At 43.7% G+C, this 54,345-nt stretch overlaps 2 protein-coding genes and 1 long non-coding RNA gene across 3 annotated transcripts; 1 reads left to right on the top strand and 2 right to left on the bottom strand.

Moving 5' to 3' along the window:
• Positions 1-3,439: 3,439 nt before the first annotated feature.
• Positions 3,440-9,532, bottom strand: LOC129631729 (zinc finger protein 883-like). The gene is made up of 3 exons (XM_055552955.1): positions 9,039-9,532; positions 7,937-8,000; positions 3,440-6,733 (listed from the first exon to the last, which is right to left on the bottom strand). Exon 3 carries the CDS (start codon positions 6,375-6,377, stop codon positions 4,650-4,652), a length of 1,728 nt encoding a protein of 575 aa, XP_055408930.1. The 5' UTR covers positions 6,378-6,733; positions 7,937-8,000; positions 9,039-9,532; the 3' UTR covers positions 3,440-4,649.
• A 23,511-nt stretch (positions 9,533-33,043) lies between these two features.
• Positions 33,044-36,113, top strand: LOC129631819 (uncharacterized). Its single transcript, XR_008704188.1, has 3 exons — positions 33,044-33,186; positions 33,483-33,639; positions 33,825-36,113. It is a non-coding gene; the product is annotated as an uncharacterized LOC129631819 (long non-coding RNA).
• A 14,387-nt stretch (positions 36,114-50,500) lies between these two features.
• On the bottom strand, positions 50,501-53,397 carry LOC129631720 (zinc finger protein 345-like). Its single transcript, XM_055552928.1, is given in 2 exon segments — positions 50,501-51,105; positions 51,107-53,397. Coding segments are annotated over 2 exon segments (2,298 nt in total). The 5' UTR covers positions 53,309-53,397; the 3' UTR covers positions 50,501-51,009.
• Between the last annotated feature and the right edge of the window lie 948 nt (positions 53,398-54,345).

The raw sequence follows: 54,345 nt of genomic DNA, 5'->3' as shown, positions 1-54,345 counted from the left end.
AAAATCTTTAAACTTTAAAAAATACATTGTTATTGGTGCATGCACACTTCATAGGATATTTGAAGAGATTTAATGCTCTCAAATAATATTTAGAAAATGGGTATGTTTCCCCTGTTTTATTTTTATCTCAATTAATGCACTTTATAGATGTGATAAAATATCAGGTAAACAGTAGGGAGAGAACAAACTATAGCCACATAATCCTTTTCTTTTTTAAAAAAATATTTATTTATTTGACTGAATCAGGTTCTAGTTGTGGGAGCATGGGCTTAGTTGCCCTGTGGCATGTGGGAGCCTAGTTCCCTGACCAGGGATCAGACCTGCGTCCTCTGCATTGCAAGGCAGATTCTTAACCATTGGCCCACCAGGGAAATCCCTCAAACAATTCTTAAAATGTAGAAACACACATACAATAGGGCAGCAACACCAAAAAAAATTCTCATCTGCTAATTCAGTTACAATGTGCCTTTTAACTTAATATTAATCACTACTTCCTTTGTGTATCATCAAATACACATTTATGGCATCATTTCCAAAGGCTTTGGTCCCTTCCCAACAAACATTTTAATCCTCCAGGACTGCCTTTGGTTCATTTTCAAAGAAAGCTGTGATGTAAATACCTTCGTGCCCCTGGTCTCTGAAGATGGAGGCCCCCTCACCTGCGGGTAGATGGTCACAACGCTAATCATTTTGTGAATGAACGTGGGCCCAGGGGGTCTCCCCAGGTGGCTCAGTGGTAAAGGACCCACCTGCCGATGTAGGAGACCCAGGAGACGCGGGTTCCATCCCTGGGTCAGGAAAATCCCCTGGAGAAAGGAATGGCAACCCACTCCAGTATTCGTGCCTGGGAAATCCCAAGGGCAGAGGAGCCTGGAGGGCTACAGTCCACAGGGTTGCCAAAGAGTGGGACACGACTGAACTACTGAGAAGGAAAGCACGTGGCCCCAGGAAGGGGAGGGGGAGACAGGACCCAAGGACTCAGGGTAACTTTGGGAAGATCTCGGAGAGCAGAGCCTCACCACACCCCCGCCCCCGCACACACACACACCCCGCAAGGGCATCATGTGACTTTGTGCACCACTCGCCTCCCACCTCCCCTTCCCCAAGTGCAGCTCGAGGCCACGGAGGGCAGACCCCAGGAGGAGCCCCTCCTGGGGCATCAGGCGGAGGGAGCCGGTGTTTTCAGAGGTTCCAGCCCCGCGCCCTCACCGGCTCAGGGCTCCCAGGTGTGCTATGTGGGATGGCTCCAGCTCAGTGCCACGGAAGACAGGTGTTATAGGAGCAGCGTCAGCACCCACAGGGGGCTTGTTCAACGTGTCATTTCACGGGTTCCCCTCAAACTGGCTAAGTCATAGCTTCTTAGACTGGGGAGGGTTTGTATCCACTTTAAAGCTGCAGAGAAAATCTTTAGGCAAATCATCTGGGGTCCCAGGAGGATCCTCTTCGCAAACTCCAGCCTCTGGTCCTGGAGGAGCATCAGCGCTGCTTGTCTTCCTGCTCCAGGCGAGGCCCGGGCTGAACACCGGGCTTCGGGCGCGTCTGTGAGAGCTCAGAGCCAGCTTCAGGCCGGGACGGGTGGCGGGGTCTGCTGTTCTGGGGTCGGGAGGGAACGTCAGTGCCAATCACCTATCCCGTGTTGGCAGAATCCGGGGAGAGAACCCATGTGGACAGCAAAGGAAAACTTGACGTGCGTCTCCGTCCCCGGGAGGAGCTGATCGTCCTGAGTCTCTCCTGAGACGAAGGGCAGGAGAGGTGGGCCCTCTCAGCTTTTCAAGCTCCTTCTGCCTGTGGGCGTGTTGCGAGCAGGCGAAGACGCTGTGCTGACGCCTTGGAAGGTGTTATCTCATGATGCTGAGGTGATCCTTCCCCACGACCTTGAGGAGAAAACGACCCAGGGCAGGAGGAAAAGAGGAGGAAATGGCAGCTTCTCGGGTAAATGTCTGTCCTGGGTCAGAGGCTATGTCTGCTTTTCCTCCTGAAATGCCCTGGATTAACAGTTTACAAACCTTTCATTCTCTACTTCTGATGTTGCCTATTGACGTGGTTTTCAACTGCTAATTTCTTCCCCTTTTATTCTGATGATGGTCAAGATCAGAGCTTTAGAATGTTTCTCCCTCACGTCCCAGAGCCTTTTCTCAGGTGTCTGTCAGCATCAAGGCTGCCTGGAGAACTTGAAGCATTCTCACCAAAAAGTAATGACTTTCCTTGTGGCTAAGAATCCTCCTGCCAATGCAGGGGACATGGGTTCCATGCCCGGCCCGGGAAGATCCCACGGGCCACGGAGCAAGTAAGCCGGTGCCCACAAGTACTGAGCCTGCGCTCTGGAGCCCGGGAGCCGCAACTATGGAAGTGTGTGCCCTGGAGCCCGCGCGGCACAACGAGAGAAGCCCCCGCGGCACAACGAGAGAAGCCCGCGCAGTGAAAAGCCCGCACAGCAACCAAGACCCAGCACAGCCAGAAATACATGAGTAAGTAAAAATAGAAGGGCCTGGGATTTAGGAAGACTGCTGGTCACCAGGGCTGCTGGGGAAGACCTATGAGGAATTTACATTTGCTTATGAACTTTCAGGCTGTTATCTAGCACGTGTGCTTATGAGAATAACTGGTGTCAAAGCAAGGCACCCGTGGGCTTCTGGTCCATACACATGATGCCAAGGCAGAAATATCATGGAGCAATGTAGATAACTGTCAGCAATACTCCTAGGCAATCCATATTGTAACCATCATAATGTCCCAGTAGTTAAAAATGAGGAAATGACACACTGTACCATTTATGGAAAATATCTCAAGTTATTTGAGGGTTATGGCCAGTAGAAAAAGGGAATTACTATGAGATGTCATTCTCTGTGCATCCTAAGTCACTTCAGATGTGTCCTACCCTTTGTGACCACATGGACTGTAGCCTGCCAGACTTCTCTGTCCATGGGATTCTCCAGGGAAGAATATTGGAATGGGTTGGCCTGCCCTCCTCCAGGGGATCTTCTGGACCCAGGATCGAGCCAGCGTCTCTTACGTCTCTTGCACTGGCAGACAAATTCTTTACCACTAGCACTACCTGGGAAGCCCCATGAGATGTCATCCTACTGTGTTACAGATACTTTCTATTCACCATCAGTTAATGACGACTTAAAAAAACCCCAGGGGGATGATAATGCTTCTATTAATGTTAACATTGGTGGTGGAATATGTATGTGCATGCTCAGCTGTGTCTGACTCTTTGCAACCCCATGGACTGGAGCCCACCAGCCTCCTCTGTCAATGGGATTTCCCATGGCAAAAATACTGGAGTGGGTTGCCATTTCCTTCTCCAGGGGATCTTCCCGACCCAGGGATCAAACCTACATCTCCTGTGTCTCCTGCATTGGCAGGCAGGTTCTTTACCACTGAACCACCTGGAAGCTTGTTACTGATGAGAACACTTCTTCAAATATACATCAAGTTTAATATATGAAAAGCCATTCACTTTTATTGATTAACATATAGTAAGTTCACACATAATCTAAATAAAACTTTCCAAAGTTTACTCTAAAATCTTTGATCAAAATACAGATTACAAGCATTTGGAAACATTCTTGTTCTTGTGATACAGTGGTCAGAGAAATGTGATATTTATGGTTTACAAAACAGAGAGCTATTATTTAGTAAATAAGGATGTACATTAATTACATGACCTTTCAGGAAAAGGTTACATGTATTTCTCTTGGGTATCTGTGAAGACTTCCTGATTGTTACCATGTCAACTAAAATTCATGACTTGTAGTTATCGCTGTTATAAAAATACATCAGGATTTCAGTGAGCTGCCATCTTTATATCCATAAAAACCATTGGCACAACTATTTAAAATTTTGACTCTCTGTCTTACTTTAATACAAAGAATTATTCTCTGAACATTTACCTAATGGTGACACAGAGGGATGTTTTAAACAATGACAATCATCACCTTCATTTAGACTTCCACTGTACATTTCACATTACAAGATCCTTAATAGTACATGAAAAAGTAGATAAAAATTATTTCCACCTATTATAGAAGGGTTTTGTTTAACTTTGAGGCAGCAGAGATCAAGAATATTAGTTTTAAAAAAGCATATTAGTTCACATACACACAGAAACAAAGGTATAGCATGTAGTCATTTGAAAGTTGAGTTATATTAAAGTTCATTTTCACATACTGTCAATATGAATAAGGATACAATGATAATAATTATATTGTCCAACATTTCTTGCCTTGATCCTATGGTCCAAGTAACAAATAATTTTTCTAAGTGTTTTAACTTTGGATTATTTTCTATAATATCCTGATTTAAAGTAATAACAGAAAAGGGTTATTGACTGAATGCTATCTTTGATGAATTCTCTGATATTTATTTAGACCTGAGTTTTTAAATTCATTTTGTACATTTTTTACAGCATTAAGCGTTCTTCCCAGTATGAACTCTCTGGCATTTTCTGATGTGTATGCTTAGGACAAACCTCTTTCATCACTTACTACATTTGTAGGGTCTCTCTCCAGCACACGCTCTCTGATGCTGAGTGAGGTGAGAGCTCACTTCAAGGCTTTGTCATATTATTTATATTTGTAAGACTACTTGGCAGTGTGAATTATTTGATGGCAAGTAAGATTTGAGTGGCAGTTAAAAGCTTTGCCTCATTCTTTACATTTGTATGGTTTCTCCCCAGCATGAATTCGTCTATGTCGACTAAGGTTTGAACTCTGATTAAAGGCTTTGCCACATTCTGTACATTTATAAGGCCTCTTTCCAGTATGAATTCGTTGATGTTGAGTAAGTGTTGAGTTTTGATTAAAGGCTTTGCCACATTCTGTACATTGATAAGGCTTCTCTCCTGTATGAATTCGCTGATGTTGAGTAAGTGTTGAGTTTTGATTAAAGGCTTTGCCACATTCTGTACATTGATAAGGCTTCTCTCCTGTATGAATTCGCTGATGTTGAGTAAGTGTTGAGTTTTGATTAAAGGCTTTGCCACATTCTGTACATTTGTATAGTTTCTTCCTAGCATGAATTCTCTGATGACGTGTAAGGTTTGAGTGATGATTAAAGGCTTTGTTACATTCTGTACATTTATAAGGCTTCTCCCCAGTATGACTTCTCTGATGCTGAGTAAGTTTGGAGCAAGTGATAAAAGCTTTGCCACACTCTTTACACTTGTATGGTTTCTCCCCAGTATGGATTCGCTGATGTTGATTAAGGTTTGAACTCTGAGTAAAGGCTTTGCCACATTCTGTACATTTGTATAATTTCTTCCCAGTATGAATTCTCTGATGATGGATAAGGTTTGAGTGCTGATTAAAAGCTTTGTTACATTCTGTACATTTATAAGGCTTCTCCCCAGTATGAATTCTCTGATGCTGATTAAGATTTGAGCAACTGATAAAAGCTTTGCCACATTCTTTACACTTGTATGGTTTCTCCCCAGTATGGATTCGCTGATGTTGATTAAGTCTTGCACTTCGGTTAAAGACTTTCCCACAATTCTGACATTTATATGGTTTCTCCCTAGTATGGATTCGCCTATGTCGATTAAGGTTTGAGCTCTGATTAAAGGCTTTGCCACATTCTGTACATTTGTAAGTCTTCTCTGCAGTATGAACAGTGAGATGTTGAGTAAGGCCTGAGGACTTGCTGAAGGTTTTGCCACATTCTGCACATTGGTTAGGTTTCCCTCTGGTGTGGATTTTCCTGTGTCTATTTAGATTTGATAATTGAGGAAAGACTTTCCCACATTTATTCCACTTGCAATGTTTCTCCTTAGCATGAATACTCAGATGTTGAGTAAGTTCTGATGACTGGTCAGAAACTTGACCACATTCACTGAATTTGCAATTATTCTCTTCAATATGTATATTCCCATTTGTAATAAGATTTGAGCTTTGATAAAAGACATTTCTACATTCATCACTATGGTTCTCTGAACATAGAGTTCTCTGATGATTCATGAGACCTGAGTCTTGGTCAAAGTGATTCCCAGTTGCGAGGCATGGGTAGATTCTGGCTCCATCATAAATACTGTTGTAATTATTGAAGCTGGAGCTCTCGCTTAAGGCCTCACTCGTGGGATTACACATGGAAGGCTGTTCCGCATTATCTGTACTATGATACCCATTGAATGACGGCAGCTGGATAAAGACTGTCTCATTATTATTGACATTACAGATATTGGAATAGGGAGAAAATGTTTCTTGGTGGGAAAATAATGAGCCTTCACTAAAGGATCTCTCAAACTGATCGTAGTGAGATTTTCTTCCTTCATTTTCAAATCTCTGGCTCTCAGACATGTATGACTGACTGTTTAATTCAAACCTATATTCATACTGGGTTGAGTGATTATTTGTAGCATAGACTAGATGACTTGCCATGTTTTCAAAATTTCACACCAGAGAATATGTTCTGTTTTTTTAAATCATGTAGGTTCTTGCTTACAAAAACATATTTTTCTGCAGAACTTATTCACTTCAAATGGAATTTTTCCCAAGTTGATGCATATCCTCAATTTCTTTTGGCAATCATGTTTTCATCATGAATAATTGTCCTAATTTGGTTACATCTAAAACAACATCCTTTTGGCCCTTCACAGCCCCCCTTACTTTCCCAGTCTTTCATTAAGTACACATTTCCAAGCTGAGAGCTCCCAGAATTTCTGAGCACATTACACATGAATCGCCTATGCACGGCTTCTTTGGGAACAAACCCTGGGTGTCATGAGACGATATCGCTGAAAGATAACAAATAACCAAGATCCCACTTAGTACCTTGAGTGAATATGCTCTACAGTTGTACACAATATTGACAAACCCTTAGCTATATTAATAAGAGGTGAGATGCAAGGAAGATCAGAAGTAAAAATAATGGCACTGTACATGTTACATAGAAGAAAAGGTAATTCTATCAGGTTATGATGAATGATACTATACCCAAAAGTTGAATACCTCCAAGGAAGATTCAATTTTTAGAAACACAGAACACCTTAGATGTTAGCATGAGTGAATTAAAAAATTATAACACATCTACAACTATTAATAAGAGTAAAAAAGTAATTTTAAAAAATCCCTGGAGTAGATGAGTTAACTGGAAAATTCCAACAACATTTCAAGAAAACTAAATATCAATTCTCCATAAGGGATCACCATTACACACTGCTATATTTAAAATGGAGAGCCAACAAGGTCCTTCTGTACTGCACAGGGAGCTCTGCTCAATGTTACGTGGCTGCCTGGATGGGAGGGGAGTTTCGGGGAGAACGGATACATGCGTCTGGACGGCTGAGGCCCTCTGCTACCCACCTGAAACTATCGCAACATTGTTAACCGGTTACACTCCAATACAAAATAAAAGAACAGTAAAAAATATTTCTGTGAGTTAATAGATATATTAAATGGTTTTAGCACTGATGAGTTGGGGTAAATGCACTGAAAATGTCTAAAATTTGTTCATCGAAGAAAAAATTGGGAGGTAGAAATTGGGAGTTACATTTTATGATTTCAGGGACTGAGTATGAACTTCAGAGAGCCATGTTTGAAGTTTCCATTGGAAATTAGAAAGCAGGAAGCATATATCTGTTCCCAGTATTTCTGGAATTTTGTCAACTAATCCCAGATCTCCACAACTCTTTTCTGACTTGAGGCAGAGACGGAAATTTGGAAAGGCCTTAAGGTAGAGTTTGTCAGAACTGTTAGCAGCTTTTCCTAGGTCCCCCAAAGCAGCGAGAGTATGCAGGTCCCCACAGACCAGGAGGAAGGTTTTGGCTCTCAGTGAAAGTGAGGGAAAGCCCACTGGAGCTGAAGAAGAACACATGGAGATGTAAGAGCAGAAGAATGGGGCAGGTCATGAGAAACCCAGGCTTCTCATTCTAGTGAAGCAGGCCTCCCCAAACCATCTGAACACGTCTGGCTTCCTCTGTGGTCTTTGGACCTCTCACCTGTGTCATCTGCTTCATTTATTCACACCTAGCACCGGGATTCTTCCTTTACTCCAAAGGGGACCTGCTCATTAGAAAAATGAACATAATTAGGACTTTGGGTTTAACATATACACTCTAGTATACACAAAAATAACCAACAAGGATCTGCTGCATAGCACAGGGAACTATTCTCAATATTCGTAATAACCCATAAGTGAAAAGTGTCTGACTTGACTGATGGAAACTTCTCCTTACAAAACTCAGTATCTCTCCTGAACACTGTTGCGTGTTCATATTTCAAAGCCAACTAGCAGCGAAGAGACACTAGGAGGAAATGGAGTTTCCACCTTAGCTGTGTTGGATTGTGCACCTCCCTCAACATCTTGCCAAGATTTTATTAAAGATAAAGAGAAAAAAATGGAACTTGATGGTGTGGGAATCTAGCAGAAAACACCCGAATCAGTGACCATCTGGTGTTATGGGATAAACTGGTGTCAGGTGAGAGAAACACTCAAGAAGACACGTGGTCACTGCTCAGGTACCTTTGGCAAAAATAAGGAAATGTCAATGTATCTTGAAAAAATTTCACTTTTCTGCATTTTTACTCGAAAAATACCTCCCCTGTTCTGCAACCCTAATAGCACATTTAAATAATAGACCTTTCTTACCAATGTAGAGAATAGTCAGATTTTTGTCAAAAGTCTCTAAGGAACTCTAGACCACTAGGGTCATCCTGTTTCAGTTCAGTGCAGTCCCTGGGTCCTGTCTGACTCATTGCGACCCCACCCCATCCCAACAGAAATTCTGCCTATCAATGCCTTCCCCTGTTGGTCTTTCAAAAAGGGAATATTTTGAAAAACTGAAAGTTGTTAATTCACACTGGGAATGCTTCATGCCCTGTAGGGAGCCTGGAGCCAGACAAGGAGAAGAGGCTCGTGGAGAGAGAAGAGCCTGATTGTGACTCATAAAAATAAAAGAAAAAACAGTATTTAATAGTCGAAAACCACCTCACCAGGCAAGAATATCAGAAAAAGAGAATTAAAGAGTTGTATGTTTTCAATCCAGGGTATTTAAGGAGGAAAAAGCAGACACAGCCTCTAACCTGGATCAGGACATTCACCTGAGAAGCTGCCATTTCCTCCTCTTCTTCCTGCTGCCCTGGGTCGTTTTCGCATCAAGACTGTGGAGGAATCACCTCAGCGTCATGAGATTGCACCTTCAGAGGCTCCAGCACAGCTCCTTCGCCTGCTCCCAACACCCGCACAGGCAGAAGGACCTTGAAAAGCGGGAAAGGCCAATCTCTCCTGTCCTTTGTCTCAGGAGAGACTCAGGACAATCAGCTCCCCCGTGGAGACCAATCTATCAATTTGTTGTCGTTGTTGTCTACTCTTCTTTCTTCATATAAAGTCCCCCAAATTCTGCTAACATGGGGTGTGTGGGCTGCACTGACTTGCCCCTTTAAAGCTCATGCAGAGCAGAACTTGTTGCCTCTGCTTGGACTGAAGCCAGGCCTCAGCTCTCACAAATGGACCAGGAGCCACATCCTTAACCCGGGCCTCCCCTTAGAATCCCCTGGAGCACTTCCTACACGCCACACTGATGCTCCCACAGGACCGAGAGAGAACTCTGTGGGGAGAGCACCGGGGAGGTTATCGCTTACCACTGGTCACATGACCCTGATGGGAAACAGGTGGAAAACCACTTGGCCAAAGATTCTTTCTGAACCAGTTCAGTTGTATACAATCCCATGAGGTCAGAGCCCCACTCGGAGAGGTTATGAATCTGCAGGTTTCAGGTGAGGCCATGAAATGAGTCTTCAGCAAGTTCCCTGTTTATTCTGATGCTTCTTCGCCAAGACCCACACTCAGGAGCCCTGAGCTTCAGCCCTCACACTCAGCACAGCTGAGACCTCTCAGGAGGGAAGGGTTTAGGTCGGGAATTTCTTGGAGAGGTCAGGCTAGAACCAAGCAGAGAAAGCTCCAGTACTTGGGGTTCAGGCCTTTCTAAGGGACCCTGGGTGAAGTGCTGTGGGCTCCCCAGGCTGAGCGTGGATGGGTCCATTCAAACCAAGAGGAGCAGGATTCTGGTGAGCTCTGAGGGTGTCATTGAAGGGGGGGGGGCTGTGCAGTAGACCCTGGGGTTCAGCAGGACTGCTGGTCTCAAGGAACAGGGTCATCTAGTGGAGGTGCTCACAGGACTGGCTGGTGTGAGCTCAAGGACCTGCAGGCTGCCTGCTTCCCAGACAGACGCTGAGGCAGCACCAGCACAGAGCAGTCAGGGAGGCTCTCAACAGTCCTCTGTATGGTCCTTCTTATTAGAACCGTCACAGCGTCCCTGCAGTTAGAGAGAGGGGGCGGGGGAAGGTACAGTGTAGAAATTATGGAAAATACGTGACATCATTTGAGGATCAAGGGCAGTCAGGAAACTAGCTGTTACAGACGCCGCCCCTCTGCGCTACCTAATGGCTTATTGTCACAATCCTCCCCCGTAGCCTTAAAGAAGGTGGGAGAGGTTAGTGGTGGTGGTGGGTTAACCTTTCATTACACATCAACTTTATCACCAGAAACCATTCAATTTTATTAATTAACATATATGAATATCACACATAGAATAAAACCTGTTACAATCCACTGTGTGACCTCATTTAAAATACAGATTTACAAGCATAGACAACAATATTCATTTGTCTGCTACAATGATCTGAGAATTGTGACTTCTATGGTTACAAAATGGAGGCTAATCATTTAATAAACAAGATGTAACTAGCTACATGACTTTTCTGGGAAGGCTTTCGCATACTAGGGTATCAGAGATGTCGTTATCCCAAACATGTCAACTAATATTCATGACTTCAGTTGATATGATAAAGATACATTAAGATTCCAGTGAACTCTCATTGTCTTATCCTTAATAAGCAAATGACAGAACTATTGAAAATTTAGAATTTTGTCTTCCTTTGATACATAGAATTAATTCCTGAACACTTACATCATGGTGACCTATAGGGATGTTTCACATGAATGACAAACACCGCTATTTAGATGTTCAGTGTACATATTACATTGCAGTTAATCTTCTAATGGAGAATAAATATAAATGATTTCTCCCTAGGATAGAAGGGGTTCTTTTATCTGTGAGGCAGCAACCTTCACAAACGTAACTTCACATACATTAGAAACAAAGCATAGCATGGAATAATTTCAGAGTTGCATTACATTAATTTTGGTTTTCAAATAATCTCAAATCATGTTGATAGAACCAGAATACATTGCTAATAATTATACCTTTCTAAACACCAACCATCTAGTCAAGGCTATGGTTTTTCCAGTGGTCATGTATGGATTGAGTGTTGGACTATAAAGAAAGCTAAGCACAGAAGAATTGATGCTTTTGAACTGTGGTGTTGGAGAAGACTCTTTGAGAGTCCTTTGGACTGCAAGGAGATCCAACCAGTCCATCCTAAAGGAGATCAGTCTTGGGTGTTCATTGGAAGGACTGATGCTGAAGCTGAAACTCCAATACTTTGGCCACCTGATGTGGAGAGCTGACTTATTTGAAAAGACCCTGATGCTGGGAAAGATTGAAGGCAGGAGGAGAAGGGGACGACAGAGGATGAGATGGCTGGAAGGCATCACGAGCTCAATGGACATGGGTTTGGGTGGACTCCGGGAGTTGGTGATGGACAGGGAGGCCTGGCGTGTTGCGGTTCATGGGGTTGGAAAGAGTTGGACATGACTGAGTGACTGAACTGAACTGAACTAAAACACCAACCTTTTGTCTGGTGATACAGATTAACATATCAATTTTCTATCTGTCTTAACTATGGATTACTATCTACAGTAATTCTCCTCCAGGAACTTCAGAAAAGAGGAATTGATGAAATGCTTTCTTATACATTCTTTGATATTTATTTAGATTTGATTAAATACTTTGTTACTTTTTGTTTTAACATTGTTCACTTATCTTTCTTGTATAAACCCCTTTCCTGTTTTCTAAACTAAATTTGGGATGAACCTCTTTCATCACTTATTACATTACTAGAGTTTCTCTCCAGTATGTACTCTGCATATACATTAAACAATCAGGGTGATGATATCCAGCCTTGACATACTCCTTTCCCAATTTGGAACCAGTCTGTTGTTCCATGTCCGGTTCTAACTGTTGCTTCTTGACCTGCATACAGGTTTCTCAGGGGGCAGCTAAGGTGGTCATTCTCATCTGTTTAAGAATTTTCCACAGTTTGTTGTGATCCACACAGCCAAAGGCTTTAGTGTACTCAATAAAGCAGAAGTGGATGTTTTTCTGGAATTCCCTTTTTCTATGATCCAATGAATGTTGGCAATTTAATCTCTGATTCCTCTGCATTTTCTACATCCAGCTTGTACATCTGGAAGTTCATGGTTCACGTACAGTTGAAGGCTGGCTTGAAGGATTTTGAGCATTACCTTGCTAGCATGTGAAATGAGCGCTAGTGTGCAGTAGTTTGAGCATTCTTTGGCATTGCCCTTCTTTGGGACTGGAATGAACACTGCCCTTTTCCAGTCCTGTGGCCACTGCTGAGTTTTCCAGATTTGCTGGCATATTGAGTGCAGCACTTTCACAGCAGCATCTTTCAGGATTTGAAATAGCTCAGCTGGAATTCCATCACCTCCACGAGCTTTGTTGGTAGTAATTCTTCCTAAGGCCCACTTGACTTCACATGCCAGGATGTCTGGCTCTAGGTGAGTGACACCACCATTGTGGTTATCCAGGCCATTAAGACCTTTTTTGTACAGTTCTTCTGTGTATTCTGGCCAGCTCTTCTTAATCTCTTCTGCTTCTGTAGGGCCCATGCCATTTCTGCCCTTTATTGAGCCCATCTTTGCATGAAATGTTCCCTTGGTATCTCTAATTTTCTTGAAGAGACCTCTAGTCTTTCCCATTCTATTGTTTTCTTCTATTTCTTTGCATTGTTCACTTAAGAAGCCTTTCTTATCTCTCCTTGCTAGTCTTTGGAACACTGCATTCAGATGGGTATATCTTTCCTTTTCTCCTTTGCCTTTCACCTCTCTTCTTTTCTCAGCTATTTGTAAGGCTTCCTCAGACAACCATTTTGCCTTTTTGCATTTCTTTTTCTTGGGGCTGGTTTTGGTCACTGCCTCCTGTACAATGTTACAAACCTCTGTCCATAGTTCTTCAGGCACTTTGTCTATCAGATCTAATCCCCTGAATCTACCTGTCACTTCCACTGTATAATCATGTTGTTGTTGTTCAGTCGCTCAGCCGTGTCTGACTTTGCAACCCCATGGATTGCACCACACCAGGCTTCCCTGTCCATCACCAACTCTGGAGCTTGCTCAAACATGTCCACTGACTTGGTGATGCTATCCATTATCTTGTTTTCTTTTGTCCCCTTCTCCTCCTGCCTTCAATCTTTCCCAGCATCAGGGTCTTTCCAGTGAGTCAGCTCTTCACATCAGGTGGCCAAAGTATTGGAGTTTCAGCTTCAGCCTCAGTCTGTCCAGTGAATATTTGGGACTGATTTCCTTTAGGAAGGACTGGTTGGATCTCCTTGCAGTCCAAGGGACTCTCAAGAGTCTTCTCCAAAACTGCAGTTCAAAAGCATCAATTCTTCGGCACTCAGCTTTCTTTATATTCCAGCTCTCACATCCATACATGACTACTGGGAAAACCAAAGCGTTGGCTAGACAGACCTTTGTTGGCAAAGTAATGTCTCTGCTTTTTAATATGTTGTCTAGGTGAAAAAGTTGGCTTAAAACTCAACATTCAGAAAATGAAGATCATGGCATCTGGTCCCATCACTTCATGGCAAATAGATGGGGAAGCAGTGGAAACAGTGTCAGACTTTGTTTTGGGGGGCTCCAAAATCACTGCAGATGGTGATTGCAGCCATGAAATTAAGAGACGCTTACTTCTTGGAAGGAAAGTTATGACCAACCTAGAGAGCATATTGAAAAGCAGAGACATTACTTTGCCAACAAAGGTCCGTCTAGTCAAGGCTATGGTTTTTCCTGTGGTCATGTATGGATGTGAGAGTTGGACTGTGAAGAAGGCTGAGCGCCGAAGAATTGATGCTTTTGGACTGTGGTGTTGGATAAGACTCTTGAGAGTCCCTTGGACTACAACGAGATCCAACCAGTCCATTCTGAAGGAGATCAGCCCTGGGATTTCTTTGGAAGGAATGATGCTAAAGCTGAAACTCCAGTACTTTGGCCACCTCATGCAAAGAGTTGACTCATTGGAAAAGACTCTGAGGCTGGGAGGGATTGGGGGCAGGAGGAGAAGGGGACGACAGAGGATGAGATGGCTGGATGGCATCACTGACTCGATGGACGTGAGTCTGAGTGAACTCCAGGAGTTGGTGATGGACAGGGAGGCCTGGCGTGCTGCGATTCATGGGGTTGCAAAGAGTCGTACACGACTGAGCGACTGAACTGAACTAGGTTGGTTTTAACTTTTCTTCCAAGAATCAAGTGTCTTTTAATTTCATGGCTGCAGCCACCATCTGCAGTGATTCTGGAGCCCCCAAAATATTAGTTTTGTTTTTATTTCATTACTCTAAGAGGTGGATCCAAACAGAGCTGCGGTTTATATCAAAGCATGTTCTGTCTGTCTGACCTACCTATATTTCCCTCAGGAGGTTGAGATTATCAGCCCTCTTTTGAGCTCTTTCATCAATTTGGAGTTTCTTTTTCTGTCTGGGTTCAGGGAGTGTGGTAATTTCATTCTCTTTTCTCTTGGGAGACCTCCACACTGTCCTACAGTCTGGCTGTTAACAATTGACATTGCCAGCATCCAACATGTAGGAGGGGTCCCTTCTCTCTACAACCCTTTCCAGCGTTTATTGGTTTTAGACTTCTTACCAATGTCCATTTTGACCTGAGTTTTGATTGGCATTTCTCTTAAGATTTCGCCATGTTGAAATATTTTCATATGATTTTTAAAAAGACAGTGTGAGTAAAACTGACCTATCAAAGTTGTCCCCTTGACCGACTGCCCTGTTTCAAATTCTTTTTTTTAGGATCTCCCCAAGGACATTTGTTGAGAACAGATGTTTTTTCCTTACAGCCCCATGAAAGTGAAGTCGTTCAGTTGTGTCCAACTCTTTAGGACCCCATGGGCTGTAGCCTACCAGGCTCCTCCGTCCATGGGACTTTCCAGGCAGAAATACTGGAGTGGGTTGCCATTTCCTTCTCCAGGGGATCTTCCTAACCCAGGGATCAAACTCGGGTCTCCCGCATTGTAGGCAGACGCTTTACCTTCTGAGCTACACAGCTCTAAGCCCCGTAAACATGGTGAATATGAAGTACCCACGAGCACAGGTTTTTCAGTCGTTACCAAACATGGCCACAAGGTGGCAGCATTTCTTCCTGCTCCACTGCTGGGTTTTTTGTTGTTTGTTTTTTAGTGTTTATTTTCGGTTCGAGTAGAGTTGATTTCCGATGTGTTTGTTTTAAGTCTACAGGAACTTGGTTTAGTTATGCATGAACGTATCTCTATTCTTTTTCGGGTTCTTTTCCTATATTGGTTCTCTCGGTGTGTTCAGTAGACTTCCCTGTGCTATTTCGTTATTTTGGATTATCTATCTGATAATAAGCAGTGAGTATGTTAATCCCAACCTCTTAATGTCTTCCTTCCCCCCTACCTTTACAAAAAAAAAAAAATCAAAAGTGAGTTTTCTAAGTCTGTGAGCCTGTTTCTGTTTATAAATTAGTTCATTTTAATGAATTTATAGATTCCACCTGTAAGTGATATATTTATTTCTCTTTCCTTCTCTAATTGACTACACTCAGTATAATAAATCTCTCGGTCCATCCATGCTGCTGCCTGTGGCATTTTTTCTTTCTGCTGATGGCTGAGTGTATTCGGTGGACAAGTGAACCATTTTCTCTTCATTTCTCTATTGATGGACATTTTGGTTGATGCTCTGTCTTGGATATTGTCAATAGTGCTGCCCTGAAGAGAGGGGTGCATGTATCATTTAAAATTAATGTTCTTTCCGGATCTAACCCAAGGAGTGGGCTTGCCGGATCGTGTACTAAGTCTATAGTTAGTATTTTAAGGAACTGTTTCCCTTCCTGGCCGCACCCGCCCATTTCCACTCCTGCCCACAGTGTAGGAGGATTCCCTGTTCCCCTCGCCCTCGGCAGCGTTTAATCCTTGTAGATCTTTTGGGGGATGGCTGTTCTGAGGGCTGTGAGGTGGTACCATGGCCCAGTTTTGATTTGCATTTCTCCAATAGTTAGTGATGCTGAGCATCTTTTCAGGTGCTTTATATGGCCACCTGGATGTCTTCTTTGGACAAATGCCCATTTAGATCTTTGGTCCATTTTTTCTAATGGGATGATTTTTTAAATATATATATATATATATATATATTGGGCTGCATGAGCTGTTTTCATATTTTGGAGATAAATTCCTTGTTTCTAAATTCAGTTCCAAACTTTTTTCCCCCGATTCCGAGGGTTTCTTTTTTTTAGTTTGGTTTACAGTTTCCCTTCCAGTGCAAAAGTTTTTGAGGTTAGAGAAACTCAACTCAACAAAACCTCAAAAGCTTTTGAGGTTAGAGAAAATCAACTCTTTTGTTGAGTTTTAATTTTTCATTATTCTAAAAGTGGATCCAAAAGGGTTTGCTATGGTTTATGTCAAAGCTTGTTCTTCCTGTAATTTCCTCAAGAGGTTTCGAGTAATTGTCCCTCCATTAAGCTCTTTAATTGGTTTGAAGTTACTTTCTCTGTATGAGGATAGGGAATGTCACAATTTCATTCACTGTTATCTTGTTACCCTCTCCTCTGTATGGACTCTTAACAATTTAACTTGGTAGCATCCCTGCAGGAGAATTAATTCCCTTTTCTCCAAAACCTTCCAGCATTTATTGTTTGTAGACATTTTGACAAAGGTCATTTTTGACCAGTGTGAGGCAATACCTCATAGTTTTGATTTGCATTTTGGTAAGATTGCAGGGTGTGGAGGCTTTTCATGGGATTAAAAAAAAAACCTGTGTGAGTAAAACTAATATATCGAGATTGGCCTCTTTGACAGTCTGGCCTCTCTTTTGAATTCTTTTTCCAGGACCCACCCGAGGACATTCATTGAGGACAGGTGTTTTTTTCATTAAATCCCTGCTGCTGCTGCTGCTGCTAAGTCGCTTCAGTCGTGTCGGACTCTGTGCGACCCCAGAGACGGCAGCCCACCAGGCTCCCCCGTCCCTGGGATTCTCCAGGCAAGAACACTGGAGTGGGTTGCCATTTCCTTCTCCAATGCATCAAAGTTGACAAGTGAAAGTGAAGTCGCTCAGTTGTGTCCGACTCTTCACGACCCCGTGGACTGCAGCCTACCAGGCTCCTCCGTCCATGGGATTTTCCAGGCAAGAGTACTGTAGTGGGGTGCCATCGCCTTCTCCGTAAATCCCTGCAAGCCTGGTAAATAACCAAGTGCCCATCCGCACAGGTTTTTCAGCTGCTGTTACCAGACGTGGCCACAAGGCGGCAGCATTTCTTCATGCTCCGCTTTTGTTTCGACTTCAGTGTTTATTTTCTGTTGGAATACAGTTGATACCTGTTGGGCTTGTTTTAGGTTTACAAGAACTTGATTCAGTTATATGTAAATGTATGTCTATTCTCTTATTTGTAGGGGTCTTTTCGCATATAGGTTCTTTCAGTGTTTTCAGTACACTTTCCTGTGCTATTCAGTAGGTTTTTTTGGATTATCTATCTGATAGTAAGTAGTATGTATGTTAATTCCAACTTCTTAATGTCTCCCTACCCTTCCCTTTTTTGAAATAATCATAGGTGAGTTTTATTAGTCTGAGTCTATTTCTGTTTGTAAATCTGTTCACTTGAAAGAACTTATAGATTCCACCTGTAAGTGATGTATTTCTCTTTCCCTCACTTCTCTGAGTAGGATAAATCTCTTGGTCCATCTATGCTGCAGTTAATGGCATTATTTTTGTTGTTCTTTTTGATGGCTGAGTATTCCAGTGTCTAGATGGATCAGTTACTGTTCAGTTCTCTCTATTGATGGACATTTGGTTGAAGCTCTGTTGGAATTTGTGAATAGTGCTGCCATGAAAACAGAGGAGCGAGTACCACTTTAGATTATGATTTTATCCAGATCTAAGGGAAGGCGTGGGCTTGCTTCATCAGGTGGTAACTATATTTAATGTTTTAAGGAATCTCCATACTGTTTTTCTTGTGGCTGCACCCACCCATTTCCATCCCCGCCCACAGTGTAGGAGGTTTCCCTCTTCCCCTCAGCCTCTGAACCATTGAATCTTTGTAGATCTTTTGGAGGATGGTCATTCTGAGGGGGTGAACTGATACCTTGTTGCAGTTTGATTGGCATTTCTCTAACAGTGATGCTGAGCATCTTTTCATAGGCTTTGTGGCCATCTCGATGCTGCCTTTCAAGATACATCCATTTAGATCTTTGGCCAATTTTTTCTCTTGGGTTGATTGTATTTTGATGTTGAGCTGCAGGAGATGTTTGCATGTTTTGCAGATGAATATGTTGCTTTTAAATTCCGTTGCATTTTCCCCCTGATGTTCAGAGTTGTCTTTTTCTTTCGTTTTGAGTTTCCCTTGCTGTGCAAAAGCTTTTGAAGTTAATGAAGTCCCTTTTGTTGTCTCTTATTTTTTATTATCCTAAAAGTGGATCCAAAAACAATTTGCTGCGATTTGTGTCAAACCGTGTTCTGCCTATATTTTCCTTAAGAGGGTTAGAGTAATCGTCCCTCAGTATAGTTCTTTAATGGATTTGAAATGTATTTTTCTGTAGTTGGTTAGGGACTGTGAATTTCATCATTTTTCGCTTGTTTAAGGCACCTCCACCCTCTCCTCCACACTGGTTGTTAGCAATTTACTTTGCCAGCTTCAGTGTAGAAAGGTTCCCTTTATTCCACAACCGCTCCAGCATTTACTGTTCGTAGACTTTTTGACAAAGGCCATTTAACCAATGTGAGGTTATACTTCCTTGTAGTTTTGATTTGCGTTTTTATAAGATTTCATGATGTGAAGGCCGTTCATGTGATTAAAAAAAAAAAAGTGTGAGTAAAACTGACCTCTCAAAGTTGGCCTCTGGACCGTCTGCTCTGCTTTAAATTCTTTTTCCAGGACCTACTCGAGGGTATTAGTTGAGGACAGGTGTTTTTTCCTTACGTCCGAGCAGGCCTGGTGAATATTACTAAGTGCCCATCAGCGCAGGTTTTTCAGTTGATGTTACCAAAAGCGGCCACAAGGTGGCAGCATTTCTTCATGCCCACCAGAGCCTTAGGGCAAGTCCTGTTCTGGGTTGTTAATAAGAATGAATACACCCAAGGCTGTGTCTCCTTCCTTCCTTCTCTCTGAGCCTTTATCCCCCGACAGATCTCAACGATTGCCACACCACTCTGCAGAAGGAGCTGTCGTCTCAGTGGGGTGACCCTAAGGAAGGAGGCTGGAGGTGGGAACCCTGCCACCAGGAGCCACGGAGCCCAGAGCACTTTGCAAAGCTCTTCCAGCCCAGAGACCCCACCATCCTTTGGGGGCGCTAGGGTTGGCTCTGCTGCAGGAGGGTCCCCTGGATCTGGAGATTGTGTGCTCATGCAGAGGGGAACACATAGTCCAAGTCCATGGGGTGGGGGGGTGGGGGGCTGTGTGCCTGGCAAACCCTCCCCGGCGCCCTCAGCCCCAGGACAGTCACGCCTGGGGACCCAAGCCTGCTCAGACTACAGGGATGTGACACCAGCCCAGGTCCCCAGGGCCAGAGGGAACAGAGTCAGCAGTTCTTTTCTCTTTAAAAAAAAAAAAGTTTTTGAATTGTAATTTACAGGTGACTTACATTGTGATGGCTTGTACAGAAACCTGATTCATTTATTCGTAGAAGTACATATATTCTTTATCGGTTTCTTTTCCCAGAGTTTTGAGAGGGTTTCTTGTGCTCTGTGGTGAGTCCTTGTGGATTATTCTAGAAGTATAAAGAGTAGTGTGTTTATATTATTCTCAACCTGCTAGTTTCTTCCCGCCCCACACATTTCGCTTTGGGGAACTATAAATTTATTTTCTAAGTCTGTGATGCTGTTTCTGTTTTATAAAGACGTTCACTTGTATCCATGTTTAGGTTCCACCTAGGAGTGGTATTATATGATATATGTTTTTTCCAAATGTAAACAAAGGCCCAGAAGGGCGTCCTGTGTGAGTGATATAAGTCTCCTCTCACTGGGCTCTCACCCAGGACTCCGGCACTGCTCACCCGGTGTGTGGTACTTAGTCTCTGTCTTAAATAAATAAACTGCTTCTCTGTGTGCTTGCCCAGACATTCTGCCCTGTCTCTAATAGTGAACTTTGTATCTGTTTTTACGGGGTTTGCCTCTTTGAGACATTCTTGCTTTCAAGCAGAGGAAAGACCCAGGGTCCCTTTGCTTCTCGCCTCTGGCCCCTGCTGGTCTGGCAGCGAGGACTCCTGGTTCTCATCCAGGCTCCCCACATTCAGTTCAGGAGAGCTCACTGCTGCCTGTGAGACCACTTGGTGCTGAAACCAGAAATCCAGGAGTTCAAGGTTTGCATTACAGCAACATTGGGATGGACATGATCGAAAGGAATATCGATGGACATGAGTTTGAGTAAACTCTGGGAGTTGGTGATGGATAGGGAGGCCGGGCGTGCTGCAGTCCATGGGGTCACAGAGTCGGACACGACTGAGCGACTGAATTGAACTGAATATTGGGAAGATAATGTTATATGTGGCCAGGACTCTCTAAGACTACACTGAATTTGCTTAGGTAAATAAATTTTGTGATTAATAGTAAGCTGTGACCAGACTGGGATTTGGTTTTCTCTCTCTATAAAGAGAATAAAGTTTTCTTAGAATGTGGCTTTTGATAACAGTCTATGTAAATTTCTTTGCCTTCAGATCAGATCAGATCAGAACAGTCGCTCAGTCGTGTCCGACTCTGCAACCCCATGAATTGCAACACGCCAGGCCTCCCTGTCCATCACCAACTCCCGGAGTTTACTCAGACTCATGTCCATCGAGTCAGTGATGCCATCCAGCCATTTCATCCTCTGTCGTCCCCTTCTCCTCTTGCCCCCAATCCCTCCCAGCATCAGAGTCTTTTTCAATGAGTCAACTCTTCGCATGAGGTGGCCAAAGTACTGGAGTTTCAGCTTTAGCCTCATTCCTTCCAAAGAAATCCCAGGGCTGATCTCCTTTAGAATGGACTGGCTGGATCTCCTTGCAGTCCAGGTGACTCTCAAGAGTTTTCTCCAACACCACAGTTCAAAAGCATCAATTCTTAGGCGCTCAGCCTTCTTCACAGTCCAACTCTCACATCCATACATGACCACAGGAAAAACCATATCCTTGACTAGACGAACCTTTGTTGGCAAAGTAATGTCTCTGCTTTTGAATATGCTATCTAGGTTGGTCATAACTTTCCTTCCAAGGAGTAAGCGTCTTTTAATTTCAGGGCTGCAGTCACCATCTGCAGTGATTTTGGAGCCCCCCAAAATAAAGTCTGACACTGTTTCCACTGTTTCCCCATCTATTTCCCAAGAAGTGATGGGACCGGATGCCATGATCTTTGTTTTCTGAATGTTGAGCTTTAAGCCAACTTTTTCACTCTCCACTTTCATTAAGAGGCTTTTTAGTTCCTCTTCACTTTCTGCCATAAGGGTGGTGTCATCTGCATATCTGAGGTTATTGATATTTCTCCCGGCAATCTTGATTCCAGCTTGTGTTTCTTCCAGTCCAGCGTTTCTCTTGATGTACTCTGCATATAGGTTAAATAAGCAGAGTGACAATATACAGCCTTGACGTACTCCTTTTTCTATTTGGAACCAGTATGTTGTTCCATGTCCAGTTCTAACTGTTGCTTCCTGACCTGCATACAAATTTCTCAAGAGGCAAATCAGGTGGTCTGGTATTCCCATCTCTTGAAGAATTTTCCACAGTTTATTGTGATCCACACAGTCAAAGGCTTTGGCATAGTCAATAAAGCAGAAATAGATGTTTTGCTGGAACTCTCTTGCTTTTTCCATGATCCAGCGGATGTTGGCAATTTGATCTCTGGTTCCTCTGCCTTTTCTAAAACCAGCTTGAACATCAGGAAGTTCACGGTTCACATATTGCTGAAGCCTGGCTTGGAGAATTTTAAGCATTACTTTACTAGCGTGTGAGATGAGTGCAATTGTGTGGTAGTTTGAGCATTCTTTGGCATTGCCTTTCTTTGGGATTGGAATGAAAACTGACCTTTTCCAGTCCTGTGGCCACTGCTGAGTTTTCCAAATTTGCTGGCATATTGAGTGCAGCACTTTCACAGCATCATCTTTCAGGATTTGGAATAGCTCAACTGGAATTCTATCAGCTCCACTAGCTTTGTTCATAGTGATGCTTTGTGATTTATATTTGTTTTTAAAATCTTTGGTTACTTTGGTGAACTAAATATTATTTCACAATGATCTATGAAGATTGTGGTACATGTAGATAAAGCTAATTCTGCTTCTACAAAGAAGCAGATTTTGTCAGACTTTTGTTTTCCTGATATCCTTAGGAGTTGGCAATAGTCTCCGAAATCAAGGAATTTACAGTGGTAAACACACTGTAACTCAATCAGGGCCACGGGAAATCCAAGACAGCCGCTCAGCTCTCCCCAGCTCCTGGACAGACCTCATTTATATTTGAAGGCTTACAGCCTTTCCTGGGTACATGTTACACATCTGATGGCCTCACAATGGGAAAAAATAGTTTAAAATGTGTTTTCCACTTGGGGTACATTTGCCACAGTCTCCAGTGACCATGGCACCCACTTCACCAGACAAACCGTGCAAGCCTTAACCAACTTCACAGACTTCTCACAGCTCTCGCTCTCGTCATCATACTCAATCATCAGGCAGGGACAACAGAACAGAGATTAATTACGTGGGGTTAAATAATCTGCTAAACGTGATTATAACGTTCATGACCTTTGGGGTGATGTATTACTGGCTTCCACTCGTTTCAGGTATAAAGAAGCTCTTCTCCTCAAGCTACTTAAGACTTACAACAGTTTGGTAATTTACACCTCTGGGTAAGATTCAAACATTTTTTCTTTTCTCTCTGCCTTGTCCCTCCAGAAATTACAGACACTTGGGTTCTGAGCAGCCTTATCAGGTAAATGAAAAGACCGTCTCCTGACACATACAGGAATCTCAAAAATTTGAGATTTTGGGGACCTTTAGAATAGAGAACGGAGAAGGCGATGGCACCCCACTCCAGTCCTCTTGCCTGGAAAATCCCATGGACAGAGGAGCCTGGTAGGCTGAAGTCCATGGGGTCACTGAGAGTCGGACATGACTGAGCGACTTCTTTTACTTTTCACTTTTCTGCATTGGAGAAGGAAATGGCAACCCACTCCAATGTTCTTGCCTGGAGAATCCCAGGGACAGGGGAGCCTGGAAGGCTGCCATCTATGGGGTCACACAGAGTCGGACACGACTGAAGTGACTTAGCAACTTAGCAACAAGAAGAGAGAAAAATTCACTTAGGCAAAATCTGATGGCAAGCCTTTGGCGTGACTTTCTTGGCCTTGAGAGGCCTTTTGGGAATTTTAGTCCAAGACTCCTGAGGAACTACAGCAGAGACCGTGTAGAAGAAGCTGTGTGGTCAGTACACCAAACTTAATTTTAAAACAAATTAGTCTTGGCCTAATTTAATAAAAATGGGGGTAATTTTGGAAAAAACTTGTTTCATTAAACATTAACTTCTAGTTGTGCTAATTAAGGTCTATGTTTACTAAGACTTCTCCGCCTTAGTAAACGCAGGGCCTGGATCACACTGGCTGCACCCCGTCCAGGTTCTCAGAGTCTTGCCTGTGAGCCTCCAGCACTGCGAGCTGCGTTACTTCCTTTTCTGCCTGCTTTCCAGTTGCTTCTTGCATGACCAAATATATGACTGAGCCTCTGATAACACAGTGATATCATATAATTCCTCATGAGCTCAGTGATGGTAGTGGTTTAACTCTAAATATGGAAGAAACTCCAAATGGGAATGTTTTCATGGGCCACAGGGGCTGGAGAGGCAGGTGGTCCGGCGGCTCCTGGCTGCTGCTCTGTGGCCTGTCCAGCAACGGCGCACGGCGCGGCCTGTCAGCGGAATCTCTGCCAGGCCTGGAACGAGCGTGCCTAGCACCATGGCTCACAACGGACGTGAGATGCCGCCAAACCCGTCATCAAACCTACGGCCATGAGGGGGCCATGCTGACAGGAGACTGGCATCGCTGTCTGCTCCTGCGAAGGCTAAATCAGGGGCCTCTGCCGTGGTTGGCCTTCAGCACTCCCTGAACGGCACTGAGGCGGAGGTCAGGAACGAGGCCTCGTGCTCTGGGGAAGCCGGCAGAGCAAGCCTTCAGACGGTTAGATGTCTTCAGGGAAAGATTCTCATGAGCCCAGATTCCTGCCTCTTCTCATGCCTAGAGAAGCGCTCAAGTCAGCAACTGTGACAACTGCCTTGGGTTTTGTGGTTTCTGTTATTAATAATACCACATCAGAGGTTGCACTCTATTTAGATAAATCTAGACAACTGGCTACCAGGCTAAAGGTCTCCTTGAAGTGCCAGGTCTGGACTGGAACTCAGGCTTACTCTCCTGGAAAAAAAAAGAGATCTATTTTGCTTATTACTCTTCAGGTTGTCACTCCTCCAACTACTTGAAACTGAGCCTGTCACACCCTCATCAGTCACTCCGGGCTAATACAAGAGACATCGAAAGTACGTAAGACCACGCAAAAGGCTCCGTTCCCACGGACAGGGCACCACCAGCGCTGACTCCATCTGGACCAGGATCGAAACTGCTGAAAAGCATAACCTCATTCTCACTCCTGCTTGGGCCCCTGGTCACAGTAATTCTGTTACTGATCTTTGGCCCCTGCCTTTCTAAATCTCCTTGTTAAATTTGTCTCTTTCAGATTACTACAGTTTCACATCAAGATAAGGGGAATGCAGAGATCCCAGCCAATCCTTGGAACAGATCCTGAGAGAATAACACCAGAAGTCACCCTGGGGCCCCTTCACGAGACAGGGTGAGAGCGCCGTGACCCCAGCAAGGTGGGGTCTAGAGTCCCATGCCAGCCTGAAGAAGCTCCAGAAAACAGACCTTTGCCCTTCATCTTCCCAATAAACAATTTTATTTTTCATGTCTCTCAGAGGGATTTGAGGTAGGAGATGGAAGGGCCCCCAGGCTGGAAAGCTGGAGTCTGTCAGGTGGAGTAAAGTTGAAGCTCTGTTCTCACCAGACACTCCAAGGACAAAGCTAGTGGCAGAAGCTGAGCCCTGCTGGGGTCAAGAGATAAAATGTCCATTCCTGAGGACAAGCAAAGCTTCCCTCTCTGCACACGCACAGGAAGGCTACTTGGAGCTGAGAAGACCATGTGGCCCCATCCCATAAGTGTGGACACATACAACAGGCCTCTGTGGTGGGATCAGTGTGAGGAAAAGGTTGCACATGAGTGCTGCGGAGGGTCCAGGGACAAGTGGGTGGGGAGGGTGGGACCCTGGGGAGGAGAGGGGAGGGGAGGATGGGACCCTGGGGAGGGGAGGTGGGGGGATGGGAGGGTGGAACCCTGGGGAGGGGAGGAGAGGAGAGGGGCAGGGGCCCTGGGGAGGGGAGGGTGGGGTGGGATCCTGGGCAGGGGATGAAAGGGGTGGAGAAGCAGGGCGGGGCGGGCCCTGCCAAGGTGGGGCCTCCGGGGAGGGGGTGCAAGGTGGGGCCTTAGTGATTTGGGTCTTAGGCTCCTTGTCCACTACCTTTCAGAGAACAGTTGCTGAGTGTAGGTTTTCGTTTGTTTGTTTGTTTAACAGGTGCCCAGGCTTGGTGAGGGCCTTCCCAGGTGGCTCAGCAGCAAAGAATCTGCCTGAGATGCAGAAAAGGCAGGAGACGTCACTGGTTGGTTACCTGGCTCAGGAAGATACCTTGAGGAGGGCCTGGCAACCCATTCCAGAATTCCTACCTGGAGAATCCAACGGACAGAGGAGACTGGCGGGCCACAGTCCATCGGGTCGCAAAGAGTTGGACACGACTGAAGCAACTGAGCACACACGAGGGCTGGTGGGTATTAGCTGCCCGGCAGATGTTTACAGTTGCTTTTACCAGGGTCAGGATGAAGTCAGAGCCAGAGTCATACCAGAGTGAGGCCTAAGTACGTACCACAGTCAGGCCTGAGTGTGGACCAGTCAGGCCTGAGTGTGGACCAGAGTCAGGCCTGAGTGTGGACCAGAGTCAGGCCTGAGTGTGGACCAGAGTCAGGCCTGAGTGTGGACCAGAGTCAGGCCTGAGTGTGGACCAGAATCAGGCCTGAGTGTGGACCAGAGACAGGCCTGAGTGTGGACCAGAGTCAGGCCTCAGTGTGGACCAGAGACAGGCCTGAGTGTCCACCAGAGTCAGGCCTCAGTGTGGACCAGAGACAGGCCCGAGTGTGGACCAGAGACAGGCCTGAGTGTCCACCAGAGTCAGGCCTCAGCGTGGACCAGAATCAGGCCTGAGTGTCCACCAGAATCAGGCCTCAGTGTGGACAAGAGACAGGCCTCAGTGTGTACCAGAGTCAGGCCTTGTTGTGCACCAGAGTCAGGCCTCAGTGTGACCAGAGTCAGGCCCGAGTGTGACCAGCATCAGGCCTGAGTGTTTCCAGAGTCAGGCCTCAGTGTGACCAGAGTCAGGCCTGAGTGTGACCAGCATCAGGCCTGAGTGTGCACCAGAGTCAGTCCTGAGTGTGGAACTGAGTCTTCCTGATGCTTGACTATTACTCACTTAGGCCTCACTCTGGTCTACACCAAGGCCTGACTCTTGTACCCACTCAGGCCAGACTCAGGTTCACACTAAGGCATGGTTCTGGTCCACACTCAGGCCTGACTCTAAACCACTGAAGACCTGACTCTCGTCCACTTTCAGGGCTGACTGGTCCACGTTAAGCCTGACTCTGGCTCACACTGAGGCCTGACTGTGGTTCTCACTGAGGCCTCATACTGTCCCACACTACAGCCTGACTCTAGTCCACACTTAGGCCTGAGTCTGGTCCTCAATTAGGCCTGACTCTGGTCAAGGCTAAGGCCTGGTTCCACACTAGGGTCTGAATCTGCTGCTCACTAAGGCCTGTACATCATAAATCAGTTCAACCCCAAATAAGTTATAATCAGAGCTGGCATGAGCTTAGTCAGAAACTGACAGAAAATTTCAGAGCTATTATCCAGCAATACAAAATAAATTTAAAAAATCATATATGTGTATAAACTTTCAGTGATTGGGCTCCATGCCTGCAGAGAGAGCTAGAGAAAAAGTAATATTTTAGAAGACAGCCACACCCCAGCGATATCGGCAGCTCTAGGTTCAATAACCAAGACAGCGAAGCAACCTCCGCTTAGAAGGAGAGATGACAGATAGAGAAGATGCAGGGCAGATACACAGGGTGATACTATCTACCACAATATGCCATGAAATCGCGCCTCTTCCAGCCATGGTGACAGAAAACACACGATCGTGATCTCGGGGAGACAGCAGTGAGCGGGCCTGGAGAGGAATCTCGGCTCCATGCCCGGAGCTGAACCAGGGTGCCCTGGATGAAAAGCAGGACTGCCAGCCACGAGACCGCCGGTGGCCAGAGTGTAGAAGCAAAGTGACCCTCGGTCGTTCCCTGGTTTGAACCCAAGAATATTTTAAGGAGGCAAGAAGCATAAATATGTATAGAAGTCCATTATTATCGACACAGCGTAACATCTCGGAGAGCATAGAGAAACGCAGGGTGTTTAAGAGAGAAGCAGCTCAGAGATAGAGAACTGAGAGAAGTGTGCGTGTCCTGCGGAGGAGCCCAGGAAGAGGTGATGTAAATCCCTCATTTGGGACCGTCCTTCCGGGTCTTTGGTCACCTTTGAGCAATTACCTTGTCTCTTTTTTCACACCTGACTGGTCCCTGCACCCTCCCCAAGATGTGGGCACGACATTTGCTAAGATTGATCCCCCACAGAGGCCTGTGGGTGCATGGCCACACTTATTATGGGATGGGGCCCCTCCCTTTTTGGCCATCAAGGAGGCTTCCTGCCCTTGTACAGAGAAGTCTTCTTCGACCTCAGGAGTGGGCCCCTTATCTCTTTACTCCCACAGACTTCAGCTTCTGCCACTAGATTTGCCCTTGGAGTGTGTGAGTGAGAACAAAGCTTCAATTTCACTCCAGACAAATACCAGCTGTCCAGCCCAGAGGCCCCTCTATCTCCTATGTCAAATCCTGCTGAGAGACATGAACCCCAAAAATCTTTATTGGGAGGCTGAAGGGCGAAGGTCTCTCTTCTGTAGCTTCTTCAGGCTGGCATGGGGCTCATAGACCTTACCTAGCTGGGATCATGGAGCTCTCATCCTGTCTCATTCAGGGGCCCCAGGGTGACCTCTGTTGCTATCCCCACAGGATCTGTTCCGAAGAATAGCTGGAACCATTGTCTTGATGTGAAACCATCGTAATCCGAAAGAGACAAATATAACAAGTGGATTTAAAAAGTCAGAGGCCAAAGATCTGTGATTAATTATCACAAATTATTGTGAGCAGGGGCTGTAGCAGGAGTAAGAACCAGGTTACGTTTTTTAGCAATTTTGAGCCTGGTCCAGATAGAGTCAGCATGGGTGGTGCCCTCTCCAAAGGAACGGAGCCTTTTGCGTGGTCTTACACACTTCCGATGGCTCTTGTATTAGCCCAGGGTGACTGATGAGGGTGTGACAGGCTCAGTTTCAAGTAGTTGGAGGAGTGACAACCTGAACAGTAATGTAAAAAACCAATCACAATTTTTTCCCAGGAGAATAAGCTGGATTCCCAGTCTAGACCTGCCACTCCAAGGAGGCCGGCAGCCTGGTAGCCAGTTGTCTAGTTTTGTCTAAGTAGGTTCTAGCTGCTGACGTGGTATTCACATATTAATTCACATATTAGTCAGAGCAGTTGTCCCTGTTACTGACTCTAGTGCTCCTCTAGGCATGAGAAGAGGCAAGAGTCGGGGCTCGTGAGAACCTTTACTGAGAGCACCTGACTATCTGAAGGCCTGTTCTGCCAGCTTCCCCAGAGCGCAGAAGCCCTGTTCCCGATCTCCCCCCTCAGTGCCTTTCAGGGCTGCTCAAGGGCAGCCGCTGCAGCGGGTCCTGATTGAGTCCTAGCAGAGGCAGATGGCAAGTGCCGGTTTTCAGTTGGCACGGCCCCTTCGTGGCAATTTGACCGTGGTTTTGGGGGCGTTTCATGTCCATTTCCTCCCATGGTGTTAGGAATGCTCATTCCTAGATCTGGCAGAGCTTCTGCTGACAGGCCACTCAGGGCGCTGTTACGGGACTAACCCAAAAAACAGGAGCCAAGAGACGCTGGATCACCTGTCTCACCAGCCTCTACGGTCCGTGAAAACGTTCCCTCTTGTTGCTTCTTCCCATAGCTAGAGTTTCACCGTTACCCTCTCTGATCGCATATCATCATTTTATCAGAGGCTCAGCCACACACCCAGTAACGCAAGAAACAATCGTGCAAAGCAGGCAGAAGAGGAAATAATGCAGCTAGCGGTATCAGTAGGACCGTAAGTAAGAATCTGAGAACCCGTTTTAAGTACAGTTAGTATGTCCCAGGTCCTCTGACTTAGTTTGTTAAATAACTGTAGCCTGGTGTTAATCTCCTGTCTGTAGACCATGGAGATTCTGACCTTTATCCAAAGACTGATTACTGAGATAAGTTTTAGAAATAAACTTAGAGAACCCCTTAATAATTCAGTTAACTCTCATCAGCAGTATAACATAAACGCAAGGAACTATGTCATAAGAGTTTCTTAGTAAATATAGACCTTAATTAACAAAACCGGAATTTAATATTTAGTGAAACATATTTTTTTTCTAAAATTGCCTCTATTTTCATTAAACCAGGCCAGGACTAATTTGTTTTAAAAATAAGTTTGGGTGCTGACCACATAGACTTCTACACGGACTCTGCTGTAATTCCTCAGGAGTCTTAGACTAAATTCCCCAAAGGCCTCTCAAGGCCAAGAATTTATTAATTTGTTCTACTTTCCCCCATTTATAAATGACTGACTAGAGAATAGAATTATCATTACTCTTTTACAACAAAAATATTTCCAGTCTTTATATCTTCAAAGTCTCACTGACAACACATATCCTACTTGCCATACACACTGAAACATTTTCCTTGTCACTTTAGTAGATTTGAGTCCGTAATTTTTAATCTTTAAAAAATGAACCCCTAATGAAAATCAAGAAGAAAGCAATTGTGAACTCTTTGTTGCATTGGCAGTCTCTGATTAGCAAACTCAAGAACATATTTTAGAACCTCTAAAAACAAGTATTTTTCCAAAGTACAGTTTTTCTCAATGTAATACAAGGCACGTGTCTAATAGATATGTGTCTGTGTATAACTGAATGAAGTTCCTGAAAACCAAAAACAAACACAACATCGGAAATCACGTCTACTCCAACAGAATATAAAATTTTAAATTACCAAAATAATAAAGAGTGGGGCATGAAGAAATGTTGCCACCTTGTGGCCACTTTGGGTAGCAACAATTTAAAACCTGTGAAGATGGGCGCGTAATATCCCCAGGCCTTCAGGGATGCGAGGAAAAAACACCTGTCGTCAACGAACGACCTTAGGTAGATCCTGGAACAAGAATTCAAAACCTGGCAATTGGTCAAGAAGCTAACCTTGGGAGGTAAGTTTTACTCCCACTCGTTCAAAATAATCACACGAAAAGATTTCAGTATCACTAAAACTTCCTGCTGCTGCGGCTGCTAAGTCGCTTCAGTCGTGTCCGACTCTGTGCGACCCCATAGATGGCAGCCCACCAGGCTCCCCTGTCCCTGTGATTCTCCAGGCAAGAACACTGGAGTGGGTTGCCATTGCCTTCTCCACACTAAAACTTACAGAAATTCAAATCAAAACTACAATGAAGGTATCACCACACTCCGATCGGAATGGCCATTGGTAAAAAGTCTGCAAACAATAAATGCTGGAGAGGGTGTGGGGAAACGGGAACCCTCAGCATGGAGGAACAGGGTGGAGGTTCCTCAAACAAGTGAAAAGACAATGAAATCACTACACTGCTTAACCCCATGCAGAAAAACATACACCAAATCAATTAGAGATCTAAATGGAGGGATGGATACTATAAAGCTCTTGAGGAAAATATACAGAACATGCCTTGATATAAATCGCAGCCAGTTCTTTTTGGATTCATTCTTAGAATAATACAATAAACAAATGGGACTTGATTAACCTTAAAAGCATTTGAGCATCAGGGTAAACCATAAATGAAAGAAAAAGACAACCCTCGGAATGGGTGGGGAAAAAAGTGTTTGCAAATGGAGATACAAGGAATTCTCCAAAGCATGCACACAGTCCATGCAGCTCAATTTAAAGAAAAAAAAAAAAAAAGACAATCGAAAAGTGGGCCAAAGATCAAAATGGGCGTTTCTCCAAAGAAGACATCCAGGTGGACATAAAGTACACAAAAAGATGCTCAGCGTCCCTAATCATTAGAGAAATGCAAATCACAAGTTCAATGACATATCACTTCCCACCAGTCAGCATGGCCATCTCAAAAATTCAACAATAAATGCTGGAGGGGGTGTGGAGAGAAGGGAACCCTCCTCCCCCGGTGGGGGGGAATGTAAGTCAGTGCATCCAGTCTGAAGAACAGTATGGAGGGGCTTTCAGACACTCAGCAACGAAGAGCCACGTACCCCAACCATCCCATGCCTGGGCATGGATTCTGGGGAAACCAAATTTTGAAGATACTGCACACCAACAATCATGGCAGCACTGGATACAATCGCCAAGATACAAAAAAACCTAAGTGTAGAAGGACAGGTGACCGTTTAAAGAAGCCGGAACACAGACACACAAAGCTTCCAGTCACAGGGAAGAGTCAGAGACGTCACACTAGGGGAAGTAAGTGAGACAAAGTATCACCTGTTATGGCTTCTAGGTGGAATCCAAACATGGAAACAAATCAACTTCTTTACAAAACAGTAACAGCTTCATACACTTAGTAAAGAAACTTGTTACCAAAAAGGAAAGGCCAGGTGCAGGGAGAAATATATGTTGAGAAAAACATATACACACTGCTGCTGCTGCTGCTAAGTCGCTTCAGTCCTGTCCGACTCTGTGCGACCCCATAGACGGCAGCCCACCAGGCTTCGCCGTCCCTGGGATTCTCCAGGCATGAATATACACACTACTAGTTATAAAATAATCCATAAGGACCCACTGTAGAGCCCAAGGAACCCTACTTTGACTCTGCAAATAACCTATATGCGAAGAAGAACCCCCCCCAACATATATACATCTATGTATAAATGAATAACGTTGCTTTACACATTAAAAAAAAAAACAACCCACAACAGTGCAAATCACCTATATACTCGAATTCAAAATAAACATAACAGTAAAGAAAGAAAGACAAAAGAACTGCTGACTCTGTTCCCCTCGGGCCTTGGGCACCTGGGCTGGCATCCCACTCCTGGAGCCTGAGCAGGCTGGGTCCCCAGGCGGGGCTGTCCTGGGGCTGAGGGCGCTGGGGAGGATATGCCAGCCAATAAGCCCCCAACCCCGCTGGACATGGACTTCCTGTTCCCCTCTGCATGAGTCCACAATCTCCAGATCCTGTGGGACCCTCCTGCAGCAGAACTAAATCTAGTGCTCCCAAAGGATGGTGGGGTCTCTGGGCTGGAAGAGCTTTGCAAAGTGCCCCGGGCCCCGTGTCTCCTGATGGTGGGGTTCCCACCTCCAGCCTCCTTCCTTAGGGTCACCCCACTGAGAGGACAGGTCCCTCTGCAGAGTGGTGTTGCAATCATTGGGATCGCCTGGGGGATGAAGGGTAAGGGGGAAGAAGTAAGGAGACACAAGCCTTAGGGCTTCCCAGGTGGCGCTAGTGGTAAAGAATCCATCTGCCAATGCAGGAGACATAGGAGAAGCGGGTTCAATCCCTGGGTCGGGAAGATCCCCAGGATGGATTCTCATTGACAACCCGGAAACCGGATTTGCCCTAAGGCTCTGGTTGCCCAGGTAACCAGAGCGGGCATGAAGAAATGCTGCCACCTTGTGGTCATTCCCCGTAACAACCACTTGAAAACCCGGGCTGTTGGGCTCGCCTCTAAATGACAACAGCCCTAAAGAAATCTTCCAGGGTAAATCACATGAAGAGAACTCAAAACAGGGCTGACTGTCAAGAAGCCACTTTCCAGAGGTTAACTGTACTCGCCCGTAGAAGGTAAAAAGCCCATGGAAAGATACTCAATATCAGTAAGTATTAAAGAAATGCAAATTAAAACTACCAAGAGCCATCTTCTCACACAGCTCAGAACGGCCATCCTCAAAAGATCGTCGAAGCTTAAGTGCTGCCGAGGGCGAGGGGAACAGAGAACCCTTCTACACCGTGGGCAGGGTTGTAAATGGGTGGGTGCAGCCACGAAGGAAAATATCTGGAGGCTCCTTGAAACACGAAATAGAGAGTTACCACGTTTTCCAGCAATACCACTCCTTGCTTTGATCTGGAAAAAAATCCTAATTCAAAAGAATATGTACATTTCTATTTTCAGGGCAGCACTACTCACAATAGCCAAGTCAGAGCATTAACCAAAATATCCATCGACTGAAAAATGAAGACGAACTGGCCCATCTATACAGTGGAATACACTCAGAAAAAAAACTACCATGAGCAGCAGCATGGATGTACTGAGAGATTATCACACTGAGGTATGAGACCAAAGACAAACATCCTAAAAGAGTACTTAGAGGTGGAAGCCAGAAATTCATGCAAATGAAATAATTTGCAAATAGACTCAGAGTTTAAAAAACCAACTCATGATTTTTTTTTAAAACGTTGCAGGAGGGATACACTAAGAGGAATTAAAATGCTCCCATTACTACGTATCAAACAGGTAATCTACAAGGACCAGCTGAAGAGCTCAGCAAGTTGAAGGAAACACACTGTGATAACCTTCACGAGAAAAGATCCCCCAAAAGAACAGCGGTACATCTGTTTATGACTGAATCAAGTTCCTGTACGCCTAAAACAAACAGAGTCAGAAATCAACTCTATTAGAAAAAAATAAATTACCAAAAAAAGTGGAGGATGAAAAATGCTGCCCCCTTGTGGCTGCTTTTGGTAACAACAACTGAAAAACCTGTGCTGACCAGTCCTTCAGGGATGTTAAGTAAAATACGCCTGTTCTCAACAAATGTCCTGGGATAGGTCCTGGAAAAGATTTCAAAACAGGGCAGATGGTCAAGAGGCCAACTTAACTTGTTAATAGCCAGGACAGAGGACAGGGAGGAGGGTCCTTAAACAAGCAAAAAGAGAATGAAATTACAACACTCCCTAACCATTTAAAGAAAAACTCCAAATTAGTTAAAGAACTAAATGGAGAGACAATTACTCCCTACCATTAGAGGAATGCATAGGAAAAACAGGCTTTGACATAAATCACAGCAAATTCCCTCTGGATCCACCTCTTGGAATAAGGAAAAAATAGAAATAAAACCTCAACAAGGGACCTCATTAACCTTAAAAGCACTCACACAGCAAGGGAAACCATAACGAAAGAAAATGACAACTCTCAGAGTGGGAAAAAAGTTTACAAGCAAATATATCAACAAGTAATTCATCTGCAAAACAAGCAAACAGCGCCTGCAGCTCAATTAAAAAACAACAACAACAACACAACAGAAATGGGCCAAAGATCTAAATCGGTATTTTTTGAAAGAATGTATCCAGATCGCTATAAGGCACATGAAAAGATGCTTCACATCCCTAATGATTGGAGAAATGCAAATCAAAATGACAACGAGGTATCAGCTAAAATCACTGAGAGTGAGTATCCTCCAAAAGGTCTACAAAGATTAAACTGCCAGGAGCATTCGGAAAAGGAATCCTTCTACCCTGGGGGCAGGGATGTAAATGATGGGTGTGGCCAAGAAGGAAACCAGCATGGAGATTCCTTAAAACACTAAGGGAGTTACTAACGGCCTGGAAGCCAACTCCTTGCCTTAGATCCGGAAAAAAATAAAAAAATTAAATGATATGTGCATGTACCCTTATTTTTAGGACAGCAATATTGACTATATCGAAGACAAGAGTGTTAAACAAAATGTCCATCGATACAGAAATGAAGGTAACTGGTCCATCTAGACACCGGAATACATTCAACCAGCAACAGAAAGAGAAAGTGGCATGGGCAGCAGCATGGATGGACCGAGGGGACCTAAGGAAAACACACCTCTCCTCAACCTGTGTCCTCGGGTGGGTCCGGGGAAAAGAGTTCAGAACAGGGCAGACGGTCAAGAGGCCAATCTTGAAAGGCGGATTTTAATCACAGTTTTTTTTTTTTAATCAAACGGAAACCTTTCAATATGAAGTAATTTTAGAGAAATTCAACTAAAAACTACAACTAGGAATGAGCTAGTCCCAGTCAGAATGGCTAGTGTCAAAAACTCTACAAACAGTAAATGCTGGAGGGGTTTTGGAGAAAAATCAATTCTCCTACATTGATGCTAGTAATGTTAATTGTTGACAGCATGACAGAAGATGGTGTGGGAGGCTCCTGAAACAAGCGAAAAGTGAATGAAATTGCATTTCTCCCTAACCTCATACAGAAAAGAAACTCCAAATCGATTAAAGAACTAAATGGAGGGATGGATACTCTAAACTTCTTGAGGAAAATATGGGTAAGACAGGTTTTGAAATAAATCACAGCAAGTTCTTGGTTTCCCTCTTAGGATAACAACAACAACAAAAAACCTCAACAAAAGTAACCTCATTAAGTTTAAAAGCTTTAGCACAGCAAGGGCAGCCCTAAATGAAAGAAAAAGACAACTTAAATTGGGGAAAATGGTTACACTTCATTTGGAACACGTGTACACCCGTGGCGGATTCATTTTGATGTATGGCAAAACCAATACAATATTGTAATTAGCTGCCGATTAAAATAAATAAATTTATATTAAAAATAAAAATAAAAACCATTTATTCATCTCCAAAAACCTGCAAACAGTTCATTCAGCTCAACATCAAAAATCAATCAATAGAAAAATAGGCCAAAGATCTAAATACGCCTTTGTCTTCAGCTGGCATCCAGCTGGCCACAAAGCACAATGATTAGCATCACTGTAGAGAAATGCCCATCAAAACTGCAACGAGGTATCAACGCACACCCCTCAGAATGGCCATCTTCCAAAAGCTCTACGAAGATTAAATGACGCGGAAGGCGAGGCAAACAGGAAGTCTTTCTACACTGTGGGCGGGGATGTAAATGAGTGGGGGCGGTAATGAAAGAAAGCAGCGTGAAGATTGCTGAAACACACTAAATATAGTTATTGCATGATCCGGCAAGCCCACCCACATTGCCTTGGATCCGGAGAAAACCATAATTTAAAATGATACTTGCAACCCTATTTTCAAGGCAGCAATATTGACAATATTTAATAGAGAGCTTCCCCAGTGGCTCAGCTGGTAAAGAATCCACCTGCAATGCGGGAGACCTGGGCTCGATCCCTAGGTTGGGAAGATCCCCTGGAGGAGGGCGTAGGAACCCACTCCGGTATTTTTGCCTGGAGAGTCCCCAAGAACAGCAGGGCCTGGCGGGTTACAGTCCATGGGGTCGCAGAGAGTCAGACGCGACTGAGCGACTAAGACCAGCAGAATAAAGAGCATCAGTCGAAATGTCCATCAATAGAGAAGTCAAGTCACTGACCCATCTACACATGGGAATCACTCAGCCGTCAGAAAGAGCGAAAAAATATCCTTGTCAGCAGCATGGATGGACTGAGATTTATCATACTGAGTGAAGTCAGTCAGGAAGGGAAAGAAATATATCACTTACGGGTGGAATCTATAAATTCATACGAATGAAAGAATTTATAAAAAGAAACAGACTCTCAAACTTAGAAAACCAATTTATGATTATTAAAAAAAAAAAAACCAGGTACAGGGAGGGAGACAGTAAGAGGTTGGGATTAACATATACTTACAACGTATTATCAGATAGATAATCCAAAAGGACCTCCTGAATAACACCGAGAAGTCTACCGAACACCCTGAAAGAACCGACCTGGAACAAACCAGAAAAAGAACAGATACAGTTCTCTATATAATTGAATCAAGTTCCTGTAAACCTGAAACAAGCACAACAGCGGAAATCAACTCTACTGCAGATTAGATCAGTCGCTCAGTCGTGTCCGACTCTTTGCGACCCTATGAATCGCAGCACGCCAGGCCTCCCTGTCCATCACCAACTCCCGGAGTTCACTGAGACTCACGTCCATCGAGTCAGTGATGCCATCCAGCCATCTCATCCTCTGTCGTCCCCTTCTCCTCTTGCCCCCAATCCCTCCCAGCATCAGTCTTTTCCAATGAGCCAACTCTTCGCATGAGGTGGCCAAAGTACTGGAGTTTCAGCTTTAGCATCATTCCTTCCAAAGAAATCCCAGGGCTGATCTCCTTCAGAATGGACTGGTTGGATCTCCTTGCAGTCCAAGGGACTCTCAAGAGTCTTCTCCAACACCACAGTTTAAAAGCATCAATTCTTCGGCGCTCAGCCTTCTTCACAGTCCAACTCTCACATCCATACATGACCACAAGAAAAACCATAGCCTTGACTAGACGAACCTTTGTTGGCAAAGTAATGTCTCTGCTTTTCAATATGCTATCTAGGTTGGTCATAACTTTCCTTTCAAGGAGTAAGCGTCTTTTAATTTCATGGCTGCAGTCACCATCTGTAGTGATTTTGGAGCCCATAAAAATAGTCTAACACTGTTTCCACTGTTTCCCCATCTATTTCCCATGAAGTGATAGGACCGGATGCCATGATCTTCGTTTTCTGAATGTTGAGCTTTAAGCCAACTTTTTCACTCTCCACTTTCACTTTCATCAAGAGGCTTTTTAGTTCTACTCCAAGAGAAAATAAATATTAATTTAGCCAACAAAACAAAAGAGCGGAGCGTGATGTGCTGCCCCCTTGTGGCCGCTTTTGGTAACAACAGTGGGAAAACTGCAGCCGGGCACTTAACATGCACCAAGACCGAGGGCTGTAGGAAGATACACCGTCCTCAGCCGATGTCCTCGGTGGGTTGGGGGGAAGATTCAGAACAGGGCCAATGATCACACGGCCGATCTCAAAAGATCCGTTTTACTCACATTGTTTTTAAAAATATCACATGAAAGGCTTTCAACATCGTGAATTGTTACAGAAGTGTAAATCAAAAAAGTACAAGGAGGTATCAGCTCATAACGGTCAGAACGGCCTTTGTCAAAAAGCCTTAAACACGATAAAGGCTGGAGAGGTTGTGGAGAAAAGGGAGCCCTCCTACGCTGATGCTGGGACTGTAAGTTGTTAACAGCCACGATAGAGGACGGAGTGGAGGTTCCTTCAACTTGTGAACAGTGAAAGAATTTACTTCTCTCCCTACAGATGAAGGAATTTCAAATCGAGGAAAGAATTTTATGTAGGGACGATTCCTCTAAGTCTCTTGAGGAAAATATATGCAGAACACACTTTGACATAAATCACAGCAAGTCCTTTTTGGATCTATACTCAGAATTATTAAAAATAAAACTGAAAAATAAAAAGGCACCTCATTAACCTAAAAAGGTTTTGCACAGGAAGGGCAACCCTAAAGCAAAGAAAAAGACAACCCTCAGAATGGGAAAATAAATGTTTGCAACCGAAGTTAAAAATAAGGAATTCGTCTCCAAAGATGCAAACTGCTCACGCAGCTCAAGATAAAAAACAACAACAACAATGAACCTAGCAGGAATACAGGCAAAGATCCAAACGGACATTTTCCAAAGAAGGCATCCAGATGGCCATAGAGCGCGTGAAAAAATGCTCAGGACCACACTTAGAGAAATGTCAATTGAGACCTCAAGGAGGTATCACCTCACACCCCTCAGACAGCCATCCTCCAAACCACCTACAAAGGTTAAATGCTGCGAGAGCGAGGGGAACAGGGACTCCTCCTACACTGTGGGCGGGGAAGGAAATGGGTGGGTGTGGCCACAAGGAAAACAGTAAGGACATTGCTTAAAACACTAAACGTAGACTTACTACCTGATCTGGCAAGGCCACTCCTTGCTTTATATCCAGAGAAAATCATAATTGAAAATGACAGCTGCACCCCTATTTTTAGGGCAGCACTACTGAATCTCCAAGACAGAACATCTACAAAAGGGTCCATCAATAGAGACATACAGAGGAACCTGTCCATCTAAACACCGGAATACACTCAGCCATTGGAACAAATGAAAAAACGTCATTTTCAGGAGCATGGATGGACTGAGAGTTTATAATACTGAATGAAGCCAGTCTGAGAGGGAAAGCAAACTATCACACACGTGGGTAATCGATAAATTCCTTAAATGAACTAATTCATAAGCAGAAACAGACTCACAGATGTAGAAATACAAGTTTACGATTTTTTTTTTAAAGGTTGGGGAAAGGAGACCATAAAAGACTGGGATTAACAGATACACACTACTTGCTGTCAGATCATCCAAATGAACCTAATGAATAGCACAAGGAAGTACAAAACACACTGAAAGAAGCTATATGAGAAAATACTCCGGAAAAGAACAGAATAGATATACCTCGATGTATAACTGAATCAAGTTCCTGTCAACCTAAGACAAACACAGCAGAAATCAACTATACTTCAATCAGATCAGATCAGTCGCTCAGTCTTGTCCGACTCTTTGCGACCCCATGAATCACAGCACGCCAAATTAACAGCAGTAAATAAATTAACTGAAATAAATAATTGTGAAGCATAAGGAAATGCTGCCGCCTTGTGGCCGCTTTTGGGACAACAACGGAAAATCCTGGGCTGACGGCACTTCATATTCACAAGGACTGAGGGGCTCTAAGGAAGAAACACCTGCCTCAAGAAATGTCTTCGGTACGTCCGGGGAAATTTTTCAAAACAGGGCAAAAGATCACGAGGCCGATCTCCGAAGCTCGTTTTACTCACAATGTTATTAAAAATATCTCATGAGAAGCTTTCAACATCGTGAAATGTTATAGAAATGTAAATCAAAACTACAATGAGGCATGGGCTCATACTGGTCAGAATGGACTCTGTCAAAAAGTCTTAGAAAAAAAGGCTGGAGAGGTTGTGGAGAAAAGAGAGCCCTCCTACGCTAATGCTGGGAATGTAAGTTGTTAACAGCCAGGATACAGGACGGGGTGGAGGTTCCTTAAACAAGGGAAAAGTGAAAAAATGTACATCTCTGGCTAACCGCTTACAGACAAACTCCAAATCGATTAAAGAGTTAGCTGGAAGGACAATTACTCTAAACCTCTAGAGGAAAATATAGGCAGTGCACACTTTACATAAACCACAGCAAGATTTTATATATATATATGCTCAGAATTATTCAAAATAAAACTTTTAAAAGGCACTTCATTAACCTGAAAAGATTTTGCACAGGAAGGGCAACCCTGAAGGAAAGACAAAGACAACCATCAGAATGGGAAAATAAATGTTTGCAACCGAAGTGAAAAACAAGGAATTCATCACCAAAGATGCAAAGTGCTCACACAGTGAAAGTGAAAGTCGCTCAGTTGTGTCTGACTCTCTGTGACCCATGGACTGTACAGCCCATGGAATTCTCCAGGCCAGAATACTGGAGTAGGTAGCCTTTCCCTTCTCCAGGGGATCTTCCCAACCCAGGGATCAAACCCAGGTCTCCTGCATTGCAGGCAGATTCTTTACCAGCTGAGTCACTAGCGAAGCCCTCCACAGCTCATGATCAAAAAAACAATCAACCCAGTAGAAAAACTGGCAAAAATCGAAATGGACATTTCTTCAAGGAAGGCACCCAGATGTCCATAAAGCACATGAAAAGATGCTCAGGACCACTGTTACAGAAATGCCAATCAAACTGCAACCAGGTATCACTGACACCCCTCAGAAGAGTCATCCTCCAAAAGATCTACAAGGATGAAATGCTGCAGAGGGCAAGGAAAACAGGGAATCCTCCTACACTGTGGGTGGGGATGGAAATGGGTGGGTGCAGCCACAGAAGAAAACAGTATGGAGATTCCTTGAACACTAAACATGCACTTACCGCATGGTCCGGCAAGCCCACTCCTGGTCTTAGATTGGTAGAAAATCAAAACTGAAAATGATGGTTGCACCCCTATTTTCAGGGCAGCATTATTGACAATATCCAAGACAGAGCATAAACCAAACTGTCCATCAATAGAGAAATAACCAGGAAACTGTCCATCAAAACATGGCAGTACACTCAGCCATTGAAATGAATGAAAAAAAAAAGTCATTTTTAGCAGTATGGATGGACCGAGAGATTTATCATACCGAGTGAAGCCAGTCAGAGTGAAAGCAAAGGATGACATACAGGGAGAATCTATAAATTCCTCATGTGAACTAATTCATAAACTGAGACAGACTCACAGACGTAGAAACACAAGTGTACAATTTTTTCTTTTAAGTTTGGGGATGGGAAACAATAAGAGATTGGGGACACTACTTATTGTCATATAGATAATTGAAATGGACCTACTGAATAGCACGGGGAAGTCTACTGAACACACTCAAAGAACCTGTATGGGAAAAGACCCGGAGAAAGAGTAGAACAGATGAACCTCTATGTATAACTGAACCAAGTTCCTGTCAACCTAAAATAAACACAACAGAAATCAACTCTACTTCAATAGAAAAGAAAAGTTAACCATAATAAATAAATACACAATTGTGCAGCATAAGGACTGCAAGGAGATCCAACCAGTCCATTCTGAAGGAGATCAGCCCTGGGATTTCTTTGGAAGGACTGATGCTAAAGCTGAAACTCCAGTACTTTGGCACCTCATGCGAAGAGTTGACTCATTGGAAAAGACTGATGCTGGGAGGGATTGGGGGCAGGAGAAGGGGACGACAGAGGATGAGATGGCTGGATGGCATCACCGACTCGATGGACGTGAGTCTGGGTGAACTCCGGGAGTTGGTGATGGACAGGGAGGCCTGGTGTGCTGCGATTCATAGGGTTGCAAAGAGTCGGACACGACTGAGCGACTGAACTGATCTGAACTGAAGGAAATGCTGCCGCCTTGTGGCCGCTTTTGGGACAGCAACGTAAAATCCTGTGCGGATGGCACTCCATATTCACCAGGACTGAGGGGCTCTAAGGAAGAAACACCTGCCTGAAGAAATGTCCTAGGTGCGTCGGGGGAAAAGAGTCAAACCAGGGCAAAAGATCATGAGGCCGATCTCCAAAGCTCAGTTTTATTCACACTGTTATTAAAAATGTCACATGAAAAGCTTTCAACTTTGTGAAATGTTATAGGAATGTAAATCAAAACTGCAAATCAAAAATGTAAAAGGAGAAAAGGAAAGATATACCGATTTGAATGCAGAGTTGCAAAGAATAGCAAGGAGAGATAAGAAAGCCTTCCTCAGTGATGAGTGCAAAGAAATAGAGGAAAACAATAGAATGGGAAAGACTAGAAATGGCTTCAAGAAAATTAGAGATACCAGAATATTTCATGCAGAAATGGGCAAAATAAAGGACAGAACTGGTAAGGACCTAACAGAAGCAGAAGACATTAAGAAGAGGTGGCAAGAAAACACAGAAGAACTATACAAAAAAGATCTTAATGACCAAGATAACCACGATGGTGTGATCACTCACCTAGAGCCAGACGTCCTGGAACGTGAAGTCAAATGGGCCTTAGGAAGCATCACTACGAACAAACTAGTGGAGGTGATGGAATTCCAGCTGAGCTATTCCAAATCCTAAAAGATAATGCTGTTAAAGTCCTGCACTCAATATGCAGGGAAATTTGGAAAACTCAGCAGTAGCCACAGGAAAAGGTCAGTTTTCATTCCAATCTGAAAGAAAGGCAATGCCAAAGGATGATCAGACTACCACACAACTGCACTCATCTCACACACCAGTAAAGGAATGCTCAAAATTCTCCAAGCCAGGCTTTAACACTATATGAACTGAGAACTTCCAGATATTCAAGTTGGATTTAGAAAAGGCAGAGGAACCAGAGATCAAAAGGACGGGAACCCTAAAGGATAAACAAAATAACCCTCAGGATAAAAAAATGTTACAACCAAGGTGAAAATAAGGAATTCATTCCCAAAACATGCAAACAACCCATGCTGTTCAATAAAAAAAGTGGAGGAAGCAAAGATCTAAATGGATATTTCTCCCCAGAAGACATCCAGGTGGCTATAAAGCACATGAAAAGATGCTCACATTGCTAATTATTAAAGAAATTAAAATCAAAACTACAAGAACGTATCACCTCACACAGCTCAGAATGGCCTATGTCTTAAGGTTTACTAACAAAATGGCAGAGAGGGCGTGGAGACACGGGAAGTCCTCTACACCGATGCTGGCAACGTAAGCTGTCACCAGTCAGGACGGACTGGGAGGCGCTTCCGTAAACAAGGGGAAAGGGCAGAATTTACGTCTCTCCCTAACTGCTTACAGAAGAAAAAATCCAAATAGCTTGAAGAGTTAAATGGACGGAAGATTACTCTAACCCTCTTGAGGAAAATATAGGCAAACACACTTTGACATGAATCACGAGTTCTTTTTGAATCTATGCTTAGAATAATTAAAACTAAACAAAACTTTAAAAAGGCACCTCATCACCTAAAAAGCTTTTGCACTACAAGGGCAACCCTAAAGGAAAGAAAAAGACAACCCTCAGAATGGGAAAATAAATGTTTGCAACAGATGTTTAAAATAATGAATTCATTTCCCAACATGCAAACTGCTCATGCAGCTCAGAATAAAGCTGCAAAAAACCCTAGCAATCCAATAGAAAAACCATAAAGATCTAAATGGATATATCTCCAAGGAAGACATCCAGATGGCCATAAAACACATGAAAAGATGCTCGGGATCACTTTTAGAGAAATGCTAATCGAAACTGCAATAAGGCATCACCTCACACCCCACAGAATATCCATCTTCCAAAAGGTCTACAAAGGTTAATTGGTGCTGAGGGCGAGGGTCACAGAGAATCCTCCTATGCTGTGGGCAGGAGTGTAGTTCAGTGGGTGCAGCCACAAGGAAAAGAATATGGAAGTTCCTTAAAACACTAAATAGAGACATACCACATGATCTGGCAAGCCCACTCCTTGCCTTAGACCTGGAGAAAATCATGATTTAAAATGATAGTTGCACCTCAATTTTCAGGGCAGCACTATTGACAATATCTGTTTCTGCTTTATGGACTATGCCAAAGCCTTTGACTGTGTGGATCACAATAAACTGTGGAAAATTCTGAAAGAAATGGGAATACCAGACCATCTGACCTGCCTCTTGAGAAATCTGTACGCAGGTCTGGAAGCAACAGTTAGAACTGGACATGGAACAACAGACTGGTTCCAAATACGAAAAGGAGTATGTCAAGGCTGTATATTGTCACCCTGCTTATTTAACTTATATGCAGAGTACATCATGAGAAAAGCTGGGCTGGAAGAAGCACAAGCTGGAATCAAGATTGCCGGGAGAAATATCAATAACCTCAGATATGCAGATGACACCATTCTTATGGCAGAAAGTGAAGAGGAACTCAAAAGCCTCTTGATGAAAGTGAAAGAGGAGAGTGAAAAAGTTGGCTTAAAGCTCAACATTCAGAAAACGAAGATCATGGCATCCAGTCCCATCACTTCATGGCAATAGATGGGGAAACAGTGGAAACAGTGTCAGACTTTCTTTTTGGGGGCTCCAAAATCACTGCAGATGGTGACTGCAGCCATGAAATTAAAAGACGCTTACTCATTGGAAGAAAAGTTATGACAAACCTAGATAGCATATTCAAAAGCAGAGACATTACTTTGCCAACAAAGGTCTGTTAGGTCAAGGCTATGATTTTTCCAGTGGTCATGTATGGATGTGAGAGTTGGACTGTGAAGAAAGCTGAGCGCCGAAGAATCGATGGTTTTGAACTGTGGTGTTGGAGAAGACTCTTGAGAGTCCCCTGGACTGCAAGAAGATCCAACCAGCCCATCCTAAACGAGATCAGTCCTGAGTGTTCTTTGGAAGGACTGATGCTAAAGCTGAAACTCCAGTACTTTGGCCACCTCATGCGAAGAGTTGACTCATTGGAAAAGACTCTGATTCTGGGAGGGATTGGGGGCAGGAGGAGAAGGGGACGACTGAGGATGAGATGGCTGGATGGCATCACCGACTCAATGGACGTGAGTTTGAGTGAACTCCGGGAGTTGGTGATAGACAGGGAGGCCTGGCGTGCTGCGATTCACGGGGTTGCACAGTGTTGGACATGACTGAGCGACTGAAATGAACTGAAGGAATGTAGACAAAAAAGTTTGTCCTTTCCTCCTCCTTGAGAATTCCAGACCCCTCTCTCCTTGGGGACCCCTGGACTTATCATCAACCTGCCTAGGAACTGACTCTCTCACTCTTGAGTGTAGTCTATGGCCACATCCCGGAATGTCAGCCATCCCTGAAATACAAAGGACATATGCCATGTGACTGTGGGAAGACTTCCTGATGTGATCCAGGATGAAGACAGCAAGTACAGAGAACTAGTTTTTCAATGAGAAGACTGTCTGATGTTATACAATAATATACTTTTTTACATAGTAATATGCTCTACCACATTTCTAACCTGAAGATAACAGGATGACAGATGATCCACAAAGACACTTGGGCTTCCCTGGTGGCTCAGATGGTAAAGAATCTGTCTGCAATGCGGGTGACCTGGATTCGATCCCTAGGTTGGGAAGATCCCCTGGAGAAGAGAATGGCAACCCACTCCAGTATTCTTGCCTGGGGAATCTTATGGAGAGAGCAACCTGGCAGGCTATAGTCCACAGGGTCACAAAGAGTGGGACGTGACTGAACGACTATGATTCATTCATTCATTCATCTGGGAGAAAAATTATTAATGTGATCAACAGAGGCATATTTACTTTTAAGGGTTTTCCTTGTGTTCCACAGGATAAATATCAATCAAAGCAGGAATATTTTTAAAAAGCACATTGTGATTGAAGAGTTCTAGGGTGGGGCCACAGTTTCCCATCTTGAACAAGCTAAGTTTTAACTAAATGTCTGGTTGATAAATGGCCATTGTGAATCGCACGGAGGTAAAAGAGCCATGGCAAATAGCCATGGCATCCAGTCCCATCACTTTATGGCAAATAGATGGGGGAACAATGGAAAAAGTGAGAGACTTTGTTTTGGGCTCCAAAATCACTGCAGATGGTGACTGCAGCCATGAAATTAAAAGACGCTTGCTCTTGAAAGAAAAACTATGACCAACTTAGACAGCATATTAAAAGGCAGAGACATTACTTTGCTGACAAAGGTCCATCTAGTCAAAGCTATGATTTTTCCACTAGTCATGTATGCATGTGAGAGCTAGACTATAAAGAAAGCTGAACGCCAAAGAATTTATGCTTTTTAACTGTGGTGTTGGAGAAGACTCTTGAGAGTCCCTTGAACTGCAAGAAGATCCAACCAGTCCATCCTAAAGGAAATCAGTTCTGAATATCCATTGGAAGGACTGATGCTGAAGCCGAAACTCCAATACTTTGGCCACCTGATGCAAAGAATTGACTCATTGGAAAAGACCCTGATGCTGGGAAAGATTGAGGGCAGGAGAAGGGGACGACAAAGGTTGAGATGGTTGGATAGTGTCAGTGACTCAATGGATACGAGGCTGAGTAAGCTCTGGCAGATGGTGATTGTCAGATGTGCTGCAGTCCATGGGGTCGCAAAGAGTTGGACACAACTGAGCGACTGAACTGACCTGAAAAGAGCCAGGTACAAATTCATAGTTATTACTGAACTTTATGCACTTTACAGATTTTACAGGTTTACTAGATCAGTAAGCAGAGAAAACAATCCTTTTGACTATTTCTGAACAATATAACTTTCTAACAGTTTTTTACTTTCTAATCTCAAATGAGCCACATAAATAATTTTAGATAAAAAATATTGCCGTTCAAAATTGTTTGGAATATTTGATCAAATATTCAGAAAATGGTAGAGCTTGGGAATTACTTCAGTGGATCTGAGATCGATTTTATGTAAAAAGAATTAAGTCAACACAGAGACCTGACTGAATGACTGAATTGAACTGAATGCAGAGACCACTCTAATGGATGTTTTACCAGTTGAGGTAACTGGCAAAAATATCAAAAACAGAAAAAATGTCATATACTGTTAACAGTTTCACGCACACAAACATACACTAGTTGGGAGAAAAATTATTCATGTTTATAAAATCAGGAATAGATTTCTATGCTTAAATCTTATAATTTATTTGTGGCAATATTCTGTATTTTTTAAATACACTAGGGTGCAAAAACACATAATGACATAAATTAGAGCTCTTGGTTCTGAATCTTTTATTCCTTTGAAAATCTCTATCATTTGTGTTGAATTAAATTTTAGATTTAACAGTTAAGCATACATAAATAATAACATTTTTGTAAATATTGTAGAAAATAGAAAGATGTGATAAGAATTCTGTCTGGAAAATGAGTGCAGAGTATATTACTAATGGAAGTGATCAGACCTGGGCTTGAGTGATGAAACCCTCCACTCCCAAAATTGCAAGAACCTTACTAAACACAGTTGAGTGTTCATTTTCCAAAGTAAATGTAACTAAGAAGGCGCAGTTTGCTACATTAATTTTGGTAGTTTATACACGTCACTCACTAAGTCTTTCAAAAATCCTTATTAAAGTAAAAAAGCAGGAACATCACACTTGCAATATCACAGAAGCACCTGAACCAGGGAACCTGAAGTGTAGTGGGATAAATGTTAGCAGTGATCTGAATCCTGAAAAATATCAGTTTTATACAAAATTCTCTTCTTATATAACTTCCATGTTCTGTATCCTAAGACTACACTTAAGACTGAGTCTTTCCTACCAATATAGAGAAGGGTCTCTCATACTTTTCTCCTTCTTTTCCCCAAACCTCCTGTGGAATTCTGGACCACTAAGGTAATTCTATTCATAAGGACAATTTCTTAATCCTGTTCTAAATGTCTGAAGTTGCATATATATGTAAATTCATCACTAATTTCCCCTCCTTCTCTAAGATCCCAAGACTGAACCACATGCTAATGGGAATCTCAGAACCTATGCCTCCCCTTGTTGATCTCTCACAAACAGAATATTTTCACCAGTTGAAAGTCACTCATTCAGGTTGAGAATTTATCATGCTCTATCAAAAGCCAGGATACAGACAAGGGAGACAAGGTTCTGGGACACAAGGTAGAAGTGATCTAAAGAGCCGGTCCTCACTATAAGAAAAGGAAAAAATAAGAAGTTGATAACAAACACCGCAGGCAGAAAATTAGAGACAGAGAACTAAAGGTTTGCAGGTTCCCTCAGTTCAAGCACTTTGGTAGAAAAAGCAGACACAGCCCCAGACCCAGCACAGAACATTTACCTGAGAAGCTGCCCTTTCCTCCTCTTCTTCCTCCTGCTGTGACTTCTCTGAGGATATTATGTAGCAAACACACCTCTGCATCTTGGAAAAATACCTTCAAAGGCATCTGCACAGCTCTTTAACCTGCAACCACCACAACTACAGAGGACCTTGAAAAGCTGAAAAAGACCCACCTCTCCTGTGCTGTCTCAGGAGGGATTCAGGAACAATCTCTTCCTACTTGGAGACCAGCCTGTGGACTTATTTCTTGATTGTTCTCTCCTCAGAGAGATCTCCTAACCCTCTGCTCACACAGACCATGTGAGCTGACTTCCCTGGTCCAAATCCAGCTAGACCAATGCTGCTGCCTCTCCTCAGACTGAAGCTGGGCCTCAGCTCTCACAGATGGACCAGCAGCCACGTCCTTAACCCGGGCCTCCCCTTAGAAGCCCCTGGAGCACTCCCTACACACCACACTGATGCTCCCACAGGACCAAGAGAGAACACTGTGGGGAGGGCACTGGGGAGGTTATCACTTAACACTGGTCATGTGATCTTGATAGGAAACCGGGTTGAAACCACTTAAAGATTCTTTCTGAACCAGTTCAGTGAATATGAATCCCTCGAGGTCAGGTCCCCACTCTAAGAAGTTATAAATCTGGAGGTCTGAAGAGGGGCCATGAAATGAGTCTTCAGCAAGTTCCCTGTTTATTTTGATGCTTCTCCCCCAAGACCCACACTCAGGAGCCCTGAGCTTCAGCCCTCACATTCAGCACACCTGAGACCTCTCAGGAGAGGTTCTAGGGCAGGAATTTCTTAGGTCAAGGCTAGGACCAAGCAGAAAAAGCTCCAGTATTTGGGGTTCAGGCCTTTATAGGAGACTTTGGGTGAAGTGCTGTGGGCTCCCAAGGCTGAGTGTGGATGGGTCCATTCAAACCAAGAGCAGCAGGATTCTGGTGAGCTCTGAGGGTGTCACTGAAAGGGCGGCCTGTGCAGTAGACCCTGGGGTTCAGCAAGACTGCTGGTCTCAAGGTGGGTGATCACCTAGTGCAGGTGCTCACAGGACTGGCTGGTGTGAGCTCAAGGACCTGCAGGCTGCCTGCTCCCCAGACAGATGCTGAGGCAGCAACAGCACGGAGCAGTCAGGGAGGCTCTCAACAGTCCTCTGTATGGTCCTTATTGGAATCATCACAACGTCCCAGCAGTTACAGAGAGGGGGGAAAAGTACAGTGGAGAAATGATGGGAAATATCCAATTATTTGAGGCTTAAAGGCAGTATGGAAACTAATTGTTACAGATATCATCCCTCTGTGCTAACAAAGAGTTTATTGTTAGGTATTCTTCCCTTCAACCTTAAATCGGTAGGTTGACACTTCATTACACACCAATTTCATCACAAGAAACCATCCAGGTTTATTAACATGTAATATCACACAGTCAGAATAAAACATTTTCCAACCCACTGTGTAACTGAATAAAATACAGGTTACAAGCATAAACAACGATATTCATTCCTCTGATACAATGATCTGAGAACTGTGATTTCTACGGTTGCAAAATGGAGGGTAATCGTTTACGAAACAAGACATACACCAACTACATGACTTTTCTGGGAGGGGTTTCCATACATTTCTAGGGTATCAGAGCTGTCTTTATTTGAAACATGTCAAGTAGTATTCATGACTTCTGCTGATATTATACAGATAATCAAGATTTCAGTGAACTGTCATTGTATTTTCCTTAAAAAGCAAGTGACACAACTATTGAAAATGTGCGTCTTACTTTAATATGTGGAATTACTCCCTGAACACTTACCTCATGGTGACCTATAGGGATGTTTGACATGAATGACTAACACCTCCATTTAGATGTACATGTTACATTACTGTGTCCTTAATCTTCTAATGGAGAATAAATATAAATGATTTCTCACTAGGATAGAAGGCCTTGTCTTATCTTTGAGGTCAGATCAGATCAGTTGCTCAGTCGTGTCCGACTCTTTGCGACCCCATGAATCACAGCATGCCAGGCCTCCCTGTCCATCACCAACTCCCGGAGTTCACTGAGACTCACGTCCATCGAGTCAGTGATGCCATCCAGCCATCTTTGAGGTAACAACCATCAAAAACATAACTTTGCATACACACTAGAAATGAAGCATAGCAGCATGGAGTAATTTGAGAGTTGAATAACATTTATTTTGGTTTTCAAATAATCACAAACCATGTCAATATAAACAAAGATATATTGCTAATAATTGTACATTTCTAAATACCAACCGTTCCTTGTGATCCATACTAACATATCAATTTTCTATCTGTTTTAACTATGGATTACTGTCTACAATACTTCTCCTGAAGAGGAACTTCAAAAAACAGCATTGATGAAATGCTTTCTATTTTGCAGGCTTCCCTAATAGCTCAGTTGGTAAAGATCCGCCTCCCACTCCAGTATTCTGGCCTGCAGAATTCCATGCACAGTCCATGGGGTTGCAAAGAGTTCGACACGACTGAGCGACTTTCACTTTTTCTAGTGTGCAATTTCTGGTATTTATTTAATTTAATGCTCATTAAATACTTTTCTACATTTTTTTATGCTATTCCTTATCTTTCTTAAATACATGGTCTTGTATTTTCTGAAGTGTATGTTTAGGACAAACCTCTTCCATCACTTATTTTATTACTAGGGTTTCTCTCCAGTACATGCTGTCTGATGTCTAATATGGTGAGAGCTCTGATTAAAGCCGTTGCCACTTTCCTTACATTTATAAGGTTTTTCCTCCAATATGAATTCTCTGATGTTGAGTAAGATGTGAGTGCTTGATAAAGGCTTTTCCACATTCTTTACATTTGTAAGGTTTCTCTCCAGTATGAATTCTCTGGTGTTGAATAAGACTTGAGTGGTGACAGAAGGCTTTTCCACATTCTTTACATTTATAAGGTTTCTCTCCAGTATGAATTCTCTGATGGTAAATAAGACCTGAGTGCTTGCTAAAGTCTTTGCCACAATCTTTACATTTATAAGGCCTCTCCCCAGTATGAATTCGCTGGTGTTGAGTAAGAGTTGAGTTCTGACTAAAGGACTTCCCGCATTCTGTACATTTATAAGGTTTCTCTCCAGTATGAATTCTCTGATGGTAAGTAAGACCTGAGCACTGGTTAAATTCTTTGCCACAATCCTTACATTTATAAGGCTTCTCTCCAGTATGAATTCGTTGATGTTTAGCAAGAGTTGAGTAGTGACTGAAGGCTTTTCCGCATTCTTTACATTTATAAGATTTCTCTCCAGTATGGATTACTTGATGTTTAGTAAGATATGAGTGTTGTCTAAATGCTTTGCCACAATCCTTACATTTATAAGGCTTCTCTCCAGTATGAATTCTCTGATGGTAAGTAAGACCTGAGCACTGGTTAAATTCTTTGCCACAATCCTTACATTTATAAGGCTTCTCTCCAGTATGAATTCTCTGGTGTTGAGTAAGATTTGACTTCTGATTAAAGGCTTTGCCACACTTTGTACATTTGTATGATTTCTGCTGCATATGAATTATCTGATGCTGAGTAAGACATAAGCTACAAGGAAACACTTTGCCACATTCTTTACATTTGTTTGGTTCCTCCCCAGCATGAACTCGCTGATGCAGACTGGAATGTGAACACCTAAAAATGGCTTTGCCACTTTCCTTACCTTTGTAAGGTTTCTGCTCTGTATGGATTCGCTGATGTTGAGTAAGATTTGAGTTCTGATTAAAGGCTTTGCCACACTTTGTACATTTATAAGGCTTCTCCCCAGTGTGAATTCGCTGATGTCGACTAAGACGTGAGCAAGACATAAATGCTTTCCCACATTCCTTACATTCATAAGGTTCCTTGCCAGTGTGGATTTGCCGATCTTGACTAAGCTTTGAATTCGGATTAGAGGTGTTGCCACACTCTGTACATTTGAAAGGTTTCCATCCTGAATGAATTTTCCTTTGTCTACTTAGACTGGATGAGTTAGGAAAGGCTTTCTCACATTTCTTACACTTGTAACTTTTCTGCGGATTCTGAATACTCTGCTGTTGAGTGAGATTTGAAGACTGATTAGAAACATCACCATATTCACAATTATAAATCTTCTCTCCAGTATGTGTACTCTCATTTAGTGGAAGACCTGATATTTGATAAAAGATATTCCTACATGTACTATTTTTAGAATCTTTGTCTGAAGATTGAGGTCCCTGATGTTTCATAGGGTTAGAGTCTTGTTCAGTTTTATACCCAGTTTCATTGCATGAGTGGTTTCTCAGTCCATCGTAAATATTCTTGTAATCATTGGGGGTAGAGCTCTTACTTAAGGCCTGACTCGTGTTATTACACGTGGGAAGTTGTTCCGTATTAACCGTATCATGATGTGTATTGAACACTGATGGTGGGATTAACTCTCTTCCATTATTATCAACGTTACACATTTTGGGACAGAGAGAAACTGTCTGTTGGTGGAAGAATAATGACCCCTTGCTCACAGATCCCTCAAACTGACTATATTGTGAGTTTTCCCCATCGTTTTTAAATTTCTGGTTTTCAGACGTGCTTGAATGTATGTGTAATCGAAGCCCGTGTTCAGAGTGGTTTGAATGAGTATTTGCAGTAGAGACTGGATGACTTTCCAGATTTTCCACATTTCCCTTCAGAAAATGTGTACGTTTCAAAAAATGATTTAAGCTTTTGCTTGAAGAGATACACTTCTCTGCAGATGTTGATAACGGAAATGGGTGTTTTCCACAATTTGACTCACATTGCTCATTTATTTTGGCAGTAATGTCCGCAGGGTGTGAAACTATCTCAGTTTCTTTATGTCCATATAAACATCTTCTAGATCTTTCACATATCCCCGTATATTCCTGGTCTTTCATTAAATGTTCGTTTCCAAGGTGAGCTCTTTGATATATTCCTAGGTTTTCTTTTTGGATTAAATGTTCTAACCTTGGATTCTTTGACATCAAACCACGGGTGTTGTGAGAAGACACAGCTGAAAGATACCAAATAAAGTTTTCTTATCTACTATTCTTATCTACTGGGGCTGGTGTGAGCTCAGTTGGGACAGAAGGTGAGCCTTCTCTGTGGGAAGAGAACATGGCAACAGTCTGCGGCAGCAGGACAGAGTGAGACCTGTACACAGGGTACTGACGCCAGCCCTGCCCACCCAGCCTGAGAGGGTGTCCACCACTGCAGACAAGGGCTGGGTGCTGGAATGTGGGGTCTGGAGAGCAGACCCAGGCAGAGGACTGCTGTGGGCGGTGAGGAAACATCCTGAGGGGATGGGACGGAAGGAGGAGTTCTATAAACAGGAATGCTTGTGGAGGAAGCCTGAACCACCATAGCACAGAGCGCCATTGTTGAGTGATGCCCAAAGGGAAGACCCACCATTGCAGCCCCTCTCCCCCTGTGCTGGCCCCTCCTCCCCCAGCACTAGGAAGGGCCACCACCCCAGTGGGCTCTATTGAGCTCCAGCCACAGCCTCCCCCCATGCACCTCCTCCACAATCAGCAGACTCCTGTGCTCTGGGGCAGCCTCTGGAGCAGACACCTGTGGGTGGGCCACACACACAGAAGGAGCTGAAAGCTCAGCTGAGCCCCAGGGTTAAAGGACAAAAAACTGAAGTCTCTCCTCACGGTTGCACAAACCATGCTTTTATACCTGCAACTGGCTTTGTCAACTCAGCCCCTACAGAGCATCTGAATGGACAACCAGGGCTCCCCCAGTCATGGGAGTGTAGCTTTAGCAGCTGTAGACTTGGTGGGGATGTATACTAGGGGGTGGGGCCAGGCCAGAGTCTGAGCTGCCCCCATAGCACCACAGTGGGTCCAGCTCCATGAATGCAATTCTGGGACCTGAGTTCACTGGATCTATGCTGGTGTTCCAGTGAAAACAACATCTGAGAGACACCAGAGCAGTGTGCCAGCATGCCCATGGTTGGGGGGGGCCAAGAGCAGTGCCAACATGGGGTCACATGAGACTCACAGCACGTGAGCACACC

This window comes from Bubalus kerabau, chromosome 17 (assembly GCF_029407905.1).
Source record: "Bubalus kerabau isolate K-KA32 ecotype Philippines breed swamp buffalo chromosome 17, PCC_UOA_SB_1v2, whole genome shotgun sequence".
NCBI classification, from domain to species: domain Eukaryota; kingdom Metazoa; phylum Chordata; class Mammalia; order Artiodactyla; family Bovidae; genus Bubalus; species Bubalus kerabau.
This window is presented reverse-complemented; position numbering and strand designations above follow the sequence as displayed.

What these genes read in the sequence shown, in the direction of transcription:
- LOC129631729 (XM_055552955.1), bottom strand. Translation starts at nt 6,377, where the DNA reads ATGGCAAGTCATCTAGTCTATGCTACAAATAATCACTCAACCCAGTAT.